Below are 72,089 nucleotides of genomic sequence, written 5' to 3' on the forward strand. Positions count from 1 at the left end.
CAGGTTGATTGTTTCGGAGAGTACAATATAGCCTTTCTTTTTGTTATACAGCTTTTTTTTAAGTGTGTAAATCAACTTTCTTTTATGTATTTTAAGAAGAAGAAAAAAGACTAACATGATGAATTAACTTGTTAATATGCATACAAAGAAGATTGATTGTGATCACCATATCTGTCATCACACTATTAGTATGGTGGTTCTATGAAAAAAAGAAAGATAGCTTAAATAATAAACAAAGTGTTTACAGAATCAGAACCAATCTTTATAGTTCATGGTTTCAGAAGACATCGTCACACTGATAAGCAACAGCATGCGCGCGCATAACGACAGCAGAAGAACACCACCTCTCATAAGATTCAATGGAAAAGTTCTAACTGCACTCACGTGTAAAAAATGCCCCATCAAACTTTCAGAATGATGCTGTTTTTCTATGTGGAGGAAGAATGATTAGGATTTTTATTGTGATCCCTTGAAAGATATAATCCATTGGTTTCTGTTGTGTTTGAATTCAAAACAGTTTATCCTCAAAACTACACCTCCAGTCGCTGTCATAAGAACGGGAGGTGCGCTCATGATAACGGCAGCAGAGCCTGTTTGTGCACGCGCACCTGCAGCCCATCAAGTATAATCTATGCTTCGTCTCGCGATGGTGCCGCGCACGCAGACCTCTACGCTCACAACAGCTTGTATATCATCTGTTCTCTGTGCGCAATACTGTTGCGCTTTGAAGTATAAATGTCTCCTAGGGGTGCATCTCACTAGCCAACACACAAGAGAGATTGAATGGACTGAAACCAGCGCTCCCCAAAACAACAGGTTTGGAGATCTGTTGGGAATTGATTACATGAAACAGTCACCCGTGCGCCCAGACCCAGTCCCAATGTTTGTAAACAAATAATTGGTCTATAGTATGTCGTTTTTCAAGATTATGGAGGATTAAAAAAAAATGAAAATCAGGCAAACTCCAACTCCAACTCACAGGCAAAGGAAGACTGTTGTGGCAGGTAGCAAGTAAGTTAGGGTGCTGTCACCATTATGTGGAGGTCGTGGGTTCAAACCCCACTCAACTCTTTACTGTGAAGTTTTCCTTTCCACACTGACATCAAGTAGCCTGGAAATTCCAGCTGAATTGTGTGCTGCTAAGTGGCCCAGCGGATAAATCGGATGATATCTGTAGAATTCCTAGTAGACTTGTGCTGGTTCAAACCCAACACACTCCGTAGGAGGGTGCTAGTTCAAATCATCATTTTTTGACATGCCAAAATCTGCCATTGACCCCCATTCTAAATTTCTCAAATTTGAAAGCACTATATTTCTAAAACTATGAAGCAATTCAAAGATTCATTTTCAGGCGAACATGTCCACCGTAAGAAGTGTTGGAACTAACGCCCTTAAGTCACTTTACATAACGAAAATACTTTTTGCTCTAACTTGTAACATAACTCTTTACATTTTCCCATTCAGTAACGCCATTATAGTTAGGCTACTGTGTTTTCAATGGGTGAGTTAGTAGTTACCCACGTTACGTAATGTAATCCGAAAGTCTCCTTCTCTCCCAGAGTGAAACACATTCCACATGAGAAAGAGAAAGTGGCTTCCACAGGGCATAATGTCACCATAATGATGATGATTGGTCAACATGAGTAACATAGGGTAATTTAATGGCCTGTCTGTGCATGGGCAGGGCATCAGTATCCATATCATTAGACTGGATATTGTCTGTGATTTTGGATATTGTACTATTGGCATAAGTGTTCTATTCCTGTTTTTTGCCTCGGTCGGCATACTAAAGCATGCCTTTTTTCATCATTTTTGAGGATTTGAAAAAAAGACGAAAATCACTCCGAGACCATGGGCTATAGCCCATGGCCTCGGACGGCATACTAAAGCATGCCGTTTTTCATCATTTTTGAGGACTTGAAAAAAAGTCGAAAATCATACTAAAGCATGCATTTTTTCATCATTTTTGAGGATTTGAAAAAAAGACGAAAATCACTCAGAGACCATGGGCTATAGCCCATGGCCTCGGTCGGCATACTATAGCATGCCGTTTTTCATCATTTTTGAGGATTTGAAAAAAAGACGAAAATCACTCCGAGACCATGGGCTATAGCCCATGGCCTCGGACGGCATACCAGGGCTGGACTGGGACAAAAATTCGGCCCGCGTGAATTTGGCCCAGACCGGACCACCACAACCAGCGCGCAGAGAGCAGAAACTCTACCGCCCGCTCCGTCGAGGCACACACAAACAAACAAGCCCTAATACCACCACTTTTACAGAACATAAATGATACAAACCAACAGACAACTACACAACCCTTTGTAGAGGGTTTATTTGTCACTCACTTGCAGAATGGCAGCACGCCCGGACCTTTCCTGGTGGCCTGCCGCGTATTGGCGGCGGCCCCCTATGGTCGCGGCCCACCGGGAAAATGCCCGGTATGACCTGTGGCCAGTCCAGCCCTGCGGCATACTATAGCATGCCGTTTTTCATCATTTTTGAGGATTTGAAAAAAAGACGAAAATAACTCAGAAACTACAAAACATTTCAAAGTAAAAAGTTCCAGCATGTGTCTCCACAGTAAGTTGAATTATAAAAAGTGTGAATGGAGTTTCTAGGTGAAAGTGATTTTTTGACTTCAAGGTCCTTGAAAAGTGACACCAAGAAGAACAACTTACAACCTAAAATCACTGAGAGCTTGTTAAGATGACGTCCATGTGAGCCAGAGGTTGTTAATCCAAATCCAGCTGATTTCCTCCTACTTTCACTCTGCAGCATGTTTTGGAGAATAACATCCAGAAGAACACTGGAAAGAGATGGAAAGCTGAGGAGATTCTCAGAGAGCATGGTGGCACTCTGTGATAAGCTGCTGTCTATGTGAGCCACAGGTCGTGGGTTCAAGTTCAGCCCATGGCCATTTTTCATAATTTTTGAGGATTTGAAAAAAAGACGAAAATCACTCCGAGACCATGGGCTATAGCCCATGGCCTCGGACGGCATACTATAGCATGCCGTTTTTCATCATTTGTGAGGAGAAAAAAAGACGAAAATCACTCAGAGACCATGGCATCGGACAGCATACTATAGCATGCCGTTTTTCATCATTTTTGAGGATTTGAAAAAAAGACGAAAATCACTCCGAGACCATAGCCCATGGCCTCGGACGTCATACAATAGCATGCCGTTTTTCATCATTTTTGAGGATTTGAAAAAAAGACGAAAATCACTCCGATAATTCCAGTATAATAAACTGGAAGAAAAGTAACAAGTGTGTGTTCTGGTCCTGTTGATTGAGCTGAGCAGGAGCCAGGTTTCTAGGTCCTGCTCAGCACCAGGACCAGAACACACCTGGGCTGGCTGCCAGGATCACATCCACCAATGGGGAGGTCAGCTGCATGGATGTATGCAGTGGTGGAAAGTAACTAAGTACTTTTACTTAAGTAATGTACTTAAGTACAATTTTGAGGTATTTGTACTTTACTTGAGTATTTCCAATTTCCATAAAAAAGTGTGAATGGAGTTTCTAGGTGAAAGTGACTTTTTGACGTGCCTAGATCTGCCATTGAGCCCCATTGTAAATGTCTCAAATTTGAAAGCACTATATTTCTAAAACTATGAAACATTTCAAAGATTCCTTTTCAGGCAAACATGTCCACCGTAAGATGAACCTAAATAGGGTTGAATGGGGTTTCTAGGTGTAAGTATGTAGGACTAGTAGCGTGACGACGAGTATAATAAACTGGAAGAAAAGTAATGAATGTGTGTTCTGGTCCTGTTGATTGAGCTGAGCAGGAGCCAGGTTTCTAGGTCCTGCTCAGCTCAATCCTCAAAAATTATGAAAAACGGCATGCTATAGTGTGAAGCGTGACGAAAAAGCGTGACGAAAAAGCGTGACGGAAAAGAGGATAAGAAAAAAATACGAAAATCTTTTGTTAAAATCTAGGAATTAAATCGTATAGTACAGTATAGTGAGTGAACTTACAGTACCACCAATCTAGGTATGGATGCAGGGCACTGTGAGTGAAAGCAGTGTTTTACTTTTATGTAATGGAAGCTGTGATCCTGTGCTGCATTCTAGTGGAGTACACAGGTTATTGCAATTTTACTGCATCATATGAATCCAACAGAATGCTGTCAGAATGCTCGTGCCCTTTAGGTTCTGAAGCTATGCACAAATAATCAAGTTTTATATATTGCCTGCATGAAGAGGGGAAACACAGGCGTACTAGGTGTACTGGCAGGCGGTGGTGGCTCAGGGGTAGGTTCCCAGTTCAAACCCAGGCTCCCCCAGAGTTGAGCAAGACTCTGAACCTCTAATTGCTCCCGATGTGCAGGTTGGTGCCTTGCATGGTTTCCTCCGGCGTTGGTGTGTGAATGTAATGCACAATCTCTGTAAAGTGCCTTGGATATGGGTGCTATATAAATGCACCATTTTACTGCATACGGACAACAGAAATTATACAAATCAAAATTGTCAATCGTCATAAGTAACCGCTGCCAACACCAGAGGATGCTGTGGTTCAGAAAAGATGATGCTAGTGTAGGCTTGTTGTATCTCAGTCAATCCAGGCATTAAAATAGAAGAAATAGATTTACAAGATCATGTAAGCTTAAGTAAGCTTGTAGATCCGCTAATTTCTATGGTCACCAGAGATTTCGACCCAGGACTATTCGACCAACCGCAAATTCGAGTCCGTTCGACCCGTTTTTACCGGGTCGAATTATCTTTACTTTACTTTACTTCATTTGTTTATTTAGACAGGACAGAGCATATTAATGAACGTCACATGAACGTAAATACACCGGGATTAGCAAAAATGCTAATTTTCATCCGCAGTCCTCACACAAAACATAAAAACAGACAAACGGTGTAACCCCTAGAGGGTAGTAGAGTACAAGGTGACGGTGGTGATTAAGATTGTATATTTAAGAGTAAATATTGTAAGCATGCTCCCCCAGTTGCATACTTTTTTAAGAAGGTTTTTTTGTAAACCTTCTTTTCTAAATGAAATAATAATGTATGCCTTATTGTAATGTTGTCTGTTTTGTCCTTCTCTCCTCTAAAATCATTTGAAAAGTAGCAGATCTACAGTAGTCCCCATCATTAAAGTAGCAGATCTACAGTAGTCCCCATCATTAAACACAACACAAGAGGTGAAATGAATTTGCATACTTTTTTAAGAAGGTTTTTTTGTAAACCTTCTTTTCTAAATGAAATAATAATGTATGCCTTATTGTAATGTTGTCTGTTTTGTCCTTCTCTCCTCTAAAATCATTTGAAAAGTAGCAGATCTACAGTAGTCCCCATCATTAAACACAACACAAGAGGTGAAATGAATTAACGTAACTGTTATTTTATTTGACAAAACAGGGCAGTGTAAAACAATTTCAAGTCAAAAATAGTAGTATATACAAAAACAATTGAAATAAAATGTATATTACAAAAAGGCTGAGTCTGATTGAATGTGCACTATTTCAGTCATAGAAAAACAAGTTATCAAAAATATGAAATATGAAAATGAAATCCCAATTATAATATTCGCATCTCATATATGATGCCTAATTCTCCATATTCAAGATTTAAGATGGGGAACATATACAGTTGGAGGGGGGTACAGCATTGTGTAAACAGAGCTATGTTACATTGTGTCGTTCTATATGGGAGAATAAAATGAGTGCAAGAATAATTGTCAGACAACACAGAGCTGCTGCTAATGTGTAGACTGAACGTCACTTTATGACTGAATGACAAAATATAGTGTATTCAAATCACAGCATACAATCAATAAAGGCATTACCATTATAGCTATAACTTTTCTTATATATCATACTTTTATACTTCATGTGATTATTCACAAAACCCCACTAGCAAAAAACGTCATACTCTGCTATGGGGATGAGGATGGTGGCTGCTAGCCTTAGGAATGTGATCGTTGATGGCCTGTGTCTCTTTAGCCTCCATTAGCCTCCATTAGCTTTGTAATTGTTTGGTAAATAAAAACACCAACACAATAATTGTTTGGTAAATCAATGTACATATTATTATTATTATGTCTCTGTCTCTCTCTCTCTCTCTATGTCTCTCTCTGTCTCTCTCTCTCGCGGTCCGGGTCGAAAAGTCAGGTCCAAGCGGGTCGAGAGCGGGTCGAATGGTCCGGGTCGAATAGTCCTGGGTCGAAATCTCTGGTGACCATTTCGGTCAGCCCAAATATAATAATAATAATAAACGATGAATAAAAAAAGGATAAACGTAAAATAAATGTATAAGCATAGGAAGCATGTTGATTGCATGTGTCTTACAGTTAGATGATGGATAACGGTAGCCTACAATGGGCACCTGATTTATTTGATAAATGAGTGGCCAAATACACTATATATGTTTTATGGCCCTATATTTCTACAAAATACAAAACCTGTGATGTGCAGTCATTTCAAGATGTACTGGGCATGTTCAAATCATATACTTTACATTTATTATTCCAACCATTTTCCAAAGCATAGACTTACGTTTTGGGGATGGTAATTTAACATTGAGGTGCCCACTGGCACTGTACCTGTATCCGTCGCTGAGTGTGGCTGATGATGGGTTCCTTCCATCACCTCCAGACTCCAGAGAGTGGATTGTCACATACATCCAGACAGCTGAGGGGAATGTGACGCCATGCCTCCTCCTTTTCACCTTTCTCTGCTTCTGACCTCCCCAATGGCTGGATGGATGTCCTCCAGGCTCCTGCTCAGCTCATCAGCAGGACCACACGTGACACGAATAAAATTTCTTCCAGTTCGTCGTCAGATCGTCTTGGTACAGAGCGCCCCCTGGTGACTGTAATAATGTCTATGTTGACGACACCAGTTGGATTTAATCGCAGGGATCAAATAATGAATGAATGCATTTCCTATGTAGGGCCTATACTACAGCTCACTCGCTGTGTAAAGTGGCTAGTGTTCAGAGGGCAGCTAGATGTTTCTGTCGTTGGTGTTGTTAGGCATTTTAGATAACAACATTTAACATTAACAGTGGTCTACCGTCTCAAGTCTTGAAGTGTGAGAGATCCTCCTTGGTTTGATTCCACTCAGTGATAGAAAAAACAATGTAGCTACGGTCTAAAGAAACACTGAGTTCAAAGTGTAACCTTGGCTGGGAGGCAAACCCCGGACCTCGTATCAACAAGGCGCATACGTTACCAGTGGACCAAAGAGCCAGACCTGATGAAGAACCAAACCTAAAGTCACCAAGCACAGACAAAGACATTTGTCACGTTTTAAGCTATTTTGATATAAATGTTTATTTACATTTGACTTCTTTACTAAAGACATTTAGTTATAATTATTAATTCCATCGCTTAATTGTATCAAATAAATCCACTAAAGACTAGGCCTAGTTGTAATAATTCATTCCATCTGTTAAATCCATTAAAGATATAGCTGTAACTTATTTATTCTATCACTGAGGAAATCTCCGCCGTGAGCGGACGTCCATACGCCGTTACTACGCGGTCCAAGAGAGAGACGGTGTATCAACGTCGTGCGCACGGCGTGTCGGCGTAGTTCATTTTCAGCTCACTTTCAACTGTCTGAAATCACACAAAAAAAAGTTTTTGGACAAAAACAGTCCGACTGCGTGAGCGGACGTCGATACGCCGTTGATACGCCGTCCAGAGAGAGACGGCGTATCAACGTCGTATGGGTGGCGTGTCGGCGTAATTCATTACTTCATTTTGAACTGGACAATGTCGGGGCTGTTCACTTTCGAACTCTTTTAGCTATGATTGATATAATTTTGATTGATTATTTTATTTTCGTGTCCTGCACACAAAGTGCCCAAACCCCCATGGGTTTATAAGACACATTTACATTTAATTATATTCAATTCAATATTTGGCCTATATATTGAATTGTATATTGAATTAGAGTGAGCTGACTGCTGAGTGAGTGTTGGGCGTGTTTGCGTCCGACTTGAAAAAGTGATATTAACTTCTTTGTGCGCAATATTTCAAAGTTCTCCAGAATTGAAGTTGAACTAGGTAATGTGGTCAGGGGACCTTAGTATAATTGTCTTATTTGAATCTGAATCCAACATATAAAAAACATATTTGTGATTTTTGTTCCTTTAATTTGATTCCAGCAAACAGAAATTTGCTAGTTTTTCCTTTTTTTGTTTAGAATTGAAAAATGGGAAAACACTAACCGAAAAATCACAAAAATGGTGGTGCCTTAGTATAATTCTGTTTGAGTCCAGCAAACAGAAATTTGCTATTTTTTTCCTTTTTTTTTTCCAGATTTGAAAAATGTGAAAACTCGAAGCCAAAACCCAGCTTTTAAAAGCTGCCTCAAAGTTCAGTTTTCAGGAGAAAAAAAGCACTGTTCATTCCAAGCTTCAAAACGAAAAAGCTGGTATACATAGAGATAACATGGGAGCACGAAGCAAGAAGCTGCTTGATTATGCCTTTGGTTTTTTTGCACTACTGATTGTTACCCGTTTCCTTTCTTGTCAGTTAAAATTATCATTCATCATCACTTCCATCTTGTCCATCACCTAACCCTAACCCTAACCCTAACCCTAGTTGTCTGGTACCAGATTGGTTACCATATGGTACCAGAACAAAACCAACAAAAAAGCAGTTGAATTGTCTGGAACCAGAGCCACATGATCGGGAGATGGTGAGTTCAAACCCCTCAAGTTTTTACTTTCAAGACCGATTTCAGAAGAAGAAAACCAACAAAAAAGCAGCTGAGTTGTCTGGAACCAGTGGCGCAGTGTGTTAGGAAGCTGCCACATGTTCGGGAGATGGTGAGTTCAAACCCCACTCAAGTCATTACTTTCAAGACCGATTTCAGAAGAAGAAAACCAACAACCTATCAACCAACACATTCAAAGGCATATCAATCCCATTAATCCGTTTTCTTATCAAGTTGAAGGCATCCCGGATTTTGTTGAGGGTGGGTTGGGTGTTTCACGGTTGTCTGTTACCAGATTGGTAACCATATGGTACCAGAACAAAACAAACAAGAAAGCAGTGTGAATTGTCTGGAACCAGTGGGGCAGTGTGTTAGAACGCTCCCACATTATCAGGAGATGGTGAGTTCAAACCCCACTCAAGTCTTTACTTTCAAGACCGATTTCAGAAGAAGAAAACCAACAAAAAAGCAGTGTGAATTGTCTGGAACCAGTGGCGGTGTGTTAGGACGCTGCCACATGATCGGGAGATGGTGAGTTCAAACCACACTCAAGTCTTTACTTTCAAGACCGATTTCAGAAGAAGAAAACCAACAAAAAAGCAATTGAATTGTCTGGAACCAGTGGTGCAGTGTTGTAGGACGCTGCCACATGATAGGGAGATGGTGAGTTCAAACCCCACTCAAGTCTTTACTTTCAAGACCGTTTTCAGAAGAAGAAAAAAAACAAAAAAGCAGTGTGAATTGTCTGGAACCAGTGGCGCAGTGTGTTAGAACGCTCCCACATGATCGGGAGATGGTGAGTTCAAATCCCACTCAAGTCCTTACTTTCAAGACCGATTTCAGAAGAAGAAAACCAACAAAAAAGCAGTTGAATTTTCTGGAACCAGTGGCGCAGTGTGTTAGGACACTGCCAAATGATCGGGAGATGGTGAGTTTAAACCCCACTCAAGTCTTTACTTTCAAGACCGATTTCAGAAGAAGAAAACCAACAAAAAAGCAGTTGTGTTTTTGGAACCAGTGGCGCAGTGTGTTAGGACGCTGCCACATGATCGGGAGATGGTGAGTTCAAACCCCACTCAAGTCTTTACTTTCAAGACCGATTTCAGAAGAAGAAAACCAACGACCTATCAACCAACACATTCAAATGCATATCAATCCCATTAATCCATTTTCTTATCAAGTTGAAGGCATCCCGGATTTTGTTGAGGGTGGGTTGGGTGTTTCACGGTTTCTCATCAACTCCATGTTAAATCACACAATTACCCCCCAACGGACACTAGCCCTAACCCTAATCCTAACCCTAACCCTAACCCTAACCCTAACCCTAACCCTAGTTGTCTGTTACCAGATTGGTTACCATATGGTACCAGAACAAAAAAAACAAGAAAGCAGTGTGAATTGTCTGGAACCAGTGGCGCAGTGTGTTAGAACGCTCCCACATGACCTGGAGATGGTGAGTTCAAACCCCACTCAAGTCTTTACTTTCAAGACCGATTTCAGAAGAAGAAAACCAACAAAAAAGCACTTGAATTCTCTGGAACCAGTAGCGCAGTGTGTTAGGACGCTGCCACATGATCGGGAGATGATGAGTTCAAACCCCACTCAAGTCTTTACTTTCAAGACCGATTTCAGAAGAAGAAAACCAACAAAAAAGCAGTGTGAATTGTCTGGAACCAGTGGCGCAGTGTGATAGAACGCTCCCACATGATCGAGAGATGGTGAGTTCAAACCCCACTCAAGTCTTTACTTTCAAGACCGATTTCAGAAGAAGAAAACCAACAAAAAAGCAGTTGAATTGTCTGGAACCAGTGGCGCAGTGTGTTAGGACGCTGCCACATGATCGGGAGATGGTGAGTTCAAACCCCACTCAAGTCTTTACTTTCAAGACCGATTTCAGAAGAAGAAAACCAACGACCTATCAACCAACACATTCAAATGCATATCAATCCCATTAATCCATTTTCTTATCAAGTTGAAGGCATCCCGGATTTTGTTGAGGGTGGGTTGGGTGTTTCACGGTTTCTCATCAACTCCATGTTAAATCACACAATTACCCCCCAACGGACACTAGCCCTAACCCTAACCTAACCCTAACCCTAACCCTAACCCTAACCCTAACCCTAGTTGTCTGTTACCAGATTGGTTACCATATGGTACCAGAACAAAACAAACAAGAAAGCAGTGTGAATTGTCTGGAACCAGTGGCGCAGTGTGCTACGACGCTGCCACATGATAGGGAGATGGTGAGTTCAAACCCCACTCAAGTCTTTACTTTCAAGACCGTTTTCAGAAGAAGAAAAAAAACAAAAAAGCAGTGTGAATTGTCTGGAACCAGTGGCGCAGTGTGTTAGAACGCTCCCACATGATCGGGAGATGGTGAGTTCAAATCCCGCTCAAGTCCTTACTTTCAAGACCGATTTCAGAAGAAGAAAACCAACAAAAAAGCAGTTGAATTTTCTGGAACCAGTGGCGCAGTGTGTTAGGACACTGCCACATGATCGGGAGATGGTGAGTTCAAACCCCACTCAAGTCTTTACTTTCAAGACCGATTTCAGAAGAAGAAAACCAACAAAAAAGCAGTTGAGTTTTTGGAACCAGTGGCGCAGTGTGTTAGGACGCTGCCACATGATCGGGAGATGGTGAGTTCAAACCCCACTCAAGTCTTTACTTTCAAGACCGATTTCAGAAGAAGAAAACCAACGACCTATCAACCAACACATTCAAATGCATATCAATCCCATTAATCCATTTTCTTATCAAGTTGAAGGCATCCCGGATTTTGTTGAGGGTGGGTTGGGTGTTTCACGGTTTCTCATCAACTCCATGTTAAATCACACAATTACCCCCCAACGGACACTAGCCCTAACCCTAATCCTAACCCTAACCCTAACCCTAACCCTAGTTGTCTGTTACCAGATTGGTTACCATATGGTACCAGAACAAAAAAAACAAGAAAGCAGTGTGAATTGTCTGGAACCAGTGGCGCAGTGTGTTAGGACGCTGCCACATGATCGGGAGATGGTGAGTTCAAACCCCACTCAAGTCTTTACTTTAGAGGCCTGATTTCAGAAGAAGAAAACCAACAAGAAAGCAGTGTGAATTGTCTGGAACCAGTGGCGCAGTGTGTTAGAACGCTCCCACATGACCTGGAGATGGTGAGTTCAAACCCCACTCAACTCTTTATTTCAAGACCGATTTCAGAAGAAGAAAACCAACAAAAAAGCAGTTGAATTGTCTGCAACCAGTGGCGCAGTGTGTTAGGACGCTGCCAAATGATCGGGAGATGGTGAGTTCAAACCCCACTCAAGTCTTTACTTTCAAGACCGATTTCAGAAGAAGAAAACCAACAAAAAAGCAGTTGAATTGTCTGCAACCAGTGGCGCAGTGTGTTAGGACGCTGCCACATGATCGGGAGATGATGAGTTCAAACCCCACTCAAGTCTTTACTTTCAAGACCGATTTCAGAAGAAGAAAACCAACAAAAAAGCAGTGTGAATTGTCTGGAACCAGTGGCGCTGTGTGATAGAACGCTCCCACATCATCGAGAGATGGTGAGTTCAAACCACACTCAAGTCTTTACTTTCAAGACCGATTTCAGAAGAAGAAAACCAACAAAAAAGCAGTGTGAATAGTCTGGAACCAGTGGCGCAGTGTGTTAGGACGCTGCCACATGATCGGGAGATGGTGAGTTCAAACCCCACTCAAGTCTTTACTTTCAAGACCGATTTCAGAAGAAGAAAACCAACGACCTATCAACCAACACATTCAAATGCATATTAATCCATTTTCTTATCAAGTTGAAGGCATCCCGGATTTTGTTGAGGGTGGGTTGGGTGTTTCACGGTTTCTCATCAACTCCATGTTAAATCACACAATTACCCCCCAACGGACACTAGCCCTAACCCTAACCCTAACCCTAACCCTAACCCTAACCCTAGTTGTCTGTTACCAGATTGGTTACCATATGGTACCAGAACAAAACAAACAAGAAAGCAGTGTGAATTGTCTGGAACCAGTGGCGCAGTGTGTTAGGACGCTGCCACATGATCGGGAGATGGTGAGTTCAAACCGCACTCAAGTCTTTACTTTCAAGACCGATTTCAGAAGAAGAAAACCAACAAAAAAGCAGTTGAATTGTCTGGAACCAGTGGTGCAGTGTGGTAGGACGCTGCCACATGATAGGGAGATGGTGAGTTCAAACCCCACTCAAGTCTTTACTTTCAAGACCGTTTTCAGAAGAAGAAAAAAAACTAAAAAGCAGTGTGAATTGTCTGGAACCAGTGGCGCAGTGTGTTAGAACGCTCCCACATGATCTGGAGATGGTGAGTTCAAATCCCACTCAAGTCCTTACTTTCAAGACCGATTTCAGAAGAAGAAAACCAACAAAAAAGCAGTTGAATTTTCTGGAACCAGTGGCGCAGTGTGTTAGGACACTGCCACATGATCGGGAGATGGTGAGTTCAAACCCCACTCAAGTCTTTACTTTCAAGACCGATTTCAGAAGAAGAAAACCAACAAAAAAGCAGTTGAGGCTAGTTGACACTAGCCCTAACCCTAACCCTAACCCTAACCCTAACCCTAGTTGTCTGTTACCAGATTGGTTACCATATGGTACCAGAACAAAACAAACAAGAAAGCAGTGTGAATTGTCTGGAACCAGTGGCGCAGTGTGTTAGGACGCTGCCACATAATCGGGAGATGGTGAGTTCAAACCCCACTCAAGTCTTTACTTTAGAGGCCTGATTTCAGAAGAAGAAAACCAACAAGTAAGCAGTGTGAATTGTCTGGAACCAGTGGCGCAGTGTGTTAGAACGCTCCCACATGACCTGGAGATGGTGAGTTCAAACCCCACTTATGTCTTTACTTTCAAGACCGATTTCAGAAGAAGAAAACCAACAAAAAAGCAGTGTGAATTTTCTGGAACCAGTGGCGCAGTGTGTTAGGGCACTGCCACATGATCGGGAGATGGTGTGTTCAAACCCCACTCAAGTCTTTACTTTCAAGACCGATTTCAGAAGAAGAAAACCAACAAAAAAGCAGCTGAGTTTTTGGAACCAGTGGCGCAGTGTGTTAGGACGCTGCCACATGATCGGGAGATGGTGAGTTCAAACCCCACTCAAGTCTTTACTTTCAAGACCGATTTCAGAAGAAGAAAACCAACGACCTATCAACCAACACATTCAAATGCATATCAATCCCATTAATCCATTTTCTTATCAAGTTGAAGGCATCCCGGATTTTGTTGAGGGTGGGTTGGGTGTTTCACGGTTTCTCATCAACTCCATGTTAAATCACACAATTACCCCCCAACGGACACTAGCCCTAACCCTAACCCTAACCCTAACCCTAACCCTAACCCTAGTTGTCTGTTACCAGATTGGTTACCATATGGTACCAGAACAAAACAAACAAGAAAGCAGTGTGAATTGTCTGGAACCAGTGGCGCAGTGTGTTAGGACGCTGCCACATAATCGGGAAATGGTGAGTTCAAACCCCACTCAAGTCTTTACTTTAGAGGCCTGATTTCAGAAGAAGAAAACCAACAAGTAAGCAGTGTGAATTGTCTGGAACCAGTGGCGCAGTGTGTTAGAACGCTCCCACATGACCTGGAGATGGTGAGTTCAAACCCCACTTATGTCTTTACTTTCAAGACCGATTTCAGAAGAAGAAAACCAACAAAAAAGCAGTTGAATTGTCTGGAACCAGTGGCGCAGTGTGTTAGGACTTAGGACGCTGCCACATGATCGGGAGATGATGAGTTCAAACCCCACTGAAGTCTTTACTTTCAAGACCGATTTCAGAAGAAGAAAACCAACAAAAAAGCAGTGTGAATTGTCTGGAACCAGTGGCGCAGTGTGATAGAACGCTCCCACATGATCGAGAGATGGTGTGTTCAAACCCCACTCAAGTCTTTACTTTCAAGACCGATTTCAGAAGAAGAAAAGCAACAAAAAAGCAGTTGAATTGTCTGGAACCAGTGGCGCAGTGTGTTAGGACGCTGCCACATGATCAGGAGATGGTGAGTTCAAACCCCACTCAAGTCTTTACTTTCAAGACCGATTTCAGAAGAAGAAAACCAACGACCTATCAACCAACACATTCAAATGCATATCAATCCCATTAATCCATTTTCTTATCAAGTTGAAGGCATCCCGGATTTTGTTGAGGGTGGGTTGGGTGTTTCACGGTTTCTCATCAACTCCATGTTAAATCACACAATTACCCCCCAACGGACACTAGCCCTAACCCTAACCCTAACCCTAACCCTAACCCTAACCCTAACCCTAGTTGTCTGTTACCAGATTGGTTACCATATGGTACCAGAACAAAACAAACAAGAAAGCAGTGTGAATTGTCTGGAACCAGTGGCGCAGTGTGTTAGAACGCTGCCACATGATCGGGAGATGGTGAGTTCAAACCCCACTCAAGTCTTTACTTTCAAGACCGATTTCAGAAGAAGAAAACCAACAAAAAAGCAATCGAGTTGTCTGGAACCAGTGGTGCAGTGTGTTAGGACCCTGCCACATGATCGCAAGATGGTGAGTTCAAACCCCACTCAAGTCTTTACTTTCAAGACCGATTTCAGAAGAAGAAAACCAACAAAAAAGCAGTGTGAATTGTCTGGACCCAGTGGCACAGTGTGTTAGGACACTGCCACATGATCGGGAGATGGTGAGTTCAAACCCCACTCAAGTCTTTACTTTCAAGACCGATTTCAGAAGAAGAAAACGAACAAAAAAGCAGTGTGAATTGTCTGGACCCAGTGGCTCAGTGTGTTAGAATGCTGCCACATGATCAGGAGATGGTGGGTTCAAACCCCACTCAAGTTCAAACAAAAAAATAAAGTTCCAGGGTGCAATCCCACCCCAGTATTTACTGTGACACTTTGCTTTCCACACTGACATCAAGTAGCACAGAAAAGCTGTGTTGTAGTAACCATCAGTTAGCTCAGTGTGATGAGAGGCTGTCCTTGGGAGCCACAGGTCCAGGGTTCAAATCCCACATTAGTCATAATTGTGACACTTTGCTTTGCACACTGATTTAAAGCAGCCCAGAAATTCACCATGATTGTGTGCCGGTAAGTGGCCCAGCGGATAAGTCAGATGATATCCGTAGTATACCTAGTAGAAGTGTGCCGGTTCAAACCCGACATACTCCTAGTAGGCAGTGATGGTTCAAATCACTGACACCTAGAGTAGGAGTGGCCCAGTGGATAAATCAGATGATATCCGTAGAATACCTAGTAGAAGTATGCCGGCCGACATACTCCTAGTAGGATGGTGCTAGTTCAAATCACCAACACCTACAGTAAGTAGGAGTGTGTGCAGTTAAGTGGCCTGGTGGATAAATCAGATAATATCCATAGAATACCTAGTAGAAGTCTGCCGGTTCAAACCCGACATAGGATGGTGCTGGTTCAAATCACCATCACCTAGTAGGTAGGACCATGTGCCGTTAATTGGCCCGGTGGATAAATCAGATAATATCCGTAGAATACCTTGTGGGATGGTGCTGGTTCAAATCACCATCACCTAGAGTAGGTAGGACCGTGTGCTGTTAATTGGCCCGGTGGATAAATCAGATAATATCCGTAGAATACCTAGTGGGATGGTGCTGGTTCAAATCACCATCACCTAGAGTAGGTAGGACCGTGTGCCGTTAATTGGCCCGGTGGATAAATCAGATAATAGCTGTAGAATACCTAGTAGGATGGTGCTGGTTCAAATCACCATCACCTAGAGTCAGGTAAGAGTATGTAGGGGCAGAGTAGGTTGAGGTGTAGATAGGGGGAGAGTAGGTGAGGGTTGGTCACTTAGGGGGAGGAGTAGGTGAGGGGGGTAAGGTAGGGGGAGATTAGGTGAGGGGGGGGCAGGCGAGGTGGAGAGTAGGCGAGGGGGGCCAGGCAGGGGGAGAGTAGGAGAGGAGGGAGGCCAGGCAGGGGGAGAGTAGGAGAGGAGGGAGGCCAGGCAGGGGGAGAGTAGGAGAGGAGGGAGGCCAGGCAGGGGGGGAGTAGGAGAGGAGGGAGGCCAGGCAGGGGCAGAGTAGGAGAGGGGAAGGCCAGGCAGAGGAAGAGTAGGTGAGGGGGGCCAGGCAGGGTGACAGTAGGAGAGGAGGGAGGCCAGGCAGGGGGAGAGTAGGAGAGGGGAAGGCCAGGCAGAGGAAGAGTAGGCGAGGGGGGCCAGGCAGGGGGAGAGTAGGAGTGGAGCGAGGCCAGGCAGGGGGAGAGTAGGAGAGGGGAAGGCGAGGGGGGCCAGGCAGGGGGAGAGTAGGAGGGAGGCCAGGCAGGTGTCTTCCTGACTTTTTTTTTAATAATTAGTAAATAAGTTAAAAAAATATTTTTTTATAAAAATATTATCAATATTTTATTATAGTTTTTTTTTTTTTTTTCTAAAATTATTTAAAAAAAAAAAATAGGAAGAGCCACCCTGCCTACTCTCCCCCTGCCTGGCCTCCCCCTTTCCTACTCTCCCCCTGGATGGCCTCCCCCCTCTTCCCCTGCCTGGCCACCCCCTCACCTACTCTCCCCTGGCCTCTCCCCTCTCCTACTCTCCCCCTGCCTGGCCCCCCTCACCTACTCTCCCCCTGCCTGCCACCCCCTCGCCTACTCTTCCACTGCCTGCCCCCCCCGTCGCCTAATCTCCCCCTACCTGACCCCCCTCACCTACTCCTCCACCTAACTGACCAACCCTCACCTACTCTCCCCCTATCTAGACCTCAACCTAATCTGCCCATACATACTCTTACCTGACCCCCTACCTACTCTAGGTGATGGTCATTTGAACCAGCACCATCCTACTAGGTATTCTACGGATATTATGTGATTTATCCACCGGGCCAATTAACGGCACACGGTCCTACCTACTCTAGGTGATGGTGATTTGAACCAGCACCATCCCACTTGGTATTCTACAGATATTATCTGATTTAACCACCGGGCCAATTAACGGCACACAGTCCCACCTACTCTAGGTGATGGTGATTTGAACCGGCACCATCCTATGTCCGGTTTGAACCGGCAGACTTCTACTAGGTATTCTATGGATATTATCTGATTTATCCACCAGGCCACTTATCTGCACACACTCCTACTTACTGTAGGTGTTGGTGATTTGAACTAGCACCATCCTAGTAGGAGTATGTCGGCCGGCATACTTCTACTAGGTATTCTACGGATATCATCTGATTTATCCACAGGGCCACTCCTACTCTAGGTGTCAGTGATTTGAACCATCACCGCCTACTAGGAGTATGTCGGGTTTGAACCGGCACACTTCTACTAGGTATACTACGGATATCATCTGACTTATCCGCTGGGCCACTTACCGGCACACAATCATGGTGAATTTCTGGGCTGATTTAAAGTTGTCCTTCAGGAAATCAGTGTGCAAAGCAAAGTGTCACAGTTATGCCTAATGTGGGATTTGAACCCTGGACCTGTGGCTCCCAAGGACAGCCTCTCATCACACTGAGCTAACTGATGGTTACTACAACACAGCTTTTCTGTGCTACTTGATGTCAGTGTGGAAAGCAAAGTGTCACAGTAAAGACTGGGGTGGGATTGCACCCTGGACCTTTATTTTTTTGTTTGAACTTGAGTGGGGTTTGAACCCACCATCTCCTGATCATGTGGCAGCGTCCTAACACACTGCGCCACTGGTTCCAGACAATTCAATTGCTTTTTTGTTGGTTTTCTTCTTCTGAAATCGGTCTTGAAAGTAAAGACGAGTAGGGTTTGAACTCACCATCTCCCGATCATGTGGCAGCGTCCTAACACACTGCGCTACTGGTTCCAGACAATTCAATTGCTTTTTTGTTGGTTTTCTTCTTCTGAAATCGGTCTTGAAAGTAAAGACTTGCGTGGGGTTTGAACTCACCATCTCCCGATCATGTGGCAGCGTCCTAACACACTGCACCACTGGTTCCAGACAATTGAACTGCTTTTTTGTTGGTTTTCTTCTTCTGAAATCGGTCTTGAAAGTAAAGACTTGAGTGGGGTTTGAACTCACCATCTCCCGATCATTGGGCAGCGTCCTAACACACTGCGCCACTGGTTCCAGACAATTCAACTGCTTTTTTGTTGGTTTTCTTCTTCTGAAATCGGTCTTGAAAGTAAAGACTTGAGTGGTGTTTGAACTCACCATCTCCCGATCATTTGGCAGCGTCCTAACACACTGCGCCACTGGTTCCAGACAATTCAACTGCTTTTTTGTTGGTTTTCTTCTTCTGAAATCGGTCTTGAAAGTAAAGACTTGAGTGGGGTTTGAACTCACCATCTCCCGATCATGTGGGAGGGTTCTATCACACTGCGCCACTGGTTCCAGACAATTCACACTGCTTTTTTGTTGGTTTTCTTCATCTGAAATCGGTCTTGAAAGTAAAGACTTGAGTGGGGTTTGAACTCACCATCTCCCGATCATGTGGGAGGGTTCTATCACACTGCGCCACTGGTTCCAGACAATTCACACTGCTTTTTTGTTGGTTTTCTTCATCTGAAATCGGTCTTGAAAGTAAAGACTTCAGTTCGGTTTGAACTCACCATCTCCCGATCATGTGGCAGTGTCATAACACACTGCGCCACTGGTTCCAGACAATTCAACTGCTTTTTTGTTGGTTTTCTTCTTCTGAAATCGGTCTTGAAAGTAAAGACTTGAGTGGGGTTTGAACTCATCATCTCCCGATCATGTGGGAGCGTTCTAACACACTGCGCCACTGGTTCCAGACAATTCACACTGCTTTTTTGTTGGTTTTCTTCTTCTGAAATCGGTCTTGAAAGTAAAGACGAGTGGTGTTTGAACTCACCATCTCCCAATCATATGGCAGCGTTCTAACACACTGCGCCACTGGTTCCAGACAATTCACACTGCTTTCTTGTTTGTTTTGTTCTGGTACTATATGGTAACTAATCTGGTACCAGACAACTAGGGTTAGGGTTAGGGTTAGGGTTTTGGCTAGTGTCCGTTGGGGGGTAGTTGGGTGATTTAACATGGAGTTGATGAGAAACCGTGAAACACCCAACCCACCCTCAACAAAATCCGGGATGCCTTCAACTTGATAAGAAAACGGATTAATGGGATTGATATGCCTTTGAATGTGTTGGTTGATAGGTTGTTGGTTTTCTTCTTCTGAAATCGGTCTTGAAAGTAAAGACTTGAGTGGGGTTTGAACTCACCATCTCCCGATCATGTGGGAGGGTTCTATCACACTGCGCCACTGGTTCCAGACAATTCAAACTGCTTTTTTGTTGGTTTTCTTCATCTGAAATCGGTCTTGAAAGTAAAGACTTGAGTGGGGTTTGAACTCACCATCTCCCGATCATGTGGGAGGGTTCTATCACACTGTGCCACTGGTTCCAGACAATTCACACTGCTTTTTTGTTGGTTTTCTTCATCTGAAATCGGTCTTGAAAGTAAAGACTTGAGTTTGGTTTGAACTCACCATCTCCCGATCATGTGGCAGTGTCATAACACACTGCGCCACTGGTTCCAGAAAATTCAACTGCTTTTTTGTTGGTTTTCTTCTTCTGAAATCGGTCTTGAAAGTAAAGACTTGAGTGGGGTTTGAACTCATCATCTCCCGATCATGTGGGAGCGTTCTAACACACTGCGCCACTGGTTCCAGACAATTCACACTGCTTTTTTGTTGGTTTTCTTCTTCTGAAATCGGTCTTGAAAGTAGAGTTCTCATCGGGCCTGAAAATTAAGGCCCGGCCCTACCCTACCCTAACTGGGTCGGCCCGAGGCCCGGCCCGACCCTAACAATTACCATAATGTCAGGCCCGAAAACCCGAAAAAGCCCGAGTGAAAAAAGAGAGAAAAAATACACTATATGGCCGCGGCGCCGTGGATTATTGAGACGACCGTGTCAGAGAACGCACTAATAGTCTAGTCGCCGAAATAAAGGATTTATGTAACTCACGTTAATTGGCTGATAATGTTCCATTTTCAACATTCTAATGGTTTCCAGCAATTTCCAGGGGTGAGTAAACATCTTCTGAATCAAAGTAGCAGCGATCCTCTGAAGTGACGCAGTTAATTATGTCCAATAGGCTACTGGCAATATTATGACAATTCAAGTCAACTTGGCTATAATCTACTAGGTTACTGTATAGTTTACATTAATCATTGCCTCTCAAACCCACATACCACGCGTAATGTGCGTTGCCTAACCAAAAGAACAGACATACAAACCATCAACATGCCGCTCGATGGCGTGTCGAGTCTGTCGACAGCTTGCAGATCTTTTATTTTGGGCAGTGGGCACACAACGAGGCGCGCTGCGCTACGATGGGGAAATTAAATAGCTGTAGGCTACAGCGCGCTGCGATACGATTTGTAAACCAAATAGCTGTAGCCTACAGTGTGACTGTAACATTGCTTGGTCATCATGTAACTATATTACGTGCAGGCGCTTTCATAGTATTAGTTATATGGAGCATTTACCGTTGATTAGGTAGCCTAATTTAGCTTATTCACCCAGCTGGGTTCAACGAGACAGCAGTGTCTCGTTAAGCCCCGACGTTTCCAAAACGAGCTATTGCGGATAAATCGATGGTCTTATAAAACATTTAAGCATATGGCAAGTTGACTTAAGTTATATAGTTGATGCTGAGCAGTAAGCAGCTCATTTGGTTGGCAAACCAGAGGCCATCCAGCGGTAGCAAGTTCAACAACCACCGTTCTATTCTGTCACTTTGGTGCGCTGCTGCCTGCTGCTGATCATCGCCTCCTCCTCCTTCAGTCACATATAGTATAATAGCCTAAACTGTAAAAGTTAATCGCCAACATTCACCAGCTCAGCCCTCTTCATATTAAATAAATACATTACACAAACAACAGAATTGTTATTTTTGTTATAATAAAATTATATAAAAATAAAAATCACAATCACAGAGCCCGAGGCTCGGCCCGGCCCGACTAATTATCGTGCATTTTGGGCCCGGCCCTACCCGAAAATGTCGGGCCGAGTCGGGCCGGGTTCGGGCAGAGATTGAGAACTCTACTTGAAAGTAAAGACGAGTGGTGTTTGAACTCATCATCTCCCGATCATATGGCAGCGTTCTAACACACTGCGCCACTGGTTCCAGACAATTCACACTGCTTTCTTGTTTGTTTTGTTCTGGTACTATATGGTAACTAATCTGGTACCAGACAACTAGGGTTAGGGTTAGGGTTAGGTTAGGGTTAGGGTTAGGGTTTGGGTTTTGGCTAGTGTCCGTTGGGGGGTAGTTGGGTGATTTAACATGGAGTTAATGAGAAACCGTGAAACACCCAACCCACCCTCAACAAAATCTGGGATGCCTTCAACTTGATAAGAAAACGGATTAATGGGATTGATATGCCTTTGAATGTGTTGGTTGATAGGTTGTTGGTTTTCTTCTTCTGAAATCGGTCTTGAAAGTAAAGACTTGAGTGGGGTTTGAACTCACCATTTCCCGACCATGTGGCAGTGTCCTAACACACTGCGCCACTGGTTCCAGACAATTCAGACAGCTTTATAGTGGATCTTCTTCTTCTGAAATCTGTCTTGAAAGTAAAGACTTGAGTGAGGTTTGAACTCACCATCTCCCGATCATGTGGCAGCGTTCTAACACACTGCGCCACTGGTTCCAGAAAATTCACACTGCTTTTTTGTTTGTTTTGTTCTGGTACCATATGGTAACCATTAACCAATCTGGTACCAGACAACTAGGGTTAGGGTTAGGGTTAGGGTTAGGTGATGGACAAGATGGAAGTGATGATGAATGATAATTTTAACTGACAAGAAAGGAAACGGGTAACAATCAGTAGTGCAAAAAAACCAAAGGCATAATCAGACTTAAGCCGCGTTAACACCAAGGAAGCTAGAAGCAGCTTCTTGCTTCGTGCTCCCATGTTATCTCTTGCGTGCTTTTTTTCTCCTGAAAACTCAACTTTGACGCAGCTTTTAAAAGCTGGGTTTTGGCTTCGAGTTTTCACATTTTTCAAATCTGAACAAAAAAAAGGAAAAAAAAAACTGTTTGCTGGACTCAAACAGAATTATACTAAGGCACCACCATTTTTGTGATTTTTCGTTTAGTGTTTTCCCATTTTTCAATTCTGAACAAAAAAAGGAAAAAAATAGCAATTTTCTTTTTGCTGGATTAAATTGAACAAACAAACTTATACTAAGCTCCCTTGACCAGTTTTTGTGATTTTTCGTTTAGCGTTTTCCCATTTTTCAATTCTGAACAAAAAAAGGAAAAACTAGCAAATTAAACGAACAAAAATCACAAATATGTTTTTTATATGTTGGATTCAGATTCAAATAAGGCAATTATACTAAGGTCCCCTGACCTAATGTGGGACTTGAACATGGAACCTCTGTGTTGAGAGTCTGATCATCAGACCAGTAAACCATCTCTCAGAATTGTTGAAGCGTTCTTTTGTATTTTAGCCTTTGTGACGCACACAAAATGTATGGTCACATTTATGTTGTGTATTTAATTTTGTTATGATTGTGAAGATGTTGTTTTGTGAAAAGAATGTTGCTATATGAGCAAGAATGGACAATGCATATTTATATCTATTGGTTTAATTCCAAGCTTTCTCAATGACACACACTACACAGTGGAACTTTCCTAGTGTTGCCACTTGCCACCACTAGGGGGCAGTGTGGAGACTCGCTTCGATCTCAGAGGCACTTGTTGAATGGACTGAACCACTTCCTCATTCATCATCAACGAGTGTGTGTTCTGGTCCTGTTGATTGAGCTGAGCAGGAGCCAGTTTCTAGGTCCTGCTCAGCTCAATCAACAGGACCAGAGTCCAGAACACACACTTGTTACTTTTCTTCTTTCTTCGTCGTCAGATCGTCTTGGTACTACAGACTACTACAGAGCGCCCCCTTAAGGATAAACGTGTTCTTCTTCTATGATGTTGGATTTCAGGGATAAAATAATAAAGTTTACCTAACTGAAGGCTAAAATACAAAGGAACGCTTCAACAATTCTGAGAGATGGTGTACTGGTCTGATGATCAGGTTCCATGTTCAAGTCCCAGATCTCCTAGTTCAATTCAGGAGAACTTTGAAATATATATATTTCTAGTAAAGGGCATGACTCCGTTGAGCCAAGTATAAATTCAACATTGCACAAAGAAGTTAATATCACTTTTCTCTCTGCACAATTAGTGAAGATAACACAGAATCATATTAATCAGATGTTTCTTAGCGCTGTTGAGGTCTTCTTTTGCATGTTAGTGTAACAGCCGGGAATCGAACCCAGGTCCCCCACACGGAAGGCCAACATCCTAACCACTAAACCAAAGCAGTTGCCTATGGCGCAGGGGAGATATGAGAGGTCATCAGGCTGGGGCTGTGAGCCCCTGCTACAATAGGCTTCAGTTAATACAGCTCTACATGTTCAAATCCCTGTTCGCCTATAGTTTAATGCTGGAGTGTTTCAACTTTACTAACTGAAGGCCAACAAACACAATTACCAGGAGACTTTGGCTGAGGGTGTCTGACTGATGGTGCAATGGTCTAATGATCAGTCTCTCTGTACGGACATTCCATGTTCAAGTCCCATTGCTGCTATATAGCACAATGCTCTAGTACTTTGAACTTTTCAAGGCTCGAATACAAAATAAAAACTCAAAAGCACCAGGAGACATCTGCTGAATGCCCCAAGGTTCCTTGGCTCAATGGCATGGTGTGCTTGATATTGGTTGATTCGGTTCCCTCTGCTGCAGACAGTTGGCAGGTTCAAGTCCCATGTCATCAAGGTGCTGGGACGGGCCCAGGCGGTGGCGTAACCGTCTGGGCACCCGACTGGTAATCCAGTCGCAGTGTGCCGCGGGTTCGACTCCTAAGCCCGACACGGCCTTTACTGCATGTCTTCCCCCATCTCTCTCCCGTTTCCTGTCAGCCTACTGTCTGTCCCTTCAAAAACCAATAAAAGGCGTAAGCCGCAAAAAAATATCTTAAAAAAAAAAAGGTGCTGGGACGGACCATCGGGAGACGGTGCTCTCTCCCCCTGTTTCCTGATAAGTAACCGTTGGGGCTTATGTCTGAAACAACCCTGTCCACCTAACATTTTACAGATAAGAATTAGGTCAAACGTTTAAAAATAAAATAGCAATGCATTTTGGCCCATCATCTGACAGAATAGTCTGTGTATTTCATCTGACAGAATAGTCAGTGTATTTGCATACTGGGCCCCGATTATAATCGTCGACAATGGCAATGTCATTTTTCTTGACTTTTGACGATGAAAAAACTACACACTATAGTATATTTGTTTAATCATTTTCATCTTTTTTTGTAATCGTCGCAAAAACCATGAACTATAGTTCATGGTTTTCGCAACGATTTAAAAAACAAATATGAAAAGGATGAAAAAACGACATACTATAGTTCATGGTTTTGGCCCATCATCTGACAGAATAGTCTGTGTATTTGCATACTGGGCCCTGATTGGTGGCCCAAAACTTGGTGGGAAAGTCCCTCTTTTATGTCTGGCTTCCAGGCCAGTTGGAAAAGGGCACACTGAGAGCTGGTAAGAGTATGTTAAATTGGACATTTTCATGGTAAAAGTTTAGCTGGACAGGGTTCTTTCAGACATAAGCCCCAACCGTTACATCTCAGGAAACAGAGCACAGTCTCCCGATGGTCCTCCAGCACCTTGATGACATGGGACTTGAACCTGCCAACTGTCTGTAGCAGAGGCAACCGATCAAGCGCAACACACCAATGAGCCAAGGCACCTTTGGGCATTCAGCAGACGTCTCCTGGTGCTTTTGAGTTTTTATTTTTTTATTCGAGCCTTGAAAAGTTCAAGTTACTGCAGCATTGAATGAGACTTGAACACAGAAAGCCTGTACTGAAAGACTCATCATTAGACCACTGCGCCATCAGTCAGACGCTCTTAGCCAAAGTCTCCTGGTACTTTTGAAGTGATCTTTTGTGTGTTAGGCTTCAGTTAGCCACACAACGTCCAAGTCAGACGCATGCCAAACACTCACTCAGCAGTCTCAGCTGACTCAGCTCACTCTAAGACTCTTCAATGTCTTATGATTATGAATATAATGAAATGTAAATGTGTCTTATAAACCCATGGGGGTTGGGCACTTTGTGTGCAGAACACGACAATAAAAGAATCAATCAAAAATCAATCAATCAATCAATCATAGCAAAAAGAGTTGAAAGTGAACAGCGCCAACGTTGTCCAGTTGAAAATGAACTACGCCGACACGCCACCCATACGACGTTGATACGCCGTCTCTCTCTGGACGGCGTATCAACGGCGTATCAACGTCCGCTCACGCCGTCGGACTGTTTTTGTCCAAAAACAGTTTTTTTTTGTGATTTCAGACAGTTGAAAGTGAGCTGAAAATGAACTACGCCGACACGCCGTGCGCACGACGTTGATACGCCGTCTCTCTCTTGGACCGCGTAGTAACGGCGTATGGACGTCCGCTCACGCCGGAGATTTCCTCAGTGATAGAATGAATAAGTTACAGCTATATCTTTAATGGATTTAACAGATGGAATGAATTATTACAACTAGGCCTAGTCTTTAGTGGATTTATTTGATACAATTAAGCGATGGAATTAATAATTATAACTAAATGTCTTTAGTAAAGAAGTCAAATGTAAATAAACATTTATATTAATATATTTATATTAAAACGTGACAAATATCTTTGTCTGTACTTGCTGACAATAGATTTGGTTCTTCATCAGGTCTGGCTCTTTAGTCCACTGGTAACGTATGCGCCTTGTTGATACGAGGTCCGGGGTTCGCCTCCCAGCCGAGGTTACACTTTGAACCACAGTGTTTCTTTCTACCGTAGCTACATTGGTTTTTCTATCACTGCGTGGAATCAAACCAAGGAGGATCTCTCACACTTAAAGACTTGAGACGGTAGACCACTGTTAATGAACTCAATTAGAACTTTTAATGATTTGCGAGTTCAAGGTTTAAAATTAAAGTTAAATGTTGTTATCTAAAATGCCTAACAACACCAACGACAGAAACATCTAGCTGCCCTCTGAACACTAGCCACTTTACACAGCGAGTGAGCTGTAGTATAGGCCCTACATAGGAAATGCATTCTTTCATTATTTGATCCCTGCGATTAAATCCACTGGTGTCGTCATCATCGTGGCAGCGGTGGCCGAACGGATTGCAGAGCGGTCTTGATACCGGAAGGTCGCCAGTTCGAATCAGCGGTCCGACACGTTAAAATTACCACCGCTGAAGTGCCCTTGAACAAGGCATTGAACCACTATGATGAAATGTTCTATGAGCAGGGCCTGGCTGGAAACAAGTTATTGAGCTTAGCCCAGATACCCTGGGTATAGTAATCATTTCATTTCATTTCATTTATTACAGTCACCAGGGGGCGCTCTGTACCAAGACGATCTGACGACGAACTGGAAGAAAATGTATTCGTGTCATGTGTGGTCCTGACTCCTGCTTGAGCTGAGCAGGAGCCTGGAGGACATCCATCCATCCACGGGGAGGTCAGAAGCAGAGAAAGGTGAAAAGGAGGAGGCAGCAGCCATGGCGTCACATTCCCCTCAGCTGTATGGATGTATGTGACAATCCACTCTCTGGAGTCTGGAGGAACCCATCATCAGCCACACTCAGCGACAGGTCCAGTGCCAGTGGGCACCTCAATGTTAAATTACCATCCCCAAAACGTAAGTCTATGCTTTGGAAAATGGTTGGAATAATAAATGTAAAGTATATGATTTGAACATGTCCAGTACATCTTTAAACAACTTTATTGACCCTTCAATTCCTTGTTTATCCCCGAAATGACTGCACATCACAGGTTTTGTATTTTGTAGAAATAGGGCCATAATACATATAGGCCTATAGTGTATTTGGCCACTCATTTATCAAATAAATCAGGTGCCCACTCAAAAAATGACTTTCACCTAGAAATTCCATTCACACTTTTTATAATTCAGCTTACTGTGGAGACACGTGCTGGAAGTTATTACTTTGAAATGTTTTGTAGTTTCTGAGTTATTTTCGTCTTTTTCAAATCCTCAAAAATGACGAAAACCGGCGTGCTATAGTATGCCGTCCGAGGCCATGAGCTATACCCCATGGTCTCGGAGTGATTTTCGGCTTTTTTCAAATCCTCGAAAATGATGAAAAACGGCATGCTATAGTATGCCGTCCGAGGCCATGGGCTATAGCCCATGGTCTTTTTTTCAAATCCTCAAAAATTATGAAAAACGGCATGCTATAGTATGCTGTTTCGCAGTGATTTTCGTCATTTTTTCAAATCCTCAAAAATGATGAAAAACGGCATGCTATAGTATGCCGTCTGAGGCTGTGGGCTGAACTTGAACCCACAACCTGTGGCTCACATATAGACAGCAGCTTATCACAGAGTGCCACCATGCTCTCTGAGGGTCTCCTCAGCTTTCCATCTCTTCCTTGTGTTCTTCTGGATGTTATTCTCCAAAACATGCTGCAGAGTGAAAGTAGGAGGAACTAAGCTGGATTTGAACTCACAACCTCTGGCTCATATGGACGTCATCTTAACAAGGGTGCCACTGAGCTCACTGTGATTTCAAGTTGTAAAGTTGTTCTTCTTGCTGTCACTTTTCAAATGGGGCCTTGGGATCATGTACAGAGCATTGGCAGCCAGCCCAGGTGTGTTCTGGTCCTGTTGATTGAGCTAAGCAGGACCTTGAAACCTGGCTCCTGCTCAGCTCAATCAACAGGACCAGAACACACACTCGTTACTTTCACCGTTCATCGTAAGATGAACCTAAATAGGGTTGAATGGGGTTTCTAGGTGTAAGTATGTAGGACTAGTAGCATGCCAAAGTTTGTGCTATTGCCATTGGGAATGCATTGGGCGTTTAAGTTAAATAAAGTTCTGTCATGGTTTCTCCTCTGTATTATCTGATTAACATCCACGATAACACTTAAAAGCACTAAAGACACCTTTGATTCACAGCAAACACCATTAAAATGCTCTGTACATGATCCCAAGGCCCCATTTAAAAAGTGACACCAAGAAGAACAACTTAAAACCACAGAGAGCTCAGTGGCACCCTTGCTAAGATGATGTCCAGAGGTTGTGAGTTCAAATCCAGCTGAGTTCCTCCTACTTTCACTGTGCTGCATGTTTTGGACAATACCATCCAAAAGAACACTGGAAAGAGATGGAAAGCTGAGGAGAGAGAGAGCATGGTGGCACTCTGTGATAAGCTGCTGTCTATGTGAGCCACAGTTCGTGGGTTCAAGTTCAGCCCATGGCCTTGGACGGTATACTATAGCATGCCTTTTTTCATCATTTTTGAGGATTTGGGAATAAAAGCCGAAAATCACTCCGAGACCATGGGCTATAGCCCATGGCCTCGGACGGCATACTATAGCATGCCGGTTTTCATAATTTTTGAGGATTTGAAAAAAAGCCGAAGATCACTCCGAGACCATGGGCTATAGCCCATGGCCTCGGACGGCATACTATAGCATGCCGTTTTTCAAATCCTCGAAAATGATGAAAAACGGCACGCTATAGTATGCCGTTCGAGGCCATGGGCTATAGCCCATGGTCTCGGAGTGATTTTCGGCTTTTTTTCAAATCCTCAAAAATGATGAAAAACGGCACACGCACAGTCACACACACACGGGTCGGAACTGTCTCTGCATGGTTGCTGCCAGACAGGTTATGCAATGGGATTTCAGTTTGACTCCTGGCTTGCTGTCATCTGTCTATCTCTTCTTCTATTCTATTCTTGTTAATCTCTTATTTGACCATACAGAACATGCAAGCACGCATTGCAGTCACCATGCGCACAACCAGAGGTGGTACTGCAAATAATGTTAAACTACTTTGTTAATTAAAATTATAAAATAAATTAAATCAACAAAACTAAATGTTTTAGTAGAAAAGAACTAAGCACTATGTTGTAATATATATATATATATATATATTTATTTTTTATTTTTACAATCAATTTATATATAGTGTTCAGGTCTCCTCTTCTCTAGCTCTTTAGTAAACACAAAATTAGTCTTCAGGTAAGATAAAAAAAATTCTGTTCTTTGTTTTACATCACTTCCGATTTCACTTGTTCAGCCAGTGTCCTGTATGATTTCTCTTCTGATAGGATGAAATTGTTAATCCTGAACTGGACAGACAACCTTCTTATCTAGCAATCGTATTACAGTATTTAACAACGGAAAGACATTGTGTCACACTTTGCCCTATAGTGTGGGTAGTGTTTGCCGAAAATATACGTCCCAGCCTCACCGGGACGACTGCCCACCATCCTCCCATTCTTGATCCTCCACATCAGCCTCTGCTGGTTCTGGTTTGGCTCTCTTGTTACTGGTTTGGATCCGCTTTCCCACCATGGGAACCTTCTTCCGGGTGGACCTGATCCCACCACTGCCACCAAATGTCACACTTTGCCCTATAGTGTGGGTAGTGTTTGCCGAAAACATAAAGCACATGTAGGAAGAACAGACAAAAGTTGGAGAAAACTTTCAGACAGAGTACGTTGGATGCAGAGAAGTCGGTTCTTTATTCACCTTTTCACAGACCATCAAAACTGAACTAAGGTATTTACATAGCAACTGGGCAGGTTGGCCCTAGGTCCTCACACCTCTGCAGTCTTGCATTGACTGACTGGCAGTGGGAAGTCTCCCTACTTATATAGGCTAAGCCCCTCCCACAGACCATACCAACCCTAAATTGATTCCACAATTTCCCCAGTTACTCAATGCCCAGAGACATCACATTTCATACACACACATTTAAAGTGTTACATAATATTCCATACATTATATACACAATGATAAACTCTAAACAAACCCTCATACTGTTGGTATGTTCCCCACACCCCACAGCTGATAGTTGCTCCCTGCAATGGAGTCAACCAATTATCAATCAACTTGAATCAAGCATCAAATAATATATATATAAAGTTAAATTCAGTGTCAGTGGCACAGTGAACTGCCACACATTGGATTGTGGATTGGCTATTTTGGATTTTTGCCAATTACAAATTGGGCCTACTTTGGAAAGTAAATAGTATGCATGCATTTTACACCGCCAATTAAGCCTGGTCAGCAAATATTTGCGACCAAGAAATATGGCAGCAGCAGATTCAGCAGCAGCAGCAGTAATATTCACTCATGGCCATATCTGGGGGGGGATGTGTTAAAATGAATCAACATGAGGACGGGTTCTCATTATTAGCTGTCTTCTGCTGCAATAAATGACATTTCAGCATAAAACAAACAGACAAATAAAAAAAGTATTTTGGTTCATTTGTACAATTTTATCTCTGAGAATATACCTTTATTATCAACAGCATTACAATTACTTAAAACGTACATTTACATTTAATATCAGAGAATGAATGTTAAGTAATTGTTGGTAATGTTGGTAATGTTAAGTACTGTTGATAGATGATATTTTAAGACTTTTATACTTTAAGATACTTTGGTTTCAAATGAAAGTGACTATGACTATGTATTTTCATATTTTGTGTACATGAAGGTTTTATGGCATGTTATCCACTGCAGCCATTTCCATGAGAGGGCAAAGGGCTTCAAATAAAGCACAAGAAGCAAATTGGAAGTGCTATTACGTCACTTATAGTTGCCTGAACTAAAAAAGGGAGAATGGGAGAAAACATTGGATTAGGAGAAGAAGCAATTCTTGATTCTAGCACAAGTACGTTTTCTTCTAGTCAACCCACAGGGGGACAAGTCGCACAATAGTATGCTGTCACAAGTAAGACACGAGCAAGTACTCAAGCACAACATTTAAGTAAAATCAATACTTTATTCAGTAATCACTTCCCCTTTTATTAAAAAATAAATAGATAAATAAATACATACATACATACATAAATAAACAACATTGATAAGGATAATGACCAGCAAGATCAAAGGCATTTTGAAAAGCAAGGACCAAATGGAGACCAGCCACTTGGTCATCATATAGTAGCAGCAGCTAACGAGAAGGTTTGCAGTTCTAATCTACATCAACCCTTACTGGAGACAGACCCAGTGAGATAGAAGACCTTACTGGAGACAGACCCAGTGAGATAGAAGACCTTACTGGAGACAGACCCAGTGAGATAGAAGACCTTACTGGAGACAGACCCAGTGAGATAGAAGACCTTACTGGAGAGTGGAGACAGACCCAGTGAGATAGAAGACCTTACTGGAGACAGACCCAGTGAGATAGAAGACCTTACTGGAGAGTGGAGACAGACCCAGTGAGATAGAAGACCTTACTGAAGACAGACCCAGTGAGATAGAAGACCTTACTGGAGACAGACCCAGTGAGATAGAAGACCTTACTGGAGACAGACCCAGTGAGATAGAAGACCTTACTGAAGACAGACCCAGTGAGATAGAAGACCTTACTGAAGACAGACCCAGTGAGATAGAAGACCTTACTGAAGACAGACCCAGTGAGATAGAAGACCTTACTGAAGACAGACCCAGTGAGATAGAAGACCTTACTGAAGACAGACCCAGTGAGATAGAAGACCTTACTGGAGACAGACCCAGTGAGATAGAAGACCTTACTGGAGACAGACCCAGTGAGATAGAAGACCTTACTGAAGACAGACCCAGTGAGATAGAAGACCTTACTGAAGACAGACCCAGTGAGATAGAAGACCTTACTGGAGACAGACCCAGTGAGATAGAATACCTTACTGAAGACAGACCCAGTGAGATAGAAGACCTTACTGAAGACAGACCCAGTGAGATAGAAGACCTTACTGGAGACAGACCCAGTGAGATAGAAGACCTTACTGAAGACAGACCCAGTGAGATAGAAGACCTTACTGAAGACAGACCCAGTGAGATAGAAGACCTTACTGAAGACAGACCCAGTGAGATAGAAGACCTTACGGAAGACAGACCCAGTGAGATAGAAGACCTTACTGGAGACAGACCCAGTGAGATAGAAGACCTTACTGAAGACAGACCCAGTGAGATAGAAGACCTTACTGAAGACAGACCCAGTGAGATAGAAGACCTTACTGGAGACAGACCCAGTGAGATAGAAGACCTTACGGAAGACAGACCCAGTGAGATAGAAGACCTTACTGGAGACAGACCCAGTGAGATAGAAGACCTTACGGAAGACAGACCCAGTGAGATAGAAGACAACTCCTAGGATTGAATGAAGTTTCACATCTCTGTGCATTCTATAGTGGCATTAAATTACTGAAGCGTGGTAAGAAATCAAATGTATTCTAATTGCAATTTAGGTGTTTTAGTTTTTCTTACAGTATGTGAACTGTAATTTACCTGGTAACTGAAGTTGCACGTTTCATGAGCTTGGGATTTATAAACCTGCTAAAAAAGCTAGTATGTAATTTTAATATATGGGTGCCATTGAATAAATGTCTTCTTTGTTTACTACTGCTACATATACCTTTCGTGCAGGTAAATTATTTTCCCTGATAAGGGTATTGAAACATCACCACCCTGCTCCTTAGAAAGTGCCATTATATCACTGACTCTGTCTTGAACAGATTATAACAATCAAATAGATTGGGTGTCAACTGTCAATTCACTTAAATCCAGTCAATTCATACTATTGAGTTGAATTCCAGTTAATTTGCCAACAATATATATTAATATACTTTTCTTAATATCGTATTCAGCAATTGCCCTAAGTGAATTGATTGAAGTCAGCATAGAATGACCGCAACCCTGCAACACTCACATAAGTTGTCTATCTAATGTTTACAATATGTCTAATATCTAATTGTTTTGGGTACAACTAAAATAAATACCCTACTGTATTGTTGATTACACTTACAGAATACTTTTCTGTCTCCCCTTCTTACCAGTTAGAGAGCAGTCTGTTGAGCTGACCCGAGGTGTATTCAGCAAAGCTACTTTCAGGTAAACTCTTGGAACAGTAACATGACTGTATGATATGACATGACGTAAGAAGGGATACTCATTATTGTCCATGCAACTCATATTGCTTGTGTCAACTGTATGTCATGAAATGTTACTTTTCCTACATATTTTCCTATTCTGTACTTTTCCCCCTAGTTAAGTACATATGCAGTATATCAAAAAAATGGAAATAGGAGTTTAAATTTGCTCAGTTTGCTCTAGAGTGCACACTGCACACTGATATCACAATATCATCATAATACTTTGAATAGGAAGCCGTCTAAAATGTACAACCTTGTGTTTTGGAAGTTGGAATAAACAATACCATTTTCTTTTCTATCTTATCCAAAGTCCTTTACAGTAGCATGACTGTACGCACCTTTAGCAGGGATGTTTCAGTAACAATGTTAGTGTTATGTGACATTCTCTATCCGGTAAGATATTTATGACTACAGTACAGTATTATGTTCATGGCTAAGACGTAAAATGTTAGCAAAAGTTGGCTTATTTTTTACAAGAAACATGGCTTGCTGAACACACCTGTGGTGAGTGGTTAGGGGGTGTTTTATACATACGCAAACACCAAACAGTACAACAGTGGTCCTAAACCTGTGTGGTGGCATGGGACACTGGCATCATGCAGAGTGAAATCATGTTTTGAGAATTCTTGAAAACATGTTAAGAACTGTTGAACGTGTTAAACGTGGTTAATGAGCTTCTCTTTAAAAAGCCAAGTGCTCCATGTCCATCACTGTGCTCTCTTGTATGATAAACAATCACACACATATTTGAATAATTCATTGTGTTGCATCTAAAAAGGATGAAAACCACTGCCATACAATACAGTTAGTACAATACAGTACAGACAAAAGGTACAGTTCAGTAAAGCTTGCTTTTTTAAAACAAAACGATGAAGGCTATGTTTCCCAGAGTGACAAGGATGGCACAGAACACTTTCATTCACAGCCCTTCTCACTGTTCTATCAGTCTTAGCCAACTATACGTTTTCTTAGAAATCCGATGCCAAATTGTCTGGTATGGTAGATACATTTACCATCCAAACCATACAAACTTACCAGCATTGGACTGGAAGCTGATTTTGTGCAGTTTAGGACAAGGGTGTAATAAACTCTCTAGTCATGCAGCGTCCCATCTAAGGACTATCATTCAACACGTGTTGCGTATCAACCAATGTTTAAGAAATAAGATCGTAAAAGTTTTTACATCCAACTTTTGTTTTGTTTTTCATAATTAATGAACAATGTTCATTTGTGATCCTACAAAGGATTGCACACTAAACAACTATTTTATATACATTCCTACATCCGGTGGAAATAAAAGAAAAGGTACGTAGCTCCAAATACAAATACTCTTGGAAACCTAGCCTAACTCTAATGAATATATCAATCCTAAAACAGGATTGTGTATCTAATCCCTACTCGGTTCAATCACTACTTGAGCTGATAAAAAAACGTTTGCGGGGCAGAAATCCATACCCTAATTCTTTGTGATAACATCAAGAGACGTTTTCCAGAGCTGGTGTTCTTTCATGACCTGAGCCCTGAACACAAACCCTGTAGTCTTAGTCAAACTGAACTGAGTTACTTGGACTGCTTTTTTTCCCCATCTAGCCCAGATCACATGCATTGTGAGCTTTAGTTCTGCTATTTTTGGTGAGAATATTACCCCCAGGCCCAGAATAGGCATATGCTGGGGTTCCAGTGTTTGAAGCACAGAGTATTGAGGGCATTTTAGTGTTATATAGTCTGCACCAGACAGAAGTGCCCATACCCGTAAATTAACACTAAGCTCTGTGACAGTGTGTGCATAAATTGGATCTGTCATTCACTGTCAGTGAAGCGTCTCTTGAGGATAACATCACTGGATAGGAATATTGGTAGTCTGATCTCCAGCTTCCAAAGACAATGTTAACGCAACTATATCAACTATCTTCTTATTATTCTATTGATTACTTTCTCATATAATTAAATCATCTTGAAGCATGTGTTTTTTTAAATATTTCTTGTATTTTTATAGATCAACAAATCTACGTAAAATAAATTCTTTTTTTCTTTTTTTCATAATACATTTAAATTGATTAGGCTGTGCTTGTCATACAATGGTGGCACGCAAAAATAACTACAGATTTGTAGATTGTCTATTTTCGACTTTTGTAAATTTAAATGTATCAATTGATTTAAATTAATTATTTTTTATCATTGAGTTTTAAAGAGACTCAAATATTGATTGAACTTTTGAAGATCATATAAAATACAACAAATCTGTTCTACTCTCTTAAGAAAGTGTCACATGTAGTCAGGGACAGCAAGCATTTGTGGTACTATTCAAAACAATGTATACTACTGTATACTAATATCAACACACATGAAGACATTGTCTTGTTATTAATTGCGAATTAGTGCTTAAAGTGAGTAACAAATGTGTGTTGTTCTAACTATGACACAGATGTGTTGAAAATGACAGATTATTTTAAGAGAATATTATTTGAGTGCATTTTCTCCTGCCTACAAAACAATACAACTTTACTGAGCTATACAAATACTAGTGTGAACCCTCAATAAACTTTTAGTTTAGCTTCGTTTTTGCAAAAAGCGTAGCTTCGACAGTACACCCACAAAGCAGTGCAATACAATATCTTTCATCCGAAAGACAAAATATATTCTCTCCAAAATATCACATGACTCCCTTGTTACAATTAAATTGTTGTCCATGACAATCATGTAATCACTAGATCAATAAAGTTATTACAATCTACAGTACAGGTATGTAAATGCTAGCAACAATGGATATTGCAGTCATATATATAATACACTACGCAGAGAATACCGATGCCTTGTTGGGACAGACCAGGGAAAATGAAAATGTACGAACTGTGTGCAATAGGTTTAAACTACAGCAGTTATCATTACTAACGGGCAGAAACTTTGTATCTCGATATATATTCTTTTTAGTTTTCTTCCATAAAATAATTAATGCCCTATCTTGTAGTTCAAAAGTAGCGGAAACAGCCGATCTACAAGCTCGCCAAAACACTGCAATGGGATGCGTTGGGAACTTAAAAATATTTTTGAAAAGGTTTCAAAATGTTTGACAATTTTAGAAAATGTTAACCTATAATAAGTTAACAAAACCAAAAAAGAGGGACAGCAGGTTCAAAGTGGTTACGTCTGTCTGTGAGTATTTATAAATATCTAACCAAAAGAAAGTATTACTAATACATCTATGTATTACTACTATGTTACTTTTTTTGTTTGTTTGAGACATAGCTACAAGGTTTCTGTCTGATAGCAGCGATATATACAGTATATACCATATATATATTTTGGGACCTAAAAACTCCATAGATAATCTTCCTTTTGCCTTGGCCTGTATAGTGATGTTAAGTGGTTCTTTTGCGTAATGTAGACAAGGTCTACTTGGAGTTAAACCCTGAAGAACTAATCTTGGTGCTAAGCCCTTCTAATCATAAATACACAGCTCTGGACTGGCCCAGGCGGCTAGGACAGTGTGCTACAACAACACGAAGAGGAAGAAGAGAAAGAGAGACAGAAAGAGCGAAAGAGGAAGAGATTGTAGTTGTAGAAAAATAAGTTCATTTTCTGCAGTATTTTCTCCCCACTTTCTTTTAGGCTGTGAAAGCGGAGGCAGAAGATGAGCTACACAGTAAAATCCTCAGTGTTAATTTAACTGAGATTGTACAAATGGTACCAAATAGACCCGTAAACACTCAGGATTTTACGGTGTATATAACTGTTACCACTGATTCTAAATCCCTGGAACTCTGTTGTTAAGTGTGTATTACTCTGAATCAAAATAACATTTGAAATCTTTGAAAATACTTTTATCCTCACCTTGAAACAATAAAATGGCAACTTGGTTAGGTCAGCACTTACAAATACCCTTTACAGGCAGGTTAAGAGGAGACTCAAAAGTATTTGATGCGATTTCAAATGCTATTCTTATTCATGTATGGCTTGAACTGTAGCTAGCCATTTCCTGTGTTTGATGAACATGGGTAGGTGCTATTGCGTTGGTGTCAAAGGTTAGGATTCAGTCAAAATCCTATGGTGTTTATTTACATAGTGCTTGGTTTTCCAATGATCAGATTAATGTGAGTACATAGGTAACCAGATAGCGTGTAGTTAATGGTACACATTCTAAGCTCTCTAAATAAGAGTCTTATTTATGTATTTGTGGTTTAATGTATTAAGCTGTGGTTTCAACATGTGGTTCTTAGTAACATTAATTGAATCCTAACCTCAGACTGCTGTGCCTTCAGGGCTGGTGTTTCAGTGACTAGCAGTAAACGGTTCAACAATCTCCTAGGTTAAAGACAGGTTTTAAGACAGAATTGAAACTAACATTTTAGTCCATGAACCACAGTGGCTAGTGCATTCAGAATTCCATCTTAAAACATGAACAATCAAAATATTTAGGAGAGTTCCCCAGACAGCCAAACATCATCATCATTCGGCTGGTGGCTAATGTTAATTTCAAGCCCCCCCCCCCCCCCCCCAACTACAACCATAAAGCATGACAGTGAAGCACAAACCTCAATAACAACAGTGACAGCTGCGGTTGTGACAAATCGTAACAGCCTCATGTTACCAGTTATAGTTGATTGTATCAGCGCCGCGGCATTAAGCAAGTTCAAGTTCAAGCATTAAATTTACAGTAGATAGACTGTGAAGTCAGCAAAACAAAAGACTACATTTCAAACCAACGTCTGCTGTTAACACAGTTGTCAGGTGTTTGATGATTACAAATACTTTCACCGTGACAGTATGGTTGATAGCGTAAAGGTTTTCTACCACTAAGAACACTTACTACAGTAGTTAATGTGGCGAGTTCTGTGTGCTGCTAACCAAACCTGGGCCAGACAACATGAATTGGCTTGGTAGATTGTCTGCAATCGGTTGGTCTCGCCTAAGCCATGAAACTCGAGAATCACTCGAAAATAAAATAAATAAATACAAAAATGCAGATCCAGCACACAACTCATAAATAACCAATCAGTCAGTTTTCCAATAAAAGGCTATTCGTGGACAACACTGGCCAAGGTTTGGCATATGGCAGAGACACCCAGAGATGGGTGATATTAAGTTTTACAATCAACAACTGAATGCCACACCAACTGAATACAATCTAGAGAAAGCCACCGATATCTAATGAAGCAGCAATCCAAAATCTAAATGCATAGCCGTTAGTACATCAACGGCCCCTATAAACTTTATGAATTTTCTTCTCTCTCTCTCCTTTTTTTTTTTTCTTCTTTTTTTTAATATACCGATTGTGCTTTAAACCACACATGAAAGAGGAAGGTGAGGCTACTTGTGTTGAGAGGAGTTGCAGGGTCAGTTAGTATCATGGTGGAGGTGGGGGTCAGACAGAATAGTACTGGAGTACTGGAGGAATTCAAAACCATTCTGTGGCACATGGTTGGGTTGGTCAGTGAGAGTAACACAGTAGAGGTTAGAGCGCCAAAAGTGAATTCCTTGCACATCCTCATACTTGGCATTAAAGTGTCTCTGAGATTTAGAATAAGGACAGGAGGAATGTTGATAGCAAGTTGGAAGGTGGGCAATTTGAAGGAAAATGTCCCTCTTAGAGAGAGCGAGAGAGAGAGAGAGAGAGAGAGAGAGAGCAGAGGAAAAGGTAGGATAGGAGTAGTATAGGAGGGACAGAAAAAAGGAGTTGAAAAGGGCGGAAGATAGCGCTAACAAAGACTTTGTTGGACATCTTTGACCTGCAAATCTCCCAACAGCGCTGCCTGGGCCAGTTCACGCCACGGCGGGGGAGGTGCTCCAGAAGCACCACCTGCGACGTGATTGGTGCTTGTTCATGATCACATCCTCCTTCTCGCGTTCCTTCTTGGCACGCTGATAGTGGTCCTCCTCTTTCAGATACCACACCGGGGGCCAGCGGTGCCTCTCAAAGTACTGCTGGTTCTCTGGAGCACACAGACACACATGGACAACGTGCATGCTTTGGTTGGTGCATTGTGGGAAAGCATTGACAATATAACATTAATATTAAAAAAAAGAATCAGAAAATAATGCCATATATTGTTTTTACAACAATAACATTATTTGATCCCGCCACAAATGGTGGTGGGCTTTAATGTGGACTGTAAAGAGTGTTATATACTCCATCATACTGTGTCCCATGCCAAAAATAGCTGATCTACAAGTTCACAACGCATATTGATGCATTGTGAGCTTGTAGATCTACTATTTTCAGCACGGGACCCCAACGTACATTACAAGGCTTTAGGTAGTTGCTATTCTGGCAGTGACTCTCTGACAGCTCACCTGGTGTCTTAGATTTGATCTCTTTGCGGTAGTTGGCACACACACTGTTGTAATGAGTGCAGATGTGATGTAAGCACCAGGCGGACAGCTGGCTAGCATTATGGAACTGAAGAGACAAAGCGAGACATGATCAGAAAATATCGAGATCAGAGTTGAATGGTCCAAGTAGGATATGCATAGTTGGTTTTTAAGCAGTCTACTGTTGCTAGGAAACCCCCGGTCAACATCAGGCAAACAGAGAACAACAGCTAATTAATGGTTAAACAAGACGAATAGACTAAAAGCCCCCCTATAGATATATGCTGCTTGTTAAACACAACCGGACCAACGTGGTTTGGAATCCTGGGCTCCCACTATTGGGGCAAAAGTTGACCTTTTGGGCCATATGGGCTATTGGAAAAGGAGTGACTCAAATGGTCAAGGTGGTCGAGGAAACATGAATGTGCTCATCAAGTTTCATGGCAATGCACATTACATTCTGAGATATCTTGTGTGCAAGTAGACATTTGTGACCAGATTTGACTGAGAGCCTGCCATCACGCAAATTCCAGCTTTTCACCAGAGGAGAAAAACGTTTTTATTTATTTTTTTCCCAAAATGAGTTAATAGCACAGGCAGACTCTTCACACACTAGAGCATGTCTGAAATAAGTGTCAGACCTGAAATGTACATGTAAATATGAAATAAATGCTTAAACATGAAGCTAGGTGTAATGTTCAAAATTCTAAAGAAATCCAATGGCAGTCCCTCAGTCAAATTTGGTCACATTTGGCCGCTAGAGGAAAAGCCGTGGAGTCACCAAATCTTCTGGGGAGCATGAAGATGCACGGCTACTCCCTTGGCAATTTATAATAGACACTTTGAGAAGTTCCCCATAGAAGAAATAAAAAGTAAATACAGGGAAATCTTTTTTCACTTCCAAAGAGATGGATCTATGGCATCTAATACATAAGCACATTATCATCGGACAGGAATGCTTGTCTATACCGCACGGTAAGTAAGACTACAAATAGTAGGACTTAATAGACAAACAAACTAATATACGCTATTAATGGACCGTTGAACTCGAACTGACCGACCCCAACTCTGTATGGAAGTCGTAACTTTATTACGATTAATGCTATCATACTTATACTCCTATTTTAATCCTATGGTAGAATGGTGGCGTTGTGTAGTAGCAAGGATAAGACAATAGCCATTGTGGAGTGGGTCTTAGCAATCAGTCTATTGGTAGTGTGTGTAGCCTGCAGTTGGTGAAAGGGTGAGTCTGAAGCATTCTCTTAGTCATGACATCACTGATACATCCTTGGTATCCATATTGTAGAGGTCACTGTTGTTCGTGGTTCAGGTACATTATTAGTTCACACCAGCCACTTGAGACTGAGGGTACTTAATCATTGGCAGTTGTTGTATTATTAGTTCACACACCAGCCACTTGAGAGTACCGGTACTTAATCATTGGCGGTTGTTGTATCATAGTGCAATGCGTGCGACCAGAGGGAGAAATCGGGCATTTCAAGTAGCCACCAACATTGCGAACTGGAACCAAACGCACACAAGAAATGTTGTTTTTCTTTCAAAAGATGTGACAGGGGGAATTTGTCACCTGAGTCAGCTCCAGATAAGTGAGAACCTCTCCATCAATGTCCTGTCCCGCTTTAGAGCCCTTGACCAGCTCACTGACAGCATACTGCTCTGTGGGGAGACAGATGGATAGAGGACGGTCATGCAAAGAGAGAGATAGAGAGAGAGAGAGAGAGAGAGAGAGAGAGAGAGAGAGAGAGAGAGAGAGAGAGAGAGAGTTGGAGTGGGCTGGTTCAGACCGCCAGGGGGCAGGGACAGAAGTAGGTGAAGAGGTATAAAGTGAGGCAGAAGAGGGAGATGGAAGTAGGCAGAGAAGACAATACGCATGTAAGTGAGGAGAGGAAGAGACACAAAAGGAGAGTGTTGAAGATGAAGAAAAAGTGATATGCAAGCCAAGGAGAAAGGGAATAAGTGGAACAGAGAGAGAAAAGGAGGGAGATAGCATGGGAGGATCAGAGAAAGAGAGAGGGACAGAGAGAGAGAGATTGAGAGAGATGACGCTGTTCCCCTCATACATAAATCATCAAGTGTTTCATAACCCGAGAGAGTGCATGTGGTCTCAACACATTCTCGCACGCACACACGCACACGCACACACACACACACACACACACACACACACACACACACACACACACAATCAACACCCTCATACAACAAATTTTCACTTGCGCAGTGGACAGAGACGCACACATGCACACACACGTGCGCGTGTACACACACACACCCACACACACACACACACACCCCCCCCCCCCCCCCCCACACACACACACACACAATCAACACCCTCATACAACAAAGCACACATGCACGCACATGTGCGAGTGTACAACGCACACATGCACACACACACACACACACACACACACACACACACACACACACACACACACACACACACACACACACACACACACACACTTTATGCAGGTCTCCATAGTCCTTCAGCAGCCTTCAATCTTCTCATGCAATCATGCTGTGATGACAGTTGTAGCTGTCGTTAACAGAATGTCTGCATGTCTTCATTCTGCTCTCTACTGGACTGACACAGTACAGTACAGACACACATAGTCCTCTTTCTCCTTGGGGAGGGTAACTTGGAAGCTCCACCAACCCAGTTTATTCTGCACACAGACACAGCCTGTGTCTCCCAAACAGTGGTTCGTTTGTGGGCCACAGACCCATTCTTACGAGACTCGCGATTACATTTCCCTTTTTTCTATTAGAATTACTTCAAAAGATTTTCAAACGTATCCAAAGAGAAGCTGAATTTTCCATAAATTGAAAAGGAGAATTAAAACACTTTTTTCCCAAAAAATATTTCATAGCCTAAATAAAATCCAAGACATTCTATACATTTTGAAAATCTTTAAGAAGTAGCTTAGTGAAAATAGTCGATCTACAAGCTCACAACATGTCACATCGCGACATGTTATGAGCTTGCAGATCGGCTATTTAAAACAAATAACTACATGTTTGAAAATGTTCTCCTATAATGACATGCCAAAAATAGAGACACCAGGGTTAAAGTGGTTAAAATAGAGTCTTTCAGTGAGTCACCATAGAAGGACAGTGTCAGAGTTGAATGCATAACAATTAATTATCATAATGAATTCATACAAAATCAAACATATTGAAATGAATTCCTCTCCTGTGTTTTGATAATTATCTTTAGATATTGCAGTGGTAATATTGTGTATTTTTGAGTATCATGATGTTAAAGGCCCATTGAATTGAGGTGACCTTATGGTGTGAACAGTGTGTTGAGTCCCAGATAGCGTGCAAACACACTTCCAATTCAAACTCACACACAATTTACAATTTACAATTTAGGCATTTAGCAGACGCTCTTAATCCAGAGCGATTTACATTAAGCAAGAACAAAAAGCATGGGAATACATCACATATGTAAAATGCATTTATCGCGAAACATGCGTAAGCTAAGAACGTGACTAGAACATATCTATATAATGACACTATACATATAAACTATAACTAGAACATATCTATATAATGACACTATACATATAAACTATACATATATGCTATACTATGCTGTACATATATACTATGAAGTGCTATGACTACATACAATGCACTTATTGTGCTGTCTACATGACATGCTATAAGTCTGTTTCAAATGCTATATAAGTCTAAGAAGTGCTGTCTAAGGGGGGTAGGGTAAGTGCTATGGGCCATGATGGAGTCTGAAAAGGTGGGTTTTCAGACTACGGCGGAAGATCGGGAGTGATGCTGCAGTTCTGATTGCAACGGGAAGTGCATTCCACAGTTTTGGGGCCAGAAGGGAGAAGAGTTTGGGACGTGTGGAGCGCGCACGCACGCACGCACACACACGCGCACACACGCACACGCACACGCGCACACACACACACACACACACACACACACACACACACACACACACACACACACACACACACACACACACACACACACACACACACACACACACACACACACACACACACACACACACACACACACACACACACACACACACACACACACACACACACCTCTAATAGTTTACTGAAAGATTCCCCTCTCTCTCCCCTTGTCCACACCTCATTGGCCAGAGTCTTTTACACACAAACACTATAACCCTTCCTCCCAAATCGTCTCTCAATGACACTATCCTCTCTCTCTCTCTCTCTCTCTCTCTCTCTCTCTCTCTCTCTCTCTCTCTCTCCCTCTATTTCTCCAGGCTTCTATCATTCACTTCCTCCCTCTAGACACACACACACCTCCTACCTGTGAGTGCTATGAGTCGAGGAAGACAAAGTCTATTGGCCAGGGCGGTGAGCTCCATGGGGTCCAGGTCTGGTGTGGGGGACAGAGTGTTGGTATATAGGTACTCTAGTACGGCCTGCATGCACACTCGGCTGGTGTTAGGGAACCCCACCTAAGAGAAAGCATACAGGGACACAAATATTTTAGGTACAGTAAACACAAATATTTTAGGTGCAGTAAAGGTTACATTCACAAACTCATATGTCCTTGTGATACAACACGCATGTCACTCAGCACTCCATTGACCATATGCAGACCGCGACCATCTTGCCAGCAATGTGCTAACTAGATGCAATTTCTCATTGACAGCCCATACATCTAAACAGAAAAGTCCTGATTTGGCCGCCAGGATTAATTAATCTATTTATCGCACATTGCCAAGGTTTTTCCACTTTCAACCCTTATTTTGAAGAGCCAAATATCCGTAACCGGATGTTACGATGACGTAATGCTGTGTGTGGTGTCTTGACCGGTTGTTGTTCTCTCGCTCGGTGCAGAAAAAACCCGACCACGATTAAACAACGTCAAACTCCCCAACATTAGTGTTTGTTTGTTTGTTTCATAAAAATCCACGGTAGATAAATTATGTTGAGAGCTACTTCCTGTCAGGAAATTCGTTGCAGGCGATTGTTTTTTCCTAAGTGTTGGAGTTTAGAAGCGCTTGTTTCCAGTAAAGCAACCTCCTGCTGCTTCCTGAATTATGTGCAAATTCAAAACGGGTGGTACGCAGGGCCATTGAATGATATCAAACAAGCACTTCCAAACTCCAACACTTAGAAAAGAAATCATCTGCAAGGAATTTCTTGACAGGAAGTAGCTCATAACATATATGGATTTTTATGAAACAAACGCGTTGCAGATAGAAAGAGGATAATTCAAGCCTTTCGTACAGCTGCAATGTTGGTGAGTTTGACGTTGTTTAATACAATCAGATAGGACTTTTCTGTTTGGATGTATGAATCAATGGGAAATTGCTTACCACCTTGCTGGCAAGATGGCCACGGTCTGCATATGGTCAATGGGCACAAGTAGCGGCGGCTTTGCCATACAATTATGGCAGCAGAGACAGCACAATACTTTGCCAGCCTTTCTGCCTCGTCTTTGGGCATCCCAAGTTGTCGAGACCCTCCAACAACCAGTCCGTGGGTACAGTATGTCCTAGGCTGGATCGCCAGAGGAAGCCAATTTCTTAGTCTTGCACTGCTACTTAGTGTTAAAGCGCTCTCTGTAGTTGTTCTCATGGGACTGGAAGTCCACTCATTGCTATTCCGACAGCAGACGGACATACCGCTGGAAGGCCGCCGGGTCTAATGCATCTCTTCCCGGTAGCTGTTCAATGGAGCGGCCATCAGGCTGTTGGTAGATTCCATTGGTGAATATAGTGCATTCTTGTATCCAAGCTACATAGTCCACAGAAGTTGCAAATGCATCCACTGCACACACACTACATTGACGATGGTAGTTATAACAGAGCAGTTTAACGTCATGCCCAGGACACTTCACTTTCTTTCCTTTTTTCCCCCTCTCTTTCATTTCATTCCACTTGGCCTTTTCTCTTTTCCATCAGCTAGTATACAGTATAATACAGGCGTACAGTACAGTGTAGGCCTATAATCATGTATCTTTGCTTCCTCCACTCTCGTTTTGTTCCGTTAGCCCATCTCTGTAATTGGGTCACTATCGATTCCCTCACCTCTCTCTGACATTACTAAGCACATTCCAATCTAGCAGCAGGTCAAACAAAGACGTGTGCACAAGCCCGCATGCATGCACACGCCTGCCCGTGCTCGCACGCACGCACGCACCTCACACGCATGCACACGCACACACTGCAGCAGACACACAGACAGATCACAACACTGCTATTACATAACACAGCCTTCAAGGACAAACATACCAGACTGTGTTGAGTTACACAGAACCAGACTGCTGATATGTGTGCGCTTACTGTATGCTTGCTTTACATATACAATACATGCAACCATAAACACTCTTACAGACCTCCATGTCAATGTATGTTTGTTGCAACAGTAGGTCGCATTTACTATGAAAACCTGCATCTTCCGTCCGTCAGTTAGTTAGTCACCCCAGGCCTCCATCGCAGGTCACGCCTTGTGACATCACACCTCCATATATGGTCATGCCTCGTGACATCACCCTCCATATACTGTATGGTCATGCCTCGTGACATTACGCCTCCATATGGTCACGCCTCGTGACACATCACGCCACCAAATATGCATATGACCATCTCCATAAGATCACGACACTGACCTCGTCTAACCCATGCCAAAGCGCTTGCGCTCACCCAGCAGTCTTCGTTTGCCTATGGATGGGCCCTATGGAGCGTGTCTTGAGGGTACCGGGTTTGATGAGGTCAGATCAACATATGGAATGTCACAACAGGTCAGCTCCGTATATGGACATCTAAGGGTGGCAGTGGGGGCAGTGTCTTGGCCCAGGTAGGGCCGGGCCTGTTGAGAACTCTAGTTTTCGCCGGCTGCCACAGCACGGCTGCACAAATAACTTTGGGGACATTCCCTTATATGGGCTTAATATCCCTGATGATGTCATAGTGATTTCACTATCTGGGCACAATATATGGGGGCTTTCCCCATGTATGGGGATTTTGAGTGACGGAAAACACACAATTCGTTTTATATACATTTTAGTAGTGTATACATGTTTAGATGCATGCCTGTCAGCTGGTCAGACGATGCTGTTCCGCTTGTCTACGACAGAAAAATAGGTGTAGGACAAAGCCTACGACAGCTCCCGACCTGATGTGATATTTGGCGTTCAAAGTCACGCTGGAATTATAAATTCCGAAATTGCGGTGATTCCGGCGTACGCCCAAGAAAATGTGCTTCTCCTAATTAAGAAAGTAATCTGTAGAATAATCGATCGTTGTATCCCTAGTATGCTTATGTGTGCCTGTGAATTCATAATATGCTTGTGTGTGAGTGCAGGCTGGCTGGTGAGTGATATTCCTCTCTATTCCCAGTCAGGTCAGAACTGGGACAGAGTAGCCGAGTTACTAAAAGAAATCTGACCCAGTTACATCCAACATGGCAACATGTGGCGGAATTCAAATATTTAGCACTAATCTTGTTAGGTCTGATGCAAGGGTATAACGTTGCTGTCGGGGGGGGAAATTATACTATAGGCCTACTGTATGTCCAAACCTTTCAGAAATCAAAAGTGTTGAGCTTGTACATGGGCTATTTTTGTTTTCTACTTTTGTGTGACACTGTAATATGACAAACTAGGGCATTCATTTCCGGGGGGGGAAACATAACATGATATATTGGGAAAAGAGGTTTCTGCCTGTGACAGTGTGACCACTGACACTGTCTGTTCATGTTTGCTCATTTACATGCCTATCAATAGTGCACACTTGTTAGGTAGGGTATGGACAAACAAAACAACAAACTATAAACCTTTTGCGACCATTACTATATGAAAACCTGCATTTCCATGTGTCACGCCTCCATATATGGTCACGCCTCATGACATCACACCTCCTCTCCAAGCTAATGGGAGTCAGGTTTCACCTGACAAAAAGCAAAAGACTTCAGAAAGGAAAGATCTACAAGCTCAAATTAAGTTAAATGTATGTAAATGTATTTGTGGCAATGTGACTGACATGTTGTGGATCATGTTGACCCCCTTTCATTTGGTCCTGTCTGGTGGGAGGGGCCATGCGGAGTATATCTCAGAGAAATGGCATTTTCAGTCAGTCTGCTGTCTGCTGCTGTTGGAGGAGAACTTGTCAGTCTCTGAGGAGATGATTTATTCTATTTGTAACCATGGTTAAAATGCATTTTCTGTTATTCTCCATATATGGAGCTGAGTGCTGACCTGTTCTGACTTTCCATATGTTGATCCCAGAGCCATATAAGACAGAGTTACGACATTGAGGGGGCAGAAAACAGCCCGGTCACGTGGTTCATGTAACTCGTTTGTCACTGTAAAGCCTATAGAGCGTCACAGTCCCGCCTCCTACCCTGGACCAGGAAATGAAACCCAATGCATTATTCTCATAGACATTTCTTAAAGTATTTATTTAAAGACGGTTACGCCGCGGACAAAGCCAACTCGAGTCGTGACAACTCATGACAACACAAACAATATTTTGGACCAAACAAATAATTAGAAAGAAGAAAAAAACGGCAGGTTACAAAACTTTTGTTGTTGTTTTTCTTCTTTGTAATTATTTGTTTGGTCCAAAATATTGTTTGTGTTGTCATGAGTTGTCACGACTCGAGTTGGCTTTGTCCGCGGCGTAACCGTCTTTAAATAAATACTTAAGAAATGTCTATGAGAATAATGCATTGGGTTTCATTTCCTGGTCCAGGGTAGGAGGCGGGACTGCGACGCTCTATAGACTCCAATGCATACCGTGAACTTCCGGTTGACAATTATTCGCCAGTATAGTAGAAGACTGATACCTGTCCATTCGAACTCTAGACGTTATTAACCAAAGTCTATTAACCAAAGTTAATAGTGCAGCTGCGCCCGGCAGCCGGTGAAAACTAGAGTTCTCAACAGGCCCAAAAATTAAGGCCAGGCCCTCCATGGGCCCTCATCAAACACTGTACACTCAAGACACTGTCCCCGCTGCCACCCTAGATCTCTAGCATATATGGAGCTGACCTGTTCTGACATTCCATATGTTATCTGACCTCATCAAACCCTGTACACTCAAGACACGCTCCATATATGGCCAAACCTCATCAAACCCTGTACACTCAAGACACTGCCCCCACTGCCACCCTTAGCTCTCCATATATGGAGCTGACCTGTTCTGACACTCCATACAGTATGTAGATCTGAGCCCCCATGACAAAGCACCAGCGCTCGCCCAGCAGTCTGCTGTCACCCAGGCGGATGCGTGCACGCACACATTTATGTATATTTGATATGTATTTGTTTTTGAATACGGTATATTTTATTTTCAATTATCAGATTGTTTTTGCCACGTTCTGCACTGTAACACTTGGGGAAAATAAACCTTGTTAAAACTCTGCCCAACTGCCTTGCCATCTATGATGTATATATTGGGTCACATACTACCCTCACCTGAGACAGGGGTGTGACACTGCCCCATATCAACAGCAAAAAGCTTCAGCAAAATACATCTCGTCTACCTACTTAAGTATGACAAATAGCTTTTGATGTTGTGTGATATTCATTATACACACAAGTGAAGGTGTGCTTATCTTCATGCTGAGGAGATGAGCTGTTGGAGTAGAATTCTTAAAACAATGGACCCAAATGTAATTACCCTCTGTCAAATGAACACTGTGGATTTTACCAAAGCTGGCTCCAATGTTTCCACTTTCAATTAACACTGAGAGAGTGATACTGAGAGACGACAGCACCGAATACTAATTTTGTCTGTCATTTAGGCCTGGGCAGTATCCCAAATCACATCTGTATATGTTCCTGCCAAAATACTGCCATATGGCCTACTTTACCACCATCAGGCTTTTTTGCTAATTAAACTACTCTAAATTCTAAATTACTGGTTTTATGAAAAAAATACAAAGAAAAAAGGTATTGTGCAATTAGAGTGAGTTATCACTAGATTGACCTGCTCTCACTGTTCTATTTTAAACTGACAGGGATTCTTTCAATTCAAAGACAGACACACACACACACACACACGCACGCACGCACCGGCACACACACACACACACACAAGAGCGAGTGACGTCTTTTCTGTCTCATTAGTGTGACTGAGCTGTCTTGTTGCCTTGGTACCGCAGTTACCTGGGGTCCCATATCTAACAGCACGTGTGCCTACACACACACACACACACACACACACACACACACACACACACACACACACACACACACACACACACACACACACACACACACACACACACACACACACACACACACACACACACACACACACACACACACACACACACACACAGCACGATATACACGTGTATACTGTACTTTGTACAGTATATATGAAGTAATTATTACTAAATATATCTATCCATTTATTAATTAAACCATTCATTCCTTATTCTTTCCTTTTTGCTTGTTCATCCATCCATCCACCCGTCCATCCATCGTTGCTTCAGGGGGGCTTGCAGTTACTGACGTTATTTGTCAGTGTGGGCAAGGCCTGTTGTTGACACGTCCACCTGTGTAAATGTGTCTGTGCAATGGAGGTGCACATCTGAGTCAACGTAGGGACATCTGCTCATGACCTGGCATGAGTCCAACATTTAATACATCAGAGAGGTGATAAAAGCTAACCCGCGTGCACACATGCAGCCACCCACTAACCCAAACACGCATGCATGCACGTGCGCACACTCCCACAGGCACACATCCTACTGTATGCTGCTTTATGAATATTTTCCATGCACACACATGTTAAAAGCCATTATGGTACTTTCCTTCTTGTGGTAAAGGAAAGGATGGACTTTATCCTCATAGAAAGTGAAAAATAAACATATCTATAGTAGAAAAAGACAATACAAATTTAAAAAAACCATGTAGATTGGGCTTTGTGGGCCGTGTGCTCCAACAAACACAATTGGATTTGTTTACAGGTGGGAGGCCAGCAGGGGAGTGTTTATCGTCACTGCACCTGCGACCAGGTTGGTCGGGTGCCCGTTTTCCACTGTCTTTCACAAAGAAAAGAAACGTCTGGCAAGCAAGTGTACAGTTTATGTACTGAAAAATAAGACGGGAGTCTATTAACAAATACTTTATCCACTGGCTGATAAAGTATTTTCATTTTTTTGGTTTAATTTACATTATTTTATTTATGTTTTTCGCCTTTATTTAATTTTTTCATGGAGGGACAGACAGTAGGCTGACAGGAAATGGGGAGAGAGATGGGGGGGTGACATGCAGTAAAGGCCGTCGGGATCGGGAGTCGAACCCGCGGCACACTGCCAGACTGGATTACCAGCCAAGGTGCCTGGACCGCTGAGCCACGGCCCAGGCCTTAATTTACATTATTGTCTCCACCAGGCCGAAGGCATGGGGAGAGTATGTTTTGCACTCCGTCCGCGTGTCCTTGTGTGTGTTCGTCCGTCTGTGTACAGCTAATCTCCGGTACTGTTGGCCCGGCCGATACCAAACTGTGCACACACACACCCTCCCTGGATGCCAACAACAAACCTCTGCCCCAATTTTTCAACAGCAGCCTGTTATAGCGCCACCATGAGGCCAACTTTTACATTTCTGTACTCGTACACATTTTATCCATACATCACGCAAATCGGTATACATTATCTCCATAGTCATGTCATCACTATCTCCATAGTCATGTTATCAACACCGACCTGTCCGCTTCCCCATATTCAATCCCCATTGGCTAAGATTGCCTTCCAAAGTTTGCAGGATTGAACAAAATGCCTCAAATCACGAGCAGAGTGCAATTTGAGGGAAATGGAAGAAATGCCACTGGCTGAACCACCAGGTACCTATGGTTTTCTCCCTTCTCACCTCGTTGTTGGCGCTCTCCAAGAATGATCCCCCGAGCAAAGCAGCCATCCAATCACAGCTGGAAATCAGCAAAGGCTTGTGTGCATTGATGGTGCCATCATCCAAACGAAACGTCACGTCTGCATGTCAGATGTCGGCAAACAAAAACATAAATTACATATAAAGCGATGAATATTAAATCTTGCACATTGCTAAGACTACAATGGGCATTATCATTTTTATTACTATGTACGCATTTATTTTCTTTCTTCTTTTTTTATTTTAAGTGCTGTATATCACCAATCTCACTACACTAACCTGTGAATGTGTTTTTGGCAAGACACTCCTTGATGCGGTTGGCCTTGCGGACGTGGAAGGCCTTGGTGATCTCCTGGTTCATGAAGGCCTCTTTGTTCATGATGTTCTCCACCATCATTCTCAGGTCAAACACCTCCAGGATCTCTGCAATCTGGGCAATTTTCATCAGATCCTTCTCCCGCTCATCCAGTTCTCCTGTATACAAAAACCTACAGGGTGGAATTATACAGTATATGATTATATACTGTATATATACCCCCCCCTAACCCTAAGTTTAGCTAGGGGAGTAATTGATTCCTAGAAGGCTACGCTAAAGGAATGACTGTATACATTCTGCCACATAAGCAAGCCAGTGTGTAGTTTGGGGACTTCTGTTCAATAATTCAACATTATTGTACACTACAAGGGACACAATTATTATGATATCCCAACGAAGGACGTCATTGTTTAAAACTGTATGATGCGGTTAATATATACGTTATATAAATAAAATAACAACAACAACATTAAGTTAAAAAGATTCCAGTTTAAAAAAAAGAGAAAAGAAAAAAACAGAATGTTTGGGCCTGTGAAAAATGTGTCCTGGATTTGTCCCTTACGTGTGGGGTTACAGTGGGTGTGCGATTGGAAAGAAAGGTAGTACTGCACATCCCAGCATACTGAAAGTACACAAATGCTGGATTAAATCCAATGTATTTATTTTGTTACACACGTCTCAGCCTTTAGCAGAGAGGACATTTTTATGGGGCCATACTAATCCCTCACACTCACAGCCAAAATCTCAGAAAAGTTCCTGCCTCCAACCAAAGGGGATCTATTTCTCCCCTTGAAATCCAGGTATTCAAAAGCAATGCATTCTGGGTCCTGGGATAGGGGTCTGGCTAAAGATTAGTGAGCACATAAGACCCTTTGTTACATGTAATTCTTGTTCTAAAACGATAAAACATGTTTTAAGTTTCAGACTGAAATATTGGTGTAACAAATCCACAATTATTCATTTGTTGTGTGAAGTATATATATATATATATATATATATATATATATATATATATATATATATATATAATTTCAAAGAATGCATTATTTTTCAAGGATGCATTTTGAGCTGAGAAAGCTTGAAAAGATTTTAGACCTGCAGTTTTCAAGTGTGGTCCTCGTTTGGATTACAAAACAGAAAAGGCAATTACAATTGCTTAACCCTTAAACCGTCCAGTAGAGCTGAGCCTGCTCATTAGAATAAGAATGAGCATTTATATTTATACACTTCCTCTGTATAATGGTAACGGAATCACTCAGTCAATATTAACAAACCAACCAATCAATAAATCATTTAACCACTTAAACCATACACTTCACTGACCGGCGATCAGAGTCCCTGAGGGTCTATACTTTTTCCTTTTATCTCTTTGCTAGAAAATAGCTGATCTACAAGATTACAATGTGTCGCAAGATCGGCAATTTTTGAGTGGTGTAAACCACTCCTACAACTGGCTTTGTTAGTCTGTCTGTCTGTCTGTCTGTCTGTGCAGAAAAAATGAGCATGGTTGCTACGGTCACCCAGTTCACCCGGGTGTGATTTCATTACGTCAGACATTACGTCAGACCACAGCTGATATCTGACATGACAGTGAGTCCTTGGTTTGATTTCCGCTCCCACTCCCCAGTCTCTCTTTCCCTGTTTCCTGTCTATCTCTAGTACCTATCAATAAAATCATCCTAATACGTCAAAAAAATAACTGGAGGGGAATTATAGATAAACAAATGAACAGACCTGAGCACCGCACTGAACGGACCAAGTTGGATGGAGTAGTCCATCTTGACCACGGTCATGGGTGCTAGTGTGCCGGTGACTGGGTTTGGGACGCTCTCCTTGTGGATGCTGTAGAAGGCCTTACTCCATGAAGCCAGCGACAGTTTGGTACGCCGGTGTTTGCCGCTGAAACTCATCATCCTCAAGGTGCCATCGCTCTGGAAAAGGAGACAGAGATTGCACTTTATGCATGGAACCATACCAAGCAAAACAAGGATCATCACATTTGTCACTGTGCACGCGCGCACACACACACACACACACACACACACACACACACACACACACACACACACACACACACACACACACACACACACACACACACACACACACACACACACACACACACACACACACACACACACACACACACACACACACACAGATTGAGCGGTAATCTTGTCAGAAACCAAACTGTTTCAGCATAGCTGAGGAACAGATGTAAATTGCTCTTACCCACTAGCCACTTGCAAGTAAATATGGGCAGTGTATAATATTATTTTCAAGTCTGTCTGAGTCTGACAACAATCTGGGAACCCATCAGCAAAAAGATAAAAATAAAAACAGTGCCCTGTTTTCCTTTGAATTTGCCTCTAGGCGTCTTAGAGGCGCCAAATAGAAGCAGGATGTTGCCCGTTTGCTCTGCCTTAGGCCCTCCTCTTCGGGTGGGGCGCTTATGTTTTCATTCCCACTAACAGTAACAACAATGTACAGTATACACGTTCTGAAAGCCCCTGCCGACAGATTCAGTAACGCAACTCGGAATCTGTTCTTGAGAGATCAGTCTGACAATAATTCTTGCCAGGTTGACAACAATCATGTCAAAGTAAATTTGTAAAATGGTATTGTATCAAATATGTGTAAAAGAAAGAAAAGGAAGATGACTTTGACATAAGTCACAATGGCTTCTGGACAAAAAAACAACAGCAAATTGTGAATACCTCACCTTGGATGCTCTTAGAGCACATGGAGAAACGTTAGGCAACACAGCCACTTCCTCATCTGAGTCTAAACTGAGAGTCCTCATTGGGTGGTCTCTGCCATGTCTCTCTGTCACCACCAGACACTGCGATTCATCTGAGAAATCCATCTGAAAACAGCAGAGTCAGAGAGTAGCACGGATGCAGCTGTCAAAGTCTTGATAACTTATGAAGTCTAGAAACCTGTGTCTAGCATCAATCACACAAAGGCCGGATAGGTAATTCAGTTGACAGTTGGAGGCTGATATGTTTGTCAGTTGTACAGGCCATTTGGAGGTGTTTTGAAGGTCAATCAAATGTATGTTCGAATCTAATGCAAGGCTCTTTTTGGCATGGCATCCACACTCTCTGTCTACAGATTTCCTGTCTCTCTCACTGACACTATGGATAAAGCATGCATGCCTCAAAACATATATTCAAGACGCATTTTGGATTGGTGAATGGAATTGGCTTTCCTTGTGGCTAACACATTCCATACATATACACATAAAATGTACATACGATAGACGCATATGATATACACATCAGGTCCATACGTACAAAGTACACTACACACACACACCTGAAAGAGATCGTAAAACTTGGAAGATGATGTGGACAGGTAGATCTTGTGTGCAAAGACATGGGTGTGGTCTTGGAGAATGAACATCACATCAGCACAGAACGGGCTGTCCAACAGGCGTCGGGATCCCTCAGAACGGTGGCCAGGGACAACCTCTGGGATCTTAATTAGAGGGGGCGGGGCTTTTGGAGGGAGGAATGGTGCTTGGAGGAGGGGCTTCTGAACCTGCAATAACAAATACTTCTTTATAGATAAACAAACAGACATATAGTGAGAAAAACAAACAGACATATAGTGAGAAAGTAAAGACAGAGAGAAGGAGAGAGACGGTTAAAGACTATTACTATTCGTGTTTTGTCATTAGTTGTAAGAAAAACCTCATGCCAATAAAGTGTTTGAACTGATAATTGTGATTATATGAGTGTGAACATAGCAGCGCAGAAGAAAAGACAAATACATTCCAATATAAATATTAGTTCTTCTAAGGTCCTCTCAGATCACCGAATGCTCTGATGGAACAGTTGAATAATTAAACAGAGGAACATAAATATTGAAAAGTTACTGGTACCTTGCGGAGGTGTGACTTCCAGAACTGCAGGTGTCGTCGGGATATGAGTGCAGCACGAATGGCATTGTCAAAGACGTCTTTTACGCCAAACTGGTCAAAGACGCTGGTCTCATAGTAGGGGATGCCGAGCTCTTTAGCTACCTCTCTACCACTCTCTGGAGGTAAAATGTCTCCTGGTTTTATCGGCCTATGGGGAAAGAGCCAGGGAAAGAAAGAAACAAACAAACAAACAAATAAAGTGACTATTATATTGTTATGATTTTGAAAGCCGTCCATCCGTCTATATGTCCGTTTGTAAAGAGCTAATCTGGGCAGCACTGGCCCCACATTTTTTTCAAACTGCCCTGTTATAGCGCCACCATGTGGGCAACAATGATTGTAAAACACTTTCTTTGCTACCACTACCAGATTTCTCATATTCCATTCCGATTGGCTACAATAGGCTTTGCAGGACTAGCCCGTTTGGCCGTTTTGCACAAAAACGCCCCAAATCTGGAACGCAGCGTCCGAATGCCGTGGAACTTTGAATGCACATTTCCACTAGGCCACGGAAGAACTGTCAGACAATGTTTCTATTTATTTTGTATTTGTTTTGAAGTGCAGTCTAACTAAATAAGCCTCTCATTAGTGCGGTCACCGGATGCTCAACCCACCTCGCCAGTGGCCTTCTAGCCCTGTTGACAGCCTCTAGGTCGGCGTATCTCAGGTCCAGCTGGCAGCCCACCAGGATGACGGGGGTGCGCGGGCAGAAGTGCTTGATCTCCATATACCACATAGACTTAACATGGTGCAGAGAGTTGGGGTTGGCGATGGAGAAGCACAGCACCACCACATCTGACCTGGTAGTGGAGAGAGGAACAGAAAGAGGGGGTGGTAATCATCTCTTTGCAATGCCAAAGATTCAAAATTAATTAAGTAAAATGTTTTAAGTAAATGACAATCTGTTCTCTGGTCATTTTGTTCACAGTTACACATAAACACTGACAGCCGACAGGACTGTTGCGTGCAGGATATTCAGCGGTGGCAGAAGGAATAGCAAGGATAAGCAAGAAACAGTAGTGATGCATATACTTAAGATGGATGTCAAAACTGTATCAACCTTGATTTGGGATTCAGAACCACGCAGCAGCACTCACAGCTCCAATGACAGGGCACAAGGGCAACGGAACACTGGATGCACAACTTGCTGCTTGTGGTGTGTGTGTGTGTGTGTGTGTGTGTGTGTGTGTGTGTGTGTGTGTGTGCGTGCGTGCGCGCAATATCAAAGCTCGGATCACGGATGTGATGCGCTGAGTTTGTAGACTTGCTAATACTATTTTCACTATTACTTTCCTTAAATAATCATTTATTAATCATAATTAAGGCAAACGTCTTTTTCCTTTTGCTATTCTCAGGCAGTCATGATTCTCATTACTATCTTTTATAACTGCAAATAATTGGAGCTTGTACAAAAGATAATTTCACCCACATTGTGACAATAAAGTTTGTGTGTATGTAGACAGAGGATTCGGTAACAAGTCTAGCGATCATTTCTCCATCTTATCTATTGTTAGGTGCTTGCACATATGCACACATGGCATCAACGCATGGTGTTCTGTGCTGGCACACTATACTCTCTCTACTCATACTCTATCTGTCTATTCTGTTCATTAATGTTACTCTGTCTTTCTGTTGATATTGCTGACCTCTGCTGGTCTAAACAGACACCTGTCAATCACCTGATGACTCTGGCTGCCACTCCCTGTGTCAGCTGTTCCCTGATTGAGTGATTGGTAGCAGGCTATAAAGAGGAGCTGTGGAGAGCAGCTCATTGTCTCCCCAACACGAAAAGTTGTGTTTGCTTTACTTTCAGTTACTGGGCTGGTTGTAAGTATTCGTTTGGTTTCTGTTTAGTTCTTATTTTGTTTTGGTAGTTTACTAGTTTATGGGGAGTCTGGAGACTCAGACATGCACATAGCGCATAGCTCCCCCACTTATTAGTTTGCCATATCTTTGTTTAGTTAGGATGCCTAGTTAGGTCTTGAGTTTATCATTTATTGTTTGGCATTTATTAAGTAAACCCCTTTATTTAGTCAGCTATTCAGTGTTTTCTTGTGTGTTGTATTCCTGGCTTGTTTAGGGTTCAGTGTCTGATATTTATGTAAATTTGAAATCGGGCAATAAATATCAGACACTGAACCCTAAACAAGCCAGGAATACAACACAAGAAAACACTGAATAGCTGACTAAATAAAGGGGTTAACTTAATAAATGCCAAACAATAAACTCAAGACCTAACTAGGCATCCTAACTAAACAAAGATCTGGCAAACTAATAAGTGGGGGAGCTATGCGCTATGTCCATGTCTGAGTCTCCAGACTCCCCATAAACTACCAAAACAAGAACTAAACTAAACAGAAACCAAACGAATACTTACAACCAGAAAACAAGGGAACACAACTTTTCGTGTTGGGGAGACAATGAGCAGCTCTCCACAGCTCCTCTTTATAGCCTGCTACTAATCACTCAATCAGGGAACAGCTGACACAGGGTGTGGCAGCCAGAGTCATCAGGTGATTGACAGGTGTCTGTTTAGACCAGCAGAGGTCAGCAATATCACAGGCACTACAACAGAAAGACAGAGTAACATTAATGAACAGAATAGACAGATAGAGTATCGTGTGCCAGCACAGAACACCATGCGTTGATGCCGTGTGCATCTGTGCAAGCACCTAACATCTATACCGAGGTGCTTACAGCCAGGCCTTAAAAACACATGGCTATCTGTCTCTCTCTTTCAATCCAACAATCAATTAAATTCCAAAGCTGCCAAGTACTCACAAGACACCATGTAGCACTGTCTTGTATTTGTAATAGTATACCGTTGGTTGTTAATTTATTCATACATATTCTTTTCCTATAAGCTATATTCAGTATTTTTTTTTTGGCGTAATATACAGATAAATAAGCACCCTCAATAACCCAGGGAAGGTGAAATTCTAATTATATCCTAGTGACCTAGTGTATGGATACATTCACTATACACTGCTGTCTGTGTACTGATGTTGAGTGTCCTGAATTAAATGGTGTTTTAACAAAATAAACACTGTTGGAGCAAAGACTGTGTGCGGACTTCTCCTTCTCTGTACTGATGTTTTGCCTACACTAACTTTACAGGTTCCACTAGCAGTAGCCTTTTTTTCTTACTTGTATTATATCTTGCACAACTATATATTATGTTAACCATTAGGGCCTACTTGTAGCAGAGTCTGTGTTTCAGTCTTTGTGATGGTGTGGGTTTGAATCTGAATCATGCAGACCAAAATAAATAGGCTGGTTTTGCTTCTGCCGCTGACAACAAAGCTCATTTTGTGGGGGTTAAGAATGAAATAGAATAGGACTTATGGAGGTGATATCAAGTACTAATTCATTTTGGTTTTGGACAAAACAGTCAGTTAATGCACTTTCCCTGTGAGAAGACAAATGATCAGAATGGTCCCACCCCACCCTACTTTAGACTACTACACAACCGAAAGGTAATATGGCTTTCTTTTATACAACAAAACAATGTCTACTGCAAGCCGCATGTACATGTATTCTGTCATTTAAGTGAACCAAACTTGCAACTGCAAGTAACATTTCAAGTTACTTGGTTGTAGCTTCGCAACAAATTCATAAGACATGCTGAGGTACTTTGAGACTATCGATTAATCACAGTTTTCATACCTACTATAGAACAATAAGAGCCCTTGATTGGATCTATACATTTTTAAATGACTGTACTGCTCTATAGATGGGGCACAATGAGAACACGTACATTAAGTCAAAACAAGCTGAGTAGGCACAGTCATCTCTGCTCTGCCAGGAAGCATTATGCTGATATCACAGAAGAAAATGGTACAGGAACTGCGATTTTGGTGTTTTTTGTTTCCTTACTTGACCTGAACATTTACAGTGTGTTTCATAAGGTTTTGTGAACAGCTCTTTCTGTGGGAAAGCAGCACAATATCAGTTTTGTTGAATGAGCTCATCCTTAGTGTGAGTCATGTTGCTTCCAGCAAACAATATGAACGATTGTATTTAAAGCCATGTACAGTAAAGGTGAATGTTTGTACAGTAGCAGAGTGGGTAGAACGGCATTCATGGAATTGGAAGGTTGCTGGTTTGACCCTCGTTGCAGCCGTTTAAGTTTCCCTGAGCAACACTTAATCCCTTACCAGTACACTCCCCATGTGTGTACAACTGTGCATCATCTGAGCAACCATCTGCTGTGTAAAGCAGTAAAAGCAATTTCTCCTCCTGGGCCCCAGAATTCATGACCTTTAATCTGAATTCGATTTGATCAGATTTTGGTTCTGGTGTGTTAAAACCATTATTTTATTAATCAACACTTACATTTCTTATTGACAATGTTATTATACTACTCGTTTCACCATGCACTGATATTCTCTTTTGCACCTTAATGTCTAAATATCATGTACAGACAATACCTGCTGCTATGTACTGTATGTATACATGCTGTACCAGATGGATATGCATTGTGTACATATGTAGAGATAGTTTTTGTTTAATTTTCCTTTCTCCTCCTTGCTCCCCGTCCCCCATATTTACTTGTTCTTTCTCTTTCTGGAAGTAATGGAGCTAGCAAAAACTAATTTCACCCACTTTGTACACCTGAAAACCTGTGATATGACAATAAAGCTGATTCTGATGATCACAGATTGGATATCAAAGTGATCCCAAAACTGTTTTTTTAATCTGAGCCACTCGAATAGGAATTAAAATCAGACCTGACTGAAGTGAGTGGTGCAACAGCGCCCCCTGTTGATACCCAAAACATAGATACATACATACAGACAGATAGGGAGGGACATAAGTACGGAGTGACGGACAAAGCTGGGCATTGGAGTGGCTGCACCCTATGGTTGCACCACTCAAACATTTTGAACTTGTGGCTGGGGACCAGAAAATACTCCCTTTCCCTTTAATAATAATAAACCTCATATGTCAGCCCTTATTGTTTATTTAATGACACTTCTCTAACAGTACATGCAGTAGTAGAGAGAGCCAGAGATTAAAAGGGCCTCAAATGTGACCAAGGTACCGGTAACAGTAAGTGAAGGAAAAGTAAAAGAAAAGACAGCTTGGTAACGCTGTAAAATCCTCAGCATCCATTTATCCATTCTGTGCAAACATGAAACCAAAGGGTCCATTAACACTGAGGATTTCACTGTGTGGACTTGGTCAAGCTAGCCTCTGCCTAAATGCATTAACCCATTTTGGGCGGGAATCCATTTTGGTGTTAGCATTATGTTATGCTTTAGCTATTGAAAAATAGCAGATCTACAAGCTCATAGCGCGCCACCGAGTGGCGCGCTACGAGCTTGTAGGTCTGCTATTTTTGAAAAATCGAAGAACGAACAATGGACCCGAAGAACGACTGACATAGAAACATAGCTTTTTCAGAAACCTGTCGGGATATAGAAGACATTTTTAGAATCTGATCTCAGGTCAGAATGGGTTAATGACTCTTGAGGGGTGCATTATATAACAGTGGTCCTGGAAAGCAAGATGTACTGTAATGTGGGATTGGATTCCGGTCAATAGATAAGTAACCTCAGCCGAACGCCCAAAGACATAGGTCAGTCCATTACAGTAAGAACTGGCACCAGGTCCCATTAGTTAGACCTCACTCAGTCATACTGAGTGGAGGGTTTTATCCATAAGCAAAAGAAGCAACACAATAGTGGCTGGGCGCATATACCCTGCCAACACATAACACATAACAAAAGCAGATTTTGCACAATAATAGATGCATGCAAACACCCACTGCAATCATGTCATGCACACAAAAACAAAACTTCCACATCCATTCTGTGCACAGAAATAAAACTAGGCACACACAACACCCCCCCCCCCCGCGCGCGCGCGCGCGGGGGGGAAAAACACACGCACACGCGCACACACACACACACACACACACACACACACACACACACACACACACACACACACACACACACACAGCTTGAGTGGGGAAGGACGATGACATTTCCCACATACCTACATACATACACACACGACTAAAATAACATTCAAAATCTGCACAAATCAAGGTCAAGGTGCATCAAGGTGGCCTTATATAATAGCAAACCTGCCCCATACAAGACAAGTCACTTTTATAACAGCTATGTATAGTTGAGAAAGGCCAGTTTCTGCGTTGGAGATCCTAGCTGCTTGTTTGGAGTTGCCCAGGCAACAATTTGTGTACTGGATGGTGCCCCATTAAATTGTACATCTCATGAGAATATGCCTCAGCGGTCCATTTATATAGCCTACTTCTATATAGCTTATACCAATAGTACAAAGGTGGCACTTTGTTCTCAGAGATGAAATATTTTCACATTTTCACTGAATAACTTTCATTTCATCTCCATATAGTTTAAAAGCTTACGATCAGAATCGTCTTTATTGTCACATCACAGTTTTGATATTTTGTTAATTGGCATGCAGCATCTAGGCCTACTTGGCTATTTAAATTTAAAAGAACATACCACCGTTCTCCTTGTGGATTCATCATTAATTCAACCATTTCCGCTGTCTCTGGCATATATTTAATACATGGGATGTGCTGTCCTAGAGCCTCTGGGAGAGTTAAGAGGCAGAACACAGGGCCAACTAGCCACTTTACAGGAGACAGGCTAGACAGGATTAAGGGCCTAGCATAGACACATTTTGCTGTACAGACATAGGAACAGAGCTTCTACACCAGACAGGCCTGGAGGTCCAACAAAAAGAGTCAAAATAAAAATGAAAAGCTCCTGGGGTGCAAACACTGCCTGCAGCAAAGTTCCTAATACCTTTAGTTCATGTGCAGACCAAGTTGTTCCATACATCAGGGTACAAACACGACCAGCTGAAATGTCTCTAGGAGATCCAATGGAATAGAATTTCCACTCATATTGACTGCCGGTCTTTGTAACATTTTCTTTGGTTTTTATTTGCATTTCCCTTTACTAGGGACAAGGCCTTGTTAAGGTGACCACAACTAATCAGATAAGATAAGAGCTAATTACATGTAGATCCAGGACAAAACGCAGACACGTGAGAGCCCTATTAGCAATCTGTGTAAAATGCATACACAAAAAAGTTAAGGGAAAACTTCATTCAGTTCAATGCAATATTACATTGACTGAAACTACAGCATACCACCTAATTCAGATAATAATAATAATCTGTACAACACATTATATGATAAAACATAATAGTGTGATACTCAGATGTACTGACTATTTTTAAACACCCCTCATGTCAGTGTGAGATGGTGTTCTGCTGTAAAAGAGAATGCTATTTGTGCTCAGTTTACATTCCCGGATACACCAACTATTTTAATCCACAAACCACACACATTCAGGCAGTAACACAGAGTCACAGACACACTTGCACACATGCAAACCGTGTCATCTTTGTCACATTCACATTCACAGGCACAGGCACAGCGCCATGTGACCTACCTGTAGTCACATTCACATTCACAGGCACAGCACCATGTGACCTACCTGCCATAGGCAAAACGTCTGTCTTTGTGATGATCTCCAAACGTGTCCCAAAGCCGGAGAGAAACACTGACTTCATCCACCACGTCCCTGGAGCGCTCCAATACCTGCCGTTTAAAGACACGCACGTGCACGTACACACACACAACAATGAGCCTGTTTCTTCTATTTCAGTTCTCTGCAATTTAGTGCTAATGAGACCATTCATGACGCCTTTCAAACTAAATTATGCAGATTCGGTTTAAAATGAAGACAAATTCAAATAATATAAATTATCTTCATGTAATCAGGTCTTCTCAGCTGCCTCCGTCTCTCTCGAAGCCCATCGATTCCTTCCTACATCCTCCCTCCCACAACCTCCAGACTATAATAGTCCATGGTAAATGGACTGCATTTTTTATTCTGGCCACTTAAAGTGCTTTACACTGGGATCAGCCACGGGATCAGTCATGCAAGGCGCCAACCTGCTTGTCCGGAGTAGTCTTGCTCAAGGACACTTCATCACAGTGCCAAGAGGAGCCCAAATAAAACCTGGAACCGTTTTGAACCACTGCTGCCCCACAATGTGCAGTCTTTAAAACAGAGGTTCCAAAACCGTGTCCCGAGGCACCATGGTGTGGCACTCCATGGTGCCTCGGGACACAGTGGTGTCATTGGTGTGCTTTGGGATTTTGTGATTGTTATTGCATTTTTTGCAACTATACAAAACGTTATCTTTTAATTTACCAAATCAGTGCTTTGTGTTAACTCATTTCCCAATTACAGAGGCAAATTCTATATCCTAAAGGAAGTGTAAACACTATTTTGAGCATGTGAGCTTGTAGTATGTGGCATTTGCAGATTGTGCACACCTGTATGAATACAGGTGTGTATGAAATATGAATACAGGTGTGCCTTGAGATTTTGACTCGCCCATTGGTGCCTTAGGCACAGTATGAAAACAACTGCTTTAAAACAGCAATTGTAGATGTCTATGCCAGAAGTAACCATATCGTCCCCATTCAGCCATCTGCACGTATTAGTCCAGCCACCCATCCATCTTCCACTCTATCCATGGTTCACATCTGCAGGGTTTAATGAGTTCAGGGCTCAGACTGTGTGGACACATGCCTGGCCAGTGACAGCAGTCACATTCATGGACCTATAATCCACCTGTCCTTCCATCTGCCCATTCTTTCCTCCTTCCCTCTCAAATGTTCTTACATCATGGTAGTTTGTCTAAATTGATTGTCCGTGCATCATTTTGACGCATCGTTCTTATGCATTATATCTACAGTATACAGCACTGGTTCAATTTGGTTCCATTTGTACGTTATTTTTCATGTCATGATTATGAATTGAATACCCAGAACCTGAATGGAAAAAGACTGCAAGGACTTGATTCGGTGATATCCTTTTAGAGTAAGTGTTTGAATGTACTCTTGTGTTTGACTGTAAATTTCTGCCTAATAAAGTATTCAATCAATCAATCAATCAACAATCATCAATCAATCAATCAATCAATCAATCAATCAATTGTACCTCTTGGCAGACTCTGTACTGGTCTATGGCCCAAACAGTAGGTACATGTGTAGCCAGAAGCTGGTACTGGGTAAGGGTGGTGTTGCAGGCCCTGGCGCAGATCAACCTGGTCTTCCCCACAGCATTGTCTCCGACGACCACACACTTAATAGTCTCCACATTAGGCCGCTCGTAGTCCATGCTGTAGTCCAGCACTCCAGCTGCCTGTTGGTAACCAAAGAGAAAGCTTATAAGAGCCGTATTAATTCGGTAATTGTTCAAAGTGGTGCAGCAGTGAAAATAAGACAGTGGTTCTCAATGGATTTTATCCAGATTTTATCCCTGTGTTTGCATTTTGTCCACCAACATGGTCCATTAAGAGGACAGTTGTAGTCTCACACTGTTTAGAGGCAATAAACTCTGTAACTTAAATGACAACAAACACTTGAAATCAATCACCATGATGGATGGGTGACTGATGATAAATCTATCCCAATGTTTTCTCTGAACAGGTATACGATTGACTTTCATTGGTGTCCAATAACGGGTGCGGTGCATTATCCTCAAGGCCAATGTCCAGTGACATTTTACCCCACACACCCTCAGCTCAGTAGAACTATCATCGACAGACGACAGCTCAAGCAGAAATTTTACAGCATAATAGCAGATAATACAAAATAAAAAAAAAATACAGTTAAATCATTTAAAAGCCAGGGTTTCATATGGTGAGACAACATTGACTGGAAGAATATAAACGCTCGCACACTGAGGGCTCCAATGCGATGACAATCTGTGACGTTTCGGTTTCGAGCACAAAGCTCTTCTTCAGACAACAGTGAATAATCATTTATACCAGCACTATACTTGGGGAAAGGGATAAGGACATTCTGTTTCAACAACTTAAATATATATACTTTTCTTTAATGTCACTTAAAACTACTTTAGTTTGACTGAAACACAAACATCTCAATGGTAAAAATGTGCAGACACAATAATTGAACAACCTTTTACGTTACGGCTATTAATTTGGATAACCCTGCGGTAATAACTTCAACAAGTATTGAAATAATTGTTTTTTTCCAAATGAATTCCCCTATAATTTATAATTAATTGCCAACCCTCTCTTCACCAGCTGGAGCTATAACATCAACATCAACTGTGTGTGTGTGTGTGTGTGTGTGTGTGTGTGTGTGTGTGTGTGTGTGTGTGTGTGTGTGTGTGTGTGTGTGTGTGTGCGTGCGTGCGTGCGTATATGTCACTATGTGTATGTGTGTGTGTGTGTGTGTGTGTGTGTGTGTGTGTGTATGTGTGTGTGTGTGTGTGTGTGTGTGTGTGTGTGTGTGCGTGCGTGCGTGCGTATATGTCACTATGTGTATGTGTGTGTGTGTGTGTGTGTGTGTGTGTGTGTGTGTGTGTGTGTGTGTGTGTGTGTACTGTATGTGTGTTTAACCACTTGAGACATAATCACGAGCATCGGTTCTTTCTTTTCCGCTTATTGATTTAACTGCTTCCCTCAAATAGCCTCTTCCCGGGAAGCTATTAATGGAAACCTATTATCTTTCCTGTTACTACAGGTCTCCGATAACATAGACTCATATCACATTATCAAGGTGGATATCTCCTATACGCTATCAATCTGCTGAAAAACAAGGAACACTCCCTGTTCATCTCTGCAGCGTTGTGAACAAACAGGCGACCGCTGAACTTCTGTACAAGTTTCAGTGCCCCCTGCGATGATGTCTAGACAATGTTGGCAGGGAAGGCCATCCACACTTGCTAAAATCTCACATCTGGTTGTTGTACAATGCAATTAATCACACAATCTTGTAGTGAAGGTGACAGGCTGGCTCCCCTGGTGTAGTAACGGGTGAAGAGCCTTGACAAAGGGGTAGGCAGTGATAATTGCTGACGGAGGTGTGCAGTTGACGATGTACTAACTATATCATTCACTCACTTGAAACGTGTGTGTGTGTGTGTGTGTGTGTGTGTGTGTGTGTGTGTGTGTGTGTGTGTGTGTGTGTGTGTGTGTGCGTGTGTGCGTGCATGTGTGTAGTGTACGCACGCCCATGTGTGCGTGCTCTCGTGCCTGAGTAGGTATGTGAGAGAGTATAGGTGGAATCATTTCAATGAATTCTATGCAACTTCATCTCCTTTAACCGCTTAAGCCTGGAATTTTGTTACAAAAGTAGCTGATCTACAAGCTCACACTACATCATGATGTATGTAAAGTGTTGTGAGCTTGTAGTTATTTCTTTTTTTCTAGGGTTAATGTGGCGAGCAGTTTTAGTGACACTATTAAAATAACAGAAACACACCGACGACACCATGTGACGATGTGTAAGCACATGAAAGCCACCTGTATACACACTTGTGCACACACCCACATACAAATGGACCATGCAAGAACAAGTTGTTTTGTTTGCAACTCATGAAAGCATATACCCAAATACTTATTATACACAGCATCCTACATGCATCCATCCCATGTGTACAGTCTCTGGAGTTATTGATAAACGATTTTAGTGACACAATTAAGCCCTAACCACACCAGAGGGTCGCCATGCAACTCCTTGCAACATGCATTGCAAACTGCAACCATTATTCCCAATGGCAGTTGCAAGGAGTTGGTGTGGTTTGTTTTGTTGCAAGGAGTTGTGAGTAGTTGCAAGGAGTTGCGAGTAGTTGCAAGGAGTTGCAGCTGGTGTGGTTTGGGCCTTAGAGACATTTTTAGTTTAATACTATTGCATTGGCAATGGCCTTGGACAAGGAATGATGACAGTTGAGTGACGATTATTACAAACTTGGTTTTCAAAATGACAGATGAATTGACAGACAAAGCATTTTTATAACCTTTTTATCACTACATGGAACTGTGGTTATATGCTATTGTATGGTGATAATGATGCCAAGGCAGGTAGTTTCACATTATTTCACACAAAGCATGAACTGTGGCCTAATGTCACTGCATAGCTAAGATTAGAATTACAAAACTGCAGAGATATTGTTGTCTGCTCCATAATTCAAAATAGGCTATTAGGATGTTTTATTTTAGGAGAGATTCTCTTGTGTGGCTTGTCTGACGATTCCATTTGACATAAGAACCTGCTAAGCTGCAGGTTTACATGATAGGGGCAGACTCAGACATACTGCAATTAAGTAAATTAAGGCATGCATGACATAGCATGTTAAGACACATGTTAATTGCATCATATAAGTGATAATTGGTAATTAGTAGTGTGATGTCACATTTTAATTCCTTGACCAGCAGTAACCTTTTTTATATGTGGCATAACTTCTTAAAGTAAATAGTTCATGGGAGTCAAAACTTTTTCCTGAATAGGTATAGGGCTGTAGGCTATCTAATTTCAAGTTCATTGCATGTTTTTATTGTTTTATGGCAATGATTTTAAAAGATGTCAATGACTTTCGTTTCGTTTGTATTTCGTAAAAAAAAATAAACTGATGTCAAAAATAATTTTAAATGTATGCGTTTACAGCCTACTGAACTCTTAGATAAACATCGTAAGTCTATGATATGTCATACATGTTTTCTAAATGGATTTCCATGTGCACTGGACACCACCCTGCCTGCCTGCCTCTTTGTTCCGTTCAGCTCAGGTGATACTAGGCTGCAAAAATGCACCTACCGTGTCTTTGTGGCCGCGCAGGGGCAGGTCCGTCCGCCAAGCCCAAAACTGCAGCCAATTTACTTCAAAGTGAGTGTGATGTAAATTGCACAGGTAAACTACACCGATGCAATGAAGTTACAATATAGTCTATCAGATAAAAGATACAATTAAAACAAAAACAAAACGCTCGGCGTAAACTGACTGGATAAAAACTGCAAGAGCATTTCGTAATCGGGTATTATAGCCGGATTGTGGAAACTTAATCCGTACGTGTTTCTCCCTTCCTCGTCAATGTATAAATGCTGTGCGTGCGTGTGTGTGTGTGTGGTTCTGGCCGCCTTCCTTCACAACGCGACTGACTGCCCTTCCCCATCCAGGCAAAGTGCTCTTTGAGAAACAGCGAGAGAGGGAGAGAGAGAGGGAGATAGAGAGACACCGAGGCGGAGCGGGCAGAGAGAGAGAGAGAGATGATCTGCAAGCGCGCCGCACGGCGCTCTGAACGACGTGGATGCGATGCAGCTACCATTGTGACGTCAACGACCCCGTTCTATTTATAGCGCGGCGTAAGATTTCATTCAGGAAAACAACAAGGTGGGGAGAGAGAGAGAGAGAGAGGTTGAAGGAGAGAGAGGGAGACGGACAGTCGAAAGGAGCGAGTGACTATAGTGAGTAAGGTGTTTGCGTATAGTAGCCAGGTACAGTATAAACATTGTTTTGTGTCATCACAGCACAATGTTTACACTTGTCTGAGACTGACTCTTAAAGAGTCCCACTGACATGTTGACCGTTAAGGATGAAAAGCACGAGATAATGTGATTTCCCATTAAATTAAATTAAAAACAAAACAATTAGAACAGAAACATAATGAGCAATAGAATAGAACAGAATAGAATAGAAGTAAAGTAAAGGTATATATAGTACACTAGACCAATGACAGTGTTAACATTATGGCCATCCGCACCACCTCCTTTAATATCCTACTGAGAATGAACAGCTGACACATTGGAGTGTTTTTCCACCATGCACCTATTCAGTATGCATCACTGAAGCATGTTCATAAGATAAAACAATAATGACTATAGGCTGATCTAGCCCTCATTCACAAGGACAAGTTGCTATAGTCTGTTTTCGGCATGTGTCTCTCTCTGATCCACACACATGGCCATGATGGCCACTATACTGGCACTGACATTAGCCTAACATACATTCAACATTGCTATTCCAACTTTGGCTGCATGGCCCTGATATAAGTCCAATTGTCAATCATCTTTTCTTTATATTTATTCCATTCACTGTCTTTGCACTTTGAAAATATTCAATAACATGAGTTGTCAACTGACTCATGTGCATTGTTTTAAGCAAGAACTGACCATGTGAATCACGTCTTTCTTTACTCACTTTATTGTAGGGTACAACACAAGACACAGATACAGTACTATGATAGACAGAGAGACACAGACAGACAGACCCATTGCAGATATTCATATCTTATTGTTTCGGGGTTTTTTCTGTGCCACTCCAGTGTTTTGACACACTGCTGTCGCTGCTATGAGGCCTGAATTTCCCTACCGGGATCAACAAAAGTTCAGGTTCTATTATCTCATCTCATCAGATTCCCAATGTTCCCCAACAGTTTGGGTGGCGTGGCCGTGTAGACTGGGTGTCCATGACACGACCCAGCTGCAATGACACCATGCCGGGTGAAGACGTGCGGGAAACAAAATAAGCTCAGCATGGAGAGTTTGGAGACATAGATACTTAGATAGCTACATCGGTTCCTAAACATTTCTTGATCAGGGCTTGCGGTCGCAGACCACCCATCTGACCACTTAACACGGCAGCCGAATGGTAGTCAGATGGGTGGTCCGCGTGCATTTTCAGAGCATGTTTATTTTAAAGATCAATCGATTGTGTTTCAGCTTGGATCAATGGAAATAACGTATAGCGTTTCTAGCATAACGGAAGTTCCTATTTAGTGGTATCACAATGAAAACACATTTTCAAGGTTATAAAGAAAAAAGCACCTTGTAATTTTTAACAGCACTCCTTACTTCACACAGGTGTGATATTTAAATTAAATATAATTTAAATCTTAGTGTTTTGCAATTATTTGTAGACCAACTTGCAATACCCAGTCAGCACCCACCTTTGGGCCCCGTCCCACAGGTTGGGAATCGCTTAACTATGAATTTTACTGTGTGCGCACTCATCTTTGTGCCTTTACACGTACAGAATGCATGTGTCTGTATCCATAACTAAGTGTGTTGTGTTGATATCCATGTGTGTGAAGTCATTGTCTGAAAGCACAGATGGAATTCTGAATGAAAAGGTAAATGGAGACGGCAGACAGCCCCCAGGAATCAGGATGCACTTCAACAACCACCCCCTTCTGTCATCTGTCTGCTTCTTGTCCTAGCTGCGAACCTTAGGGGTCCATTCTTATGCTCTCAGACGTGTTAAATTAAGGATTTTACTTTCTGCCTCTTGCCGTCATCTCATTTTCATTCTCTTGCCCTACTTCTCCACCATCATTCCTTCCTTTTATGTTTCTGCAGTTTCTCCATCTCTATATCTGTCTCTCTATCTCACACATGCACGCACACACGCACACACAGACTCCTTTTCCCGTCTGACACAAACACAACACACGTACGTATGATGCCGCTTGAGACTCTGAGTAGCTCACATGAATCATACATTAGATGAGTGATTGGGATTTATTTATGACTGCGCACGTGCGTGCCCGCACACACACACACACACACTTGCAGATCAGACCAGATTCACACATTGCATTTGTGCACGCACTCACTCACTCACTCACACACACTCACACACTCACACACTCACACACTCTCTCACACACACACACACACACACACACACACACACACACACACACACACACACACACACACTGCATGGTAGAAACACACACAGTGGGAGGGAGGTAAACAAAACAAGGAGAAAGAGGATGGAGCAGAAAGGGCATCAGACAAGGACCAAAGTCTGGATGGTCATGAGTCTCCTTATAGTGGTTCTGGTTCATCTGACAAAAGATAAAAACCTGCACACGTGCACACACACACACACACACACACACACACACACACACACACACACACACACACACACACACACACACACACACACACACACACACACACACACACACACACACACACACACACACACACACACACACACACACACACACACACACACACACTGTGCTTTTCTTACATGTTAACCACTTAAACTCTAATACAGAATATACTGTGAAAATAGTACATCGCTATTTTTCTCTTTGAAAACTGTACACCATCACTATTATTGGCAATACAATAGCAAATAGCAGTACAACAGTAAAAACTGTAGTTCAACTGATTTCGACCCTGGAACTCCAATGGTGGTCGGACCCCAGGTTGG

General features: G+C 42.2%; 1 protein-coding gene and 1 long non-coding RNA gene across 4 annotated transcripts; both read right to left on the reverse strand.

Moving 5' to 3' along the window:
• Window positions 1-31,503: 31,503 nt before the first annotated feature.
• LOC306915324 lies at window positions 31,504-34,218 on the reverse strand. The gene is made up of 2 exons (XR_013788795.1): window positions 32,813-34,218; window positions 31,504-31,742 (listed from the first exon to the last, which is right to left on the reverse strand). It is a non-coding gene; the product is annotated as an uncharacterized lncRNA (long non-coding RNA).
• A 3,901-nt stretch (window positions 34,219-38,119) lies between these two features.
• Window positions 38,120-57,909, reverse strand: rhobtb1 (Rho related BTB domain containing 1). 3 transcript variants are annotated; one of them, XM_079492635.1, is made up of 12 exons: window positions 57,715-57,909; window positions 56,650-56,835; window positions 55,997-56,183; window positions 55,429-55,653; window positions 54,833-54,976; window positions 53,845-54,041; window positions 52,074-52,282; window positions 51,777-51,895; window positions 44,250-44,400; window positions 41,497-41,585; window positions 39,891-39,996; window positions 38,120-39,529 (listed from the first exon to the last, which is right to left on the reverse strand). In XM_079492635.1, the coding sequence occupies exons 2-12, from the start codon at window positions 56,769-56,771 to the stop codon at window positions 39,360-39,362; spliced, it is 1,719 nt and encodes a 572-aa protein (XP_079348761.1). In that variant the 5' UTR covers window positions 56,772-56,835; window positions 57,715-57,909; the 3' UTR covers window positions 38,120-39,359. The 3 variants fall into 3 exon arrangements, 2 of the variants coding, with proteins under 2 accessions (XP_079348761.1, XP_079348760.1); XM_079492634.1 differs by having other exon boundaries at window positions 55,429-55,671; XR_013788798.1 differs by lacking the exon at window positions 38,120-39,529 and having other exon boundaries at window positions 39,947-39,996; window positions 44,243-44,400; window positions 55,429-55,671.
• Between the last annotated feature and the right edge of the window lie 14,180 nt (window positions 57,910-72,089).

The sequence above is a fragment of the Electrona antarctica genome (assembly GCF_951216825.1).
Source record: "Electrona antarctica genome assembly, chromosome: 22".
NCBI classification, from domain to species: Eukaryota; Metazoa; Chordata; class Actinopteri; order Myctophiformes; family Myctophidae; genus Electrona; species Electrona antarctica.

Coding starts and splice junctions, on each gene's coding strand:
- rhobtb1 (XM_079492634.1), bottom strand. CDS start 56,771: ATGTGGTATATGGAGATCAAGCACTTCTGCCCGCGCACCCCCGTCATC. Junction 44,401..51,776: donor TGGAGAGCGCCAACAACGAG/GTGAGAAGGGAG, acceptor GCTTTCTCTTAG/GTGGGGTTCCCTAACACCAG. Junction 39,997..41,496: donor CTTATCTGGAGCTGACTCAG/GTGACAAATTCC, acceptor TTGTCTCTTCAG/TTCCATAATGCTAGCCAGCT.